Source organism: Eleutherodactylus coqui, chromosome 1 (assembly GCF_035609145.1).
Source record: "Eleutherodactylus coqui strain aEleCoq1 chromosome 1, aEleCoq1.hap1, whole genome shotgun sequence".
Taxonomy (NCBI): domain Eukaryota; kingdom Metazoa; phylum Chordata; class Amphibia; order Anura; family Eleutherodactylidae; genus Eleutherodactylus; species Eleutherodactylus coqui.
In genome coordinates, this window is record NC_089837.1 from 89467217 (window position 1) to 89539305 (window position 72089).

At 48.0% G+C, this 72089-nt stretch overlaps 1 protein-coding gene across 3 annotated transcripts; it reads left to right on the top strand.

Annotated features, from left to right (window-relative positions):
- Positions 1 to 905: 905 nt before the first annotated feature.
- Positions 906 to 42467, top strand: LOC136622252 (alpha-1,4-N-acetylglucosaminyltransferase-like). 3 transcript variants are annotated; one of them, XM_066598084.1, is made up of 4 exons: positions 906 to 964; positions 24162 to 24649; positions 33291 to 33354; positions 41356 to 41417. In XM_066598084.1, exons 2-4 carry the CDS (start codon positions 24176 to 24178, stop codon positions 41391 to 41393), a joined length of 576 nt encoding a protein of 191 aa, XP_066454181.1. In that variant the 5' UTR covers positions 906 to 964; positions 24162 to 24175; the 3' UTR covers positions 41394 to 41417. The 3 variants fall into 3 exon arrangements, with proteins under 3 accessions (XP_066454181.1, XP_066454179.1, XP_066454180.1); XM_066598082.1 differs by lacking the exon at positions 33291 to 33354 and having other exon boundaries at positions 41356 to 42467; XM_066598083.1 differs by lacking the exon at positions 33291 to 33354 and having other exon boundaries at positions 919 to 972; positions 41356 to 42467.
- Positions 42468 to 72089: the final 29622 nt, after the last annotated feature.

Here is a 72089-nt window from a genome sequence, read left to right on the forward strand (position 1 = left end):
CCAGACAAAATGCAACCAGGTGTGAATGCCGAATGTGTGAGCACAGTTTCCTGGTAGAGATGAGCGAACGTACTCATTACGAGTACTTACGCACCCGAGCACCGCCATTTTCGAGTACAGCAGTACTCGCGCGTAAAGATTCGGGGGGCGCCGTGGCAGCACGGGGGGTAGCAGTGGGGAGTGGGGGGGAGAGGGAGAGAGAGAGGGCTCCCCCCCGTTCCCCGCTGCTCCCCCCCGCACCGCCGCGCCTCTCCCCGCCCCCCGGCGCCCCCCGAATCTTTACGCCCGAGTACTGAAGTACTCGAAATTGGCTGTACTCGGGTGCGTAAGTACTCATTACGAGTACGTTCGCTCATCTCTATTTCCTGTCCTTTTCCAGCAGTGGATGTAAATCTGGCTAATTGTTTAGGGAGTGCTGCACTACCAGGTTTACCACATGGGCCAGGCAAGGAATGTGTGTGATATTGCCAAGGCAAAGAGCTGCCAGCAGGTTGGCCCTACTGCCACACACGAACTTGCCTGGCTTCGGATTGTGCAGGGTCATCTATGTGTCAACCCGGGCCTACAGAGGGGTCAACAGCCTTTTTGGCCATGTTGCTGTGCTCTCCTAGACATATAAGTTTTAGGAAAGTATTTTGGTGTGTACCATCTGCTGCACAACTGTATGGAGGCTGAATTTTGTCACATGTGGACATCTGTGCCCAGGAGCAGAATGACCATGTATTGTATGTGCTAATGGCTCCTTTGACTGTACCCTGTGCCGGCCAATGTGATTCATTATAGACAGGGCTAACTGCTTCTATTCACTCCTCATACACAGAACAGCAGAGGGTGTGTCTCCAATGGCACTAAGAGGAGGAGGCAGAGCAAAGGTAATTCTCAGTGAGGCTGAAATTGAGTCATAATACTGATTGCTGTCCTGCTCCATCTATCAGCTCTGCAGGTCCTGTTACCGGCCAAGCAGGTACTCCAGTAATTGTTCCCAGTATTTTGTATAGAGGTGTCTGGTCTCAGCACCGACTCCAGTAGGAGGGAGCATTTAGCATCATAGTGGAGTAGGAGGGTGAGGTCTGTAGAGTGTCTGTAGGGTGAGCACACACTGGGACTGTCTATCTGTCTTCTATCTAGTATCTACTGTATCTTTGTCAGGCTGGGTTCTCTCTTTCACTGGAAACATATATAGCCATAGAGTTTAATGTGTCAAATGGAGACCACTTTGGTCTCTGTTTGACCAGGTTTTCTTTCCTTTCCATCACTTTGCGTGGACAGCATACTTTAGTTGACGGTGCTTTTCTGTCCAGGAATGATCAGAAGTCTGGTCAAACGAAGACCAAAGTGGTCTCCCTTTGACACATTAAAGTCTATGGTCAGTAGATTCAGTGGGATCTGTTGGGAGCCATTCATGTCAGTGATGTGGCAGACACTACTGTGATGTTTGTTGTTCGCCTCTTATGATGGAAACTCTAGGAATAGAAATTTAGGCACAAATGTTAAAGTGTTGACATTGCTGCAGAACTACATATCACCATTTGCCACTTTAAACACACCTACAACATGAAGCCACATTTGGATGTCTTCCAGAAACAAATGTATCCATTTAAGAATATCTGTCCACATTAACAACAAACCATGTATAATATAGGCATGTGTTCTGTGTAGAGATGAGCGAGCACACTCATCCGAGCTTGATGCTCATTCGAGCATTAGGGTACTCGAGTTGCTCGTTACTCAAGACGAACACCACGTGGTACTCAAGTCAATTGCATTTCCTTCCCCGCATGTTTAGCGCCATTTTCTAGCCAATAAACATGCGGGGAAGGCATTACCACTTCCTGCTGTGACGTGCCAGCCCTATCTCACCCCACAGTAGTGAGTGGCTGGGCCAATCAGGTGACCGCTTAGTACTTAAACTGGTCCCGCCCGTGACTCGCCTCAGACGCATGCTGGAAGAGTTTAGAGAAAGTGTTAGAGTAGGATCCAGTCTTCAAGAACCCCAACGGTTCTTCTTAGGGCTACTCAATCTTCATAGTATGCATTACTGTTGTGGCTGGCTGGGAGCAGTAGTGCGCCAATTTTTTTTTTAAGCATCTCGGGCTGTGGAGGCCATCAGCTATAGCGTTCTCAGTCTGCAGCGTATTATGCAGAGTTTAGGGAAAGAGTTGCTTATATAGGGATAGTGTTAGTGTAGGATCCAGTCTTCAAGAACCCAAACGGTCCTGCTTAGGGCTACATTTGACCGTGTGCATTATAGTTATGGCTGGCTGGGAGCAGTAGTGCATCAATTTTTGTATTACCCATCTAGGCCTGTTCCCAGCCTTTCAGTAATAGCATTCTCAGTCTGCAGTGCCATACAACCAGCTCTCACCGTGAAATTGCTCTGTAATATTTCCTAGCCTACTGCAAACAAATTCAGTTATACCGTCCTGTGTCTGCAGTGCATTAGACAGAGGTCTCACCGCTAAATAGTAATGTCATATTTCCTAGTCCACTGCAAAGTATTTCAGCTCTGCCGCTGTGCAGAGCGTCTCACAATACCCTTTCCTTGGTGGGGTTGAGATAGCTGCAGCTACCAGCACTATCCACTGGCTTTAGAGTCTTCTCCCACTCCACACAGCTCTATTATCTACAAGTCTCTGTGAGCGGTAAATTACCCCAAGGTATCAGCGCAAGACAGCGGGTTAATTTTTTCAAGTCACAGCATAGAGCCTCCTCTAGCTACAAGTCTCGTGTGCGGTGAATTAAGCCACAGTTGTCAGTGCTGCACAGTGGGGTAATTTATTTGGGCCCTGCTCTATTCTTAATCCACCATGATGAGGAGTAGGGGTAAGGGTCGAGGACATGGACGCGGACGTCCAAGTGAGGGTGTGGGCACAGGCCGAGTTCCTGGGCATGGTGGAGAGAGGCAACTTTCTGGGGTCCCCAGCTTCATATCACAATTTACGGGTCCGCGTGGTAGACCTTTATTACAAACAGAGCAGTGTGAGAAGGTTCTGTCGTGGATGGCAGAAAATGCGTCCAGCAATGTATCGACCACTCAGTCTTCTACGCAGTCCACTACTCACGGCCTAGGGACTGCAACTCTGAATCCTCTGGCTGCTGCTCCTCCTTCCTCCCAGCCTCCTCACTCCATGAAAATGACATATTCTGAGCAGGCAGACTCCCAGGAACTGTTCTCGGGTCCCTGCCATGAGTAGGAAAAAATGGTTCCTCTCTCACCTGAGGAGTTTGTCGTGACCGATGCCCAACCTTTGGAAAGTTTCCGGAGTCCGGGTGATGAGGCTGGGGACTTCCGGCAACTGTCTCAAGAGCTTTTTGTGGGTGAGGATGATGAGACACAGTTAACTGTCAGTGAGGTAGAAGTAAGGGGCAGTAAGTCCGAGGGAGGAGCGCAAAGAGGATTCGGAGGAAGAGCTGCTGGACGATGAGGTGACTGACCGCACCTGGTTTGCTAAGTCTACTGAGGACAGGGCTGCAGAGGGGGAGGCAAGTGCAGCAGCAGGACAGGTTGGAAGAGGCGGTGGAGTGTCCAGGGGTAGAGGCAGGGCCAGAGCGAAGAATCCCCCAACTGTTTCCCAAAGAACCCCCTCGTGGCAAGCCTCCATGCAGAGGTCTGGGTGTTCAAAGGTCTGGATGTTTTTTAGTGAGAGAGCGGACGACCGACAAACAGTCGTGTGCAACCTGTGTCACACCAAGATCAGCCGGGGAGCCACCACTACCAGCCTCACCACCACCAGCATGCGCAGGCATATGATGGCCAAGCACCCCACAAGGTGGGACGAAGGAAATTCACCGCCTTCGGGTCACACCCCCTCACAGGACACAGGCATGAATACCTCCCGGCCTGCTCCCACACCCTCACCTCCACCGTCCTCCACTCCATCCAGCAATGTCTCTCAGCACAGCGTTCAGCTGTCGCTAACACAAGCGTTGGAGTGCAAGCGCAAATACGCCGCCACCCACCCGCACACACAAGCATAAAATGTGCACATTGCCAAATTAATCAGCCTGGAAATGCTGCCGTACAGGCTTGTGGAAACGGAGGCTTTCAAAAACATGATGGCGGCGGCAGTCCCGCTGTTACCATGCAGGGCGGCGCTGGGTCCCGCGGCCGGCGCGCGCCGCTTCGAGCTCGGCTTCGGCGTCCCGGAGCTGTGCTGTCAGGGATCTCCCGGCGGCGTGGAGCAGCCAGCGTGCAGCAGCGTGGAGCAGCCAGCGTGCTGCGGCGTGGGCGTGTCCGCCCGTAGGGTGCCGCCCGCTCTCATCCACCTCCCTTATGCAACAGTGGGAGAGTCGGCTCCTCCCACTCTCCGCCCCGGGGCGGAGGCTTTTAGTTAAAAGACTGGCAGTGACCTGAACTCACTGCCAGTTATTGGTTCTGCTAGCCTCTAGTCAGGTCTATTCTAGTCTGTCCTAGTTGCTTGTCAGTATCCTTCGTTTGCCTGTGAGCTTCACCTCCAGCCTTGATTCACCTAGTAGTTTTGTTGGTCTGTTACACCTGCCTCTTCTGTCGGCACTCTGTCCCCTGTTAGTAGTTCCATCCAGGTAGTTGCCAGGTCCCTAGCCAGCGCAGGGACTGCCGCCCAGTTGTCCGCCTGGGGTTAGCCAGGGCCGAGGCAAGTAGGCAGGGACAGTGGGGTGCAGGAGATCAGGGCACCCCAACTGGCGCTCGGGGGGCAGAGTGCCGTAACATAATAACTGGCCCTTTAAAACCGTTTTTGTCATGGAGGCGATCAGTTCCCTCGCGAACCAGCTGCAGGCCCTGGTGCCTGTGATCCAGGATTTATCCGCCCGCATGGTGGCCCAGGAGCAGCGGGGGGTGTCGCAGGGGTCGGACGCCTCAACCAGCCCCGAACCCAAGTGCCCTCTTCCCGAGGTGTTTTCTGGGGAGAGGAACAAGTTTTTTTGTTTTCCGACAGGCGTGTCGCCTGTTTTTTCGCATGCGTCCCCGTTCTTCTGGGTCGGAGGCTCAGAGGGTCGGGCTGACAATGTCCCTGCTGCGGGGCTCGGCACAGACATGGGCTTTCTCCATCCTCGAGGGTTCCTCCTGCCTGCAGTCCGTAGACTCCTTTTTTCAGGAACTCGGGGGTATCTTCGACGAACCGGACCGAGCGGGGTTGGCGGTTTCACGGTTGTTGGCGCTGCGGCAGGGGTTGTCGTGTGTGGAGGATTATTGCTCCAACTTCAGACGCTATGCGGGGGATACGACATGGAACGATAGCGCGCTGAAGGACGTTTTTCTGCAGAGCCTCTCGGACGCAGTTAAAGACCTGTTAATTTCCCATCCCGTTCCCGGGTCCTTAAGGGAGGCTATGGAGCTAGCGGTGAGAGCAGATAGGAGGCTCAGGTCTAGGAAGCAGGACAGGCAGACCCGTAGAGTCAGGGAGGTCAGTGGCCCTGGTCCCTCCTCCTCCTTACCAGTCTCTGCGCCCGAGCCGATGGAGGTGGACCCGCTGGACCCCAAAGAGCGACGCCGGATCCGTTTGTTGCATCGTCTCTGCCTCTACTGCGGGAAAGCTGGACATCGGGTGATAACCTGCCCACTGAGGTCTCAACGCCCGCAGCCGGAACCGGCGGAAAACTCCGAGTCCTAGGCGATTGCAGGGAGGATCGCCTAGGACTTCAGGTACTTCCTAAACTTTTGGTACCGTGTCATGTTAGATTCTGGGATTTTTCCCGATCAGGGCGGGCGTTTATTGATTCCGGAGCAGCCGCTAACTTGATAAGTCTGGGTTTTGTCCGTTCTCTGATGGCGGAATTTGTGGCGTTGAAGACGCCAATTCATTTTACCAGCATTGATGCCACCCCTCTCTCTACAGGCTTGGTACGATGGAGGACCCCAAGATTACAGTTCACGGTGGGGGTCCTCCACTCGGAAGAACTGTCTTTCTTGGTTATGGAAAAAATGTCGGTTGATGTGGTGCTTGGTATGCCCTGGTTGGCACTGCACAACCCCCAATTTGATTGGTCCACCCGGGAATTGACTCATTGGGGGTCATCGTGTCACAATCACCTGTCTACCATAGCTGTGTGCTCCGCAGATACGGTGCTCATTCCGGAGTATTTGTCAGACTTTCAGGATGTGTTCTCCAAACGACTGTCTAAGGCTCTGCCCCCTCATAGGGAGTGGGACTGTGGTATCGACCTGATTCCCGACGGTCCCATCCCTAAGGGAGCCATTTTCAATCTGTCCGGTCGTGAGCACGAAGCCCTCAAGTCCTATGTCTCGGAAGCTCTGGCCAACCGACATATCCGGCCGTCCAGGTCCCCTGCCGGGGCAGGTCTCTTCTTTGTAGAGAAGAAGGACGGGACACTAAGGCCTTGTGTGGATTATCGGGCCTTGAATAAAATCACTGTGAAGAACCAGTGCTCCTTGCCCCTAATTCCTGACTTGTTGAATCAGGTGGTAGGGGCTCACTGGTTCTCCAAACTGGACTTAAGGGGGGCTTACAATTTAATTCGCATCAGAGAGGGAGATGAATGGAAGACAGCGTTCAATACCCCGTTAGGACATTTTGAATGACTGGTCATGCCTTTTGGACTCTGTAATGCCCCCGCTGTGTTTCAGGGTTTTATGAACGCAGTCTTCCACGACTTCCTGGGGGTATTTCTGGTCATTTATCTGGACGACATCCTGGTGTACTCGCCTGACTGGGATTCACATGTGCGGCACCTGAGGTTAGTCCTGACCCGTTTGCGCGAGTATCAACTTTTTGTCAAATTAGAGAAATGTACATTTGGCTCTAAACAAGTATCCTTCCTTGGTTATGTAATTTCCCCCACAGAGATTCAGATGGAGTCTGATAAAGTAGCAGCAATCTCCCAATGGGTCAGACCCGACAACCTCAAGGCTCTCCAGCGGTTCTTAGGTTTTGCAAATTTCTACCGCAAATTCATTAGAAATTACTCAGTTATTGCTCAACCTCTGACCGACTTGACTAAGAAGGGGGCTGACTTGGGTAAGTGGTCGCCTGCAGCCCTTGAGGCCTTTAGCCGTCTAAAAAAGGCATTCACGACTGCCCCGGTGCTAATACAGCCGGACGCACTACTACCCTTTTTTATTGAGGTAGACGCGTCGGAAGTGGGGACAGGAGCAGTATTGTCGCAGGAAGTCAGTGGGAGGTCTGGCTATAGCCCATGTGCGTTCTTTTCGCGAAAGTTCAATTCAGCAGAGCGCAACTACGACGTGGGTAACCGTGAATTGTTGGCTATCAAATGGGCTCTGGAAGAGTGGCGACACCATCTTGAGGGTGCTAGACACCCAATTACCGTATATACTGATCACAAGAATCTGGTATATCTCGCCAATGCGAAAAGACTCACTGCTCGTCAAGCCAGGTGGGCGTTGTTCTTCGCCAGGTTTAACGTCGTCGTGACATATATCCCCGGAGAGAAGAACGTGAAGGCGGACGCCCTGTCACGGAGTTTCGGGGTACCAGACAGTGGGACCATGACTCCCGAGAATATCTTAGCCCCCGGCGTGGTGGTGGCAGTGTTAGAGTCTAACTTCGTCCCTCAACTACAGGATGCTCAGCAGGACGCTCCGTCAGGGGTGCCGGAGGGCAGATGGTTTGTGCCAGAGACCCTACGCCCTAGAGTCATGGATGAGTCCCACTCGTCGGCTCTCGCCGGGCATCCAGGGTTCCAGGGGACCCTGGAGCTTTGCTCCCGATACTTCTGGTGGCCAGGCATGTCTCAGGAGATCCGCAACTTTGTGAGGGGTTGCTCGGTCTGTGCTCGCAATAAGAGTCAGCGGCGTCCTCCGGAGGGTCCCCTGAGACCACTACCGGTTCCTTCCAGTCCCTGGTCTCACCTATCAGTAGATTTCATCACTGACCTACCAGAATCCCAGAAGTGCACCACTATCTTAGTGGTGGTCGACCGGTTCTCAAAGATGGCACATTTTGTGGCGTTAAAAAAGCTACCCTCGGCAAAAGAATTTGCCACGATTTTCGTAAAGGAAATAATTCGCCTACATGGGGTTCCCCAAAATATTGTATCTGATCGCGGGGTTCAGTTTGTGTCGCAGTTTTGGCGTGCCTTCTGCAGAAACCTGGGAACGTCGCTTTCCTTCTCGTCAGCGTTCCACCCGCAGACTAATGGTCAGACTGAGCGGAAGAACCAAGACTTAGTGCAATATTTACGGTTGTTTGCCAGCGAAAAGGCTTACCAGTGGGCAGAGTTCCTGCCGTTGGTAGAGTTTGCACTAAACAACCGCCTTTGTTCTTCTACTGGGGTGTCTCCATTTTTTAGTGTATACGGTCAGCATCCTCGCTTCCTTACAGCAATCCCTACTCCGTCGCTCTGTCCGGCAGCGGATGACGCCACAGATACGCTTCGGGGAGTATGGAAAGAGGTGCAGAGAAACTTGGAGGCAGCGGGGGCCCGTATGCAGTTGCGCAGTGGGAAGAGTCTGTCTGTGTCTGAACCTTACAGGGTGGGACAGAAGGTATACCTGTCTTCTAAAAATCTCAAATTGCGGGTCCCGTCCTTGAAGCTGGCGCCACGTTATGTGGGGCCGTTTGCCATCACACGTGTGGTGAACCCACTCGCCTACGAGCTGGGGTTGCCAGCCACATGGAGGGTTCACAGGGTATTCCATAAGTCGCTGCTGAAACCTTTTGTCCCTTCGGTGATACCCACCTCCGGTCCCCCTCCGCCCACCCTGGTCCGGGATGAAGTCGAATACGAGGTCCAGGAGATACTGGACTCTCGTCGGTGTCGAGGAATCCTACAATACTTGGTGGCCTGGAAGGGTTTTCCACCAGAAGATCATTCCTGGGTGGCCGCATGTGATGTTCATGCTCCCGTGTTGGTACGGCGGTTCCACCGTCGTTTTCCAGATAAGCCTGGTCGAGTTTCCGGGGGCCCGGAGGTCCCCCGTCAGAGGGGGGGTAATGTTACCATGCAGGGCGGCGCTGGGTCCCGCGGCCGGCGCGCGCCGCTTCGAGCTCGGCTTCGGCGTCCCGGAGCTGTGCTGTCAGGGATCTCCCGGCGGCGTGGAGCAGCCAGCGTGCAGCAGCGTGGAGCAGCCAGCGTGCTGCGGCGTGGGCGTGTCCGCCCGTAGGGTGCCGCCCGCTCTCATCCACCTCCCTTATGCAACAGTGGGAGAGTCGGCTCCTCCCACTCTCCGCCCCGGGGCGGAGGCTTTTAGTTAAAAGACTGGCAGTGACCTGAACTCACTGCCAGTTATTGGTTCTGCTAGCCTCTAGTCAGGTCTATTCTAGTCTGTCCTAGTTGCTTGTCAGTATCCTTCGTTTGCCTGTGAGCTTCACCTCCAGCCTTGATTCACCTAGTAGTTTTGTTGGTCTGTTACACCTGCCTCTTCTGTCGGCACTCTGTCCCCTGTTAGTAGTTCCATCCAGGTAGTTGCCAGGTCCCTAGCCAGCGCAGGGACTGCCGCCCAGTTGTCCGCCTGGGGTTAGCCAGGGCCGAGGCAAGTAGGCAGGGACAGTGGGGTGCAGGAGATCAGGGCACCCCAACTGGCGCTCGGGGGGCAGAGTGCCGTAACACCCGCACTACTCGGTCCCCAGTCGCCACTATTTTTCTCCGTGTGCCGTCCCAGTCCTACACCAGCACGTCTCCCGCAACATAAATTGTGCCCTCACCACGCGGTTACTGGGAAGGTCCACTTAACCACTGACACGTGGACAAGTACTGGCGGGCAGGTCCACTATATCTCCCTGACGGCACATTGGGTGAACTTGGTGGAGGCTGGGACCGAGTCAGAGCCTGTCACCACTCACGTCCTACCCACACCCAGAATAGCGGGTCCTACCTTGGTGCTGTTATCTGCAGCGTTTTATGCCAGCTCCTCCAAACCCTCCCCCTCCTCCACCACCTCTACCTCTCAATTAAGAAGTGTGAGCATGTCGCCAGCAGTCCGTAGCCCTCGAGCTGTTGCACGGTCTGACAGAGCAGACCGACCTCTGGTTTTCGCCGCTGAGCCTCCAACCAGCATGGTCGTGTGTGACAATGGCCATAACCTTGTGGCGGCTCTGCAGCTCGGCAGCCTCACACACGTGCTATGCCTTGCCCACATCTTTAATCTGGTGGTTCACCGGTTTCTGAAAAACTAACCCCACTTGTCTGACCTGCTCGGCAAGGCGCGCCGCAATTTCCGCAAGTCCACCATGGACGCTGCCACCCTGAGGACCCTGCAACGTCGGTTTCAGCTGCTAGAGCACCGACTGCTGTGCGACGTGCCCACATGCTGTAATTCTTCGCTGCACATGTTGGCCAGGCTGTACGAGCAGCGTAGAGCCATAGTGGAATACCAGCTGCAACATGGGCGGCGGAGTGGTAGTCAGCCTCCGCAATTCTTTACTGAGGAATGGGCATGGATGGCAGATATCTGCCAGGTCCTCGGAAACTTTGAGGAGTCTACCCAGATGGTGAGCGGCGATGCGGCAATCATTAGCGTTACCATCCGGCTGCTTTGCCTGCTGAGAAGTTCACTGCAAAGCATAAAGGCCGTCGCTTTGCGGTTGGAACATGAGATGGGGGATGCCACTATGTCGCTTGATAGCCAGACCACCCTCATGTCTATATCTCAGCGCGTTTTGGAGGAGGAGGGGAAAGAGACAGCTGGGCCCACTGGAGAGGGTACCCATGCTGCTTCCCTCTCATCTGTTCAGCCTGTATGGGCTGTAGAGAAGGAGGATCCTGAAAGTCATCTTCCTAGTGAGGACAGCAATGTGTTGCATACTGGGACCCTGGCAAACATGGCTGACTTCATGTTAGGCAGCCTTTCTCGTGACCCTCGCGTTAGACGCCTTCTGGCCAACACGGATTACTGGGTGTACACCCTTCTCGACCCACGGTAAACGGAGAACCTTTCCACTCTCATTCCCGAAGAGGAAAGGGGTACGAGAGTGATGCAATACCACAGGGCCCTAGTGGAAAAAGTGATGCTAAAGTTCCCATCTGACAGCGCTAGTGGCAGAAGATGCAGTTCAGAGGGCCAAGTAGCAGGGGAGGTGCAGGAGATCAGGCAGCATGTTCAGTGCAGGCAGGGGAACACTCTCCAAGGCCTTTGCCAGCTTTATGGCTCCCCAGCAGGACTGCGTCACCACTCCCCAGTCAAGGCTGAGTCAGAGGGAGCACTGTAAAAAGATGGTGAGGGAGTACGTAGTCGATCGTACCACCATCCTCCGTGATGCCTCTGCTCCATACAACTATTGGGTTTCAATGCTGGACACATGGCCCGAACTTGCGCTGTATGCCCTGGAGGCGCTGGCTTGCCCTACCGCTAACGTCTTTTCAGAGAGGGTGTTTAGTGCAGCTGGGGGAATCATCACGGATAAGCGTACCTGCCTGTCAACTGCCAGTGCCGACATGCTTACAGTCATAAAGATAAACAAAGGCTGGATTTCCCCAGACTTCTCTTCTCCAGTGGCGGAAAGCAGCGGAACCTAATGATTCTTTTCGCTGCAACAGGAGAAAACTGCATCCTCTATCACCAGAAAAAAAAAGGGGGAATTAGCTTTGTCACTCACTCTCGGATATTATTACTTCTTCTCCTCCTCCTCCTCCTAAAACAGCAGGTCATCACGCTGAACTGCCAATTTTTCTGCGACCCAAAAGGCTCTGTTTATAAGTTTTTTACAATTTTTCAAAGTTTCAAAAGTATTGATACTTTAACAGAAACCAATTTTTTCACAGGGCTGCCTCCAGGCTCTGTTACAAACTAAGCAACAGCGAGCTGTATCTTTAAAAAATGTTTTCTTGCTACAGAAATGTTACTGGGGTCCGCCTATACTCTTGCTACAGAAATGTTACTGGGGTCAGCCTATGCAGTTTCTACTGAATGGTTTGAGGGGTCCGCCACTATTCTTGCTACAGAAATGTTAATGGGGTCCGCCTATACTTTTGCTACAGAAATGTTACTAGGATCTGCCTATGCTATGGGTGCACAAAGACTTCCCATAGCGGTGTTTTACCGGTCTGGCACAAATACACTGACTGACTAGGGTAGAAATGTGTGCCGCACTTATAAATTGACATGAGTGTGGTGTGGCTATGAAGCGAGCGTGTGGCATGAGGCGAGCTGAACGCTGCGCAGGGCATATTTTGTGTGCGCTGTGGATGCAGGGTCGTGCAGGGGGTTGGACAGCAATGCCAGCATGTAACACAGGAGAAGATGCAGCGGTGTCACCCTCGGGCAATTATTGTCCTTGGTTGCAGGTAGGGTGGTGCTTAGCTAAGGTGTGCCAGTGCGTGTGCCTTGATAATGAGGGTTTGTCCGAAGTAAATTGTTAGGCGGTGACGCCAGACTTTTCCCCCCATTTTGGCTTAAAAGTGGGACCTGGGAGCCTCAGATGCAGCCATGCATGCTGCCCCTGCCATTCCCTATCCGTTGCTGTGGTGTTTCCATGACTTTCTGATGTTTTCTGGTGTTTGATAAGGCATCAGCTATGCAGAGCATCGGTCCCATACAAAAATGCTCGAGTCGCCCATTGACTTCAATGGGGTTCGTTACTCGAAACGAGCTCTCGAGCATTACGAAAAGTTCGACTCGAGGAACGAGCATCCGAGCATTTTGGTGCTCACTCATCTCTAGTTCTGTGCTCAAATGTAATAGGGCAGCTAGTTGCACTGTGTCAATCTTATGTGTAAAGCCATCACTAACTTACTGACTCGTCGCTAATTCTCTAACTTCCCGATGTCGTACAAACTTGAAATTTGCCACAACCATTCTTTAGGTCCTAAATAGGAAAAGTAAAGGGGGTCACAACTTGATTTTTCAATTCTATGTGCAAAAGTAAGTGACCCCCTATGTTATGTAACTAATAACACACTTCTGTGCCACACAAACGTGAAACTTGGCATGATCTTAGTTTAGGTCCTAAATATGAAAAGCAAATTGGTTGCAACTTTATTTTTGAATTCTAAGCTGAAAAGGTAAGTGACCCCCCTTTGTAATGTAACTGATAACACACATCTTTACCGCACAAAACTTGAAATTTGCACAATTTACGTCCTAAATAGGAAAAGTAAAGGGGTCGCAACTTCATTATTCAATTCTAGGCATGAAAAAAAATTGTAAAAATCCACAATATATCAGAAATAGAGATGAGCGAGCGTAGTCGTCCGAGCTTGATGCTCGTTTGAGTATTAGGGTACTCGAGATGCTCGTTACTCGAGGCGAGCACCACACGATGTTAGAGTAGATTCTATTGCCTTCCCTGAAAGTTTTGCGCCATTTTCTGGCCAATAGAAACACAGGGAAGGCATTGCAACTTCCTCCTGTGATGTTCCAGCCCTATCCCACCCCCCTGCAGTGAGTGGCTGGCGAGATCAAGTGACCCCTGAGTATTTAAAGTGGGGCCGCCCGCAGCTCGCCACAGTCACACACTGGGAGAGATCAACAAGGAAGAAGTGGCAGCATCCGTTGAGGGTTTTAAAGTAAAATCAGCAACTTTATTACTCCATATTCAAAGCGGTACAGGCAACGTTTTGACTACAGTTAGTCTTTGTCAAGCCTGCTAGTAAGCCGACCATCCAGATCTTAAATAGTAATGGCAAAGGAAATGGAGGTGGAGCAAATACCACCAATCGAATACAGGAACACGATAAAAGACCAATTAACATATAATTAAAAGTAAAGTGCACTCGCCTGATGCCTCATCCAACCCACGTGTCCAGTCTAAGAAGGCACTGTAATGAACATATATCAGAACAATAAAAAGCACCATAACGTAAATGTTAAGATCACATGTGCCTGTGTAATGCTGTCAAACACGCCGAAAACACCTAATAGAAAGTCACAAGGGATCCCTAAAGGACGTCATGGCTCACAGCGCAATGATGCGATTTGCGCATTCAGGGCGGCAGATCATGTACAGGGTGCGAAGGAGGAGACAAACACCCCCTAGAGCACGTCATCACGTCAAAGCGCGATGACGTAATCATGCATGCGTCCCACACCAATGTCATGCCCCCAGGCTCCAATCACTACTACTGAATGCCATCCATAAGATGGCCACCGAACAAAATTGAACATACAAAGTTCTCAAATCTGCGCCACACCTAATATGGCCGCTAACCTAGGTATACCCATGAATGCAAATGCCACACATAAGATGACTACCCTGTTAAATAGCACAAGCAAAACCGAAGTCATGCCCCCAGGTTCCAATCAGTACTACTGAATGCCATCCATAAGATGGCCACCGGACAAAATTGAACATACAAAGTTCTCAAGTCGACGCCACACCCAATATGGCCGCCAACCTAGATATACCCATGAATGTAAATGCCACACATCATCCGCACAATGTGCGAAAAATAGAGACATGGACATAGTAGACTTATTCTTCAAAAAAACAAATTATAAAAAAAGGAAAAAAAACCCAAAAACCCACATATATGTAGTGCATAAGATAACCGCTGATATAAGCAGTGTATGCACAATATTCACAAGTGATAAAAAATGAACACAGACAGCAGTAGCGTGAACCAGCACATCTAGTATATGTTGGGACCAAGATTTAAAAAAGAACTGTGTATAGAGCATAATATGTAAAAAAAAATACACGCTGTGTATAAACCAACGTAGAAAAAAAATAAAAAGGAGAACCACAAGATCAATACTACAAGAAAAAAAATTCTCTCATAAAAACAAAAGAATATGAAAAAATACCACAAGCATGACCAATGAAGCAAACATATTTTATTCAATAAAAACACATGTGGGGAAAAAAAAAAACATACAAAAAATATTTTTATGGACGAAAAAGAAAAAATTGCATAATAGCGCAAGAAGCCAAACTGGTGACACTGGGTGGGTGGACGAAGCATGAGGTCAGCACCTAAAACAGAAAACACAACACTTGATTAAAAACAAGGAAAAAAGGGAAATAATGGGCTAAAATACAGAAAGAGAAGAGCAGAGGAGAAACAGAAAAGGCCTAGAGAAATGGTGTATAATTATATTCTTGGTTCAAACCGAATGGATGCATAGTATTTAAGGTGTGTATCCACCGGAGCTCCTTTTTTTTGAGTAGAAGTTTCCTGTCACCTCCTCTAGCGAGTGGCGGAACATCATCAATAATTCGATACCGAAATTGACTGATATTATGCTTCATATCCTCAAAGTGCTTGGGGATAGGCAGTTCAAGGCATTTCGTACGAATCGTACTTTTGTGTCTGATAATGCGAGACCTCGCCTCAAGTGTCGTCTCACCGATATATCCAAGCCCACACGGGCAAGTGATCAAATAGATGACATAATTGGAAGTGCACGTATAGCGTTTATGTATCTTAAAACGCTTCCGCGTGTACGGATGATGAAATTTATCCCCTTTAACTAAATTGCCGCAACAAATGCAATTTAGGCAGGGGACGTTGCCTGGTTTTAGGGACACCAGAAGTCGTTGGGAATGATTCTCATTGGGAACCATAGATTTTACCAATCGATCCTTCAGATTGGGAGGCCTTCTAAAGGCCATCATGGGTCTATTACTGAATTCCGGAACACCCTTAATACCCCTGGCAAGGAGGGGCCAATGTCTATTAATGATCAAAGTGCTTGTGCTATTTAACAGAGTAGCCATCTTATGTGTGGCATTTGCATTCATGGGTATACCTAGGTTAGTGGCCATATTAGGTGTGGCGCAGATTTGAGAACTTTGTATGTTCAATTTTGTCTGGTGGCCATCTTACGGATGGCATTCAGTAGTACTGAGCCTGGGGGCATTACATCGGTGTGGGACGCATGCGTGATTACATCATCGCGCTTTGACGTGATGACGTGTGCTAGGGGGTGTTTGTTGTCTCCTCCTTCGCTCCCTGTACATGATCTGCTGCCCTGAATGCCTGATGTAGTGCGCATGCGCAAATCGCGTCATTGCGCTGTGACGCCATGACTTCCTTTAGGGATCCCTTGTGACTATCTATTAGGTGTTTTCGGCGTGTTTGACAGCGTTACACAGGCACATGTGATCTTAACATTTACCTTAGGCTGCATTTAGACGAACGTATATCGGCTCGGTTTTCACGCCGAGCCGATATACGTTTTCCTCGTGTGCAGGGGGGGGGGAGGATGGAAGAGCCAGGAGCAGGAACTGAGCTCCTGCCCCCTCTCTGCCTCCTCTCCGCCCTCTGCACTATTTGCAATGGGGAGAGGCGGGCTGGGGCGGGGCTAAGTTCTGAGAATTAGCCCCGCCCCCGCCTTTCCCTATTGCAAACAATGCAGAGGGGCAGAGAGGGGGCGGGAGCTCAGTTTCTGCTCCTGGCTCTTCCATCCTCCCCCCCCCTGCACACGAGGACAATGTATATCGGCTCGGCGTGAAAACCGATCCGATATACGTTCGTCTGAATGCAGCCCCATGGTGCTTATTATTGTTCTGATATATGTTCATTACAGTGCCTTCTTAGACTGGACACATGTGGGTTGGATGAGGCATCAAGTGAGTGCACTTTGCTTTTAATTATATGTTAATTGGTCTTTTATCGTGTTCCTGTATTCGATTGGTGGTTGGTGGTATTTGCTCCACCTCCATTTCCTTTGCCATTACTATTTAAGATCTGGATGGTCGGCTTACTAGCAGGCTTGACAAAGACTAACTGTAGTCGAAACGTTGCCTGTACCACTTTGAATATGGAGTAATAAAGTTGCTGATTTTACTTTAAAACTCTCAACAGATGCTACCACTTCTTCCTTGTTGATGTCTGACTTGGGGAATGGAGGTCCATAGTCCCTTCAGTGGCTTGGCATACATTGCTGGATACCTCTGCGCTGTTAGTGTATTGCCTGGTGTGCTGCGGGATTCTCTCTTGGATACCACTGGGAGAGATCAGGGACAGTGCTGGTGCTGCTATAGGGAAAGTGTTAGTGTAGGATCCTGTGTACAAGAACCCCAACGGTCCTTCTTAGGGCCACATCTGACCGTGTGCATTACTGTTGTGGCTGCGGGTAGCAGTTTTGCAATTATTTTTTTTTTGTATATCAGGCGTGCAGCCCCATTACAGCTATAGCGTTCTCAGGCTGCAGTCTGTACTACATAGTACAAGGACAGCGTTGCTGACATAGGGAGAGTGGTAGTGTAGGATCCTGTGTACAAGAACCACAACGGTCCTTCTTAGGGCTACCTGTGATCGTCTGCATTTTACAGGTTGTCTGATGGGAGTTGTAGTCCATCACTATTGCACAACTAGGCCTGTATGCAGCCTTCCGTATAATGTTTTTCTGGCTGCAGTTAGCGTTACATAATCGCTGTCAGCCTCCAACTGTACGCCAATAATTCCAAATTTTTTTACACCGCTCTGTGTCTACCGTCAACTTCACGCACAGCGTTCGGCGACAGCCCCTGATAGAGGGAAAGTCATACACACGCTATAAAGCCGGGATTCTTTTTTTTAAAAAAAAATTTAAATAAAAGCTCCTTCTTACGGCTACCTGTGACCGTGTGCATTTTACAGGTTGTCTGATGGGAGTTGTAGTCCATCACTATTGCACTTAGGCCTGTTTGCGGCCTTCCTGACTATTTTTTTCTGCGTGGAGTTTGCCTTACTATGCTGCTCTCAGCGACAAAGTCTACGCACATAATTCCAAGATTATTTACACCGGGCTGTGTCTGCAATGAATTAGAGATGCACATCATACGGCCACAGCGGCTGATAGAGGGAAAGTGATATACACACTATATAGCCTGTATTCTTTGACCAAAAAAACCCCAAAAAGCTCCTTCTTAGGGCTACCGCTGACCGTTTAAATTTTACTGGGTGTCTGGTGGGAGTTTTAGTCCATCACTATTGCACTTAGGCCTGTTTGTGGCCTTACTGACTATTTTTTCTGCCTGGAGTTTGCCTTACTATACCGCTTTCAGCGACAAAGTCTACACACATAATTCCAAGATTATATACACCGGCCTGTGTCTGCAGTGAATTAGAGACGCACAGCATACAGCCACAGCGACTGATAGAGGGAAAGTGATATACACAGTACATAGCCTGTATTCTTTTTAAAAAAAAAACAACAAAAAGCTCCTTGGTTGGGCTACCTCTGACCGTCTGCATTTTACTGGGTGCCTGGTGGGAGTTTTGGTGCATCAGTATTGCATTGCTGGGCCTGTTTGCGGCCGTCCTTCCATTTTTTTTCTGCCTGGAGTTAGCGTTACGATTCCGCTCTCTGTGTGAAAGTGTACGCATATAATTCCATAATTATTTACAGCGGTCTGTGTCTACTCTATTCGTAATCCACCATGCTGAGGGGTAGGGGGGGGGGGGTCGAGGATGTGGACGTGGGTGAGGATGCAGAGTTCCAAGTGAGGGTGTGGGCACAGGCTGAGTTACTGGTCCAGGTGTATCCGAGCCGGCTGCTGCGGGATTAGTAGAGAATCAAGTTTCTGGGGTCCCCAGCTTCATATCACAATTTATGGGTCCACGTGGTAGACCTTTATTGCAAACAGAGCAGTGTGAGCAGGCCCTGTCGTGGATGGCAGAAAATGCATCCAGCAATGTATCGGGCACCCAGCCTTCCACACAGTCCACTGCTGAAACTCTGAATCCTCTGGCTGCTGCTCCTCCTTCCTCACAGCCTATACTGCTGCTACAAAAATGGTACTGGGGTCTACATATGCTTCTGCTACATAAATGTTACAGGGGTCTGCTGATACTGCTGATACAGAAATGTCACAGGGGTCTGCGTATACTGCTGCTAGAGAAATGTTACTAGGGTCTGCCTATACTTCCACTACAGAAATGGTACTGGGGTCTGCCTATACTGCAGCTACAAAAATGTTACAGGGGTCTGCCTATACTGCTGCTACAGAAATGCTCCTGGCGTCTGTTTATATCTTTGCTACAGGAATGTTACAGCGGTCTGTCTATACTATGCACTAAGTCTTCCCATCGCAGTGTTTTACCTATGTGGCACAAATAATACAGTGACTGACAAGGCCAGAATTGCTGGCCGAGGCCAAGTTGCTTGGCGGGGCGAAATTCTCCCATGGTTGGGCACTCCGATTTCTTCCTGTGTAATACCATCTTTGTGCACTTACAGCATAGGCTAGGCCAAGGAACTCAAAGACTGCCCCTTCCAGTGTTGAGCTATTTATGTTGCGACACATGGATTTCTCGTTGCTATGTAACTCAGGGCACCTTGGGTCACAAAGGTGGAGGCTGGAACAGAGCCTGACCCTGGGCCCGCTAGTGTGCTTCCCACACAGACTATAGCGGGTCCTGGTCATGGTGTCTTGGGCTTGTGATGCCACCTCCTCCTCCTGCTTGGGGTCAGGGGATCAGCACTGGGCATCATGTATTTTCTCCCATGTTACCACAGTTATCTGAGACACTGGTTTGGGCCAAAGAAGAGGAGCGTTACTGCATTGGTGAGACCTTCACAGCTGTACTAGCATCGGAGTCTGCTCTATGCCCATGATTGCTGAGGGTGTGTGCAGAGGCATATGTACTCGGCACAGTGAAAGTCTGGCATGTTTGGGCACTATCATTTCTTCATGTTTATTACTGTCTTTGGGTTCCTTCGGCTCGCCTACGCTGTGGTTGCACAAAGACTTCCCATAGCGGTGATTTACCTGTCCGGCACAAAGTCACTGACTGACTTGGGTAGGGTGCATAGTGCAGATGGCTTTCCCCTTGCAGTGTCGATAGAGCTATCTGACACCTAGACAGAATGAATACTGTGTGGGCACATGGACTTCCCATTGCTATGTCAGTCGCGGCACCTTGGGTCTCACAAGGTATTTGCTGGGACCGAGCCTGGCCAAGGGCCCGCTCACATCCTTTCAACACAGGCTACAGCAGGTCCTGGTCATGGTTTCTTGGCCTTGTAAGGCCACCTCCTCCTCCTGCTTGGGGTCAGGAGATCAGCAATGCGCATCATGAATTTTCTCTCGTGTTACCACACGTATCTGAGAAACTCATTTGGGCCAAAGGAGAGGAGCGTAACTACATTAATGAGATGTTCACTGCTGTACTAGCATCGGAGTCCGCTCTATGCCGGCGATTGCTAAGGGTGTAGGCAGAGGCCCATGGCTCGGCGCACTTTAAGTCTGCAATGTTTGGGTAGTCTGATTCCTTCATATTTAATGCTGTCTTTGGGTTCCTTCGACACACCTATGCTGTGGGTGCACACAGACTTCCCATAGCGGTGATTTCCCTGTCCTGCGCAAAGTGACTGACTGACTTGGGTAGGGTGCATAGTACAGATGCCTTTCCCCTTGCGGTGTCGCTAGAGCTATCCAACACCTAGACAGAATGAATACTGTGTGGGTACATGAACTGCCCATTGCTATGTCAGTCACAGCACCTTGGGTCTCACAAGGTATTTGCTGGGACCGAGCCTGGCCAAGGGCCCGCTCACATCCCTTCAACACAGGCTACAGAAGGTCCTGGTCATGGTTTCTTGGCCTTGTAAGGCCACCTCCTCCTCCTGCTTGGGGTCAGGTGATCAGCAATGCACATCATGTATTTTCTCTCGTGTTACCACAGTTATCTGAAAAAAATTGTTTGGGCCAAGGAGAGGAGAGTAACTGCATTAATGTTACAGGGGTCTGTCTATACTTCAGCTGCAGAAATGTTACAGGGGTCTGCCTATACTTCAGCTGCAGAAATGTTACTGGGGCTGCCTATACTGTTGCTATACAAATGTTACAGGGGTCTGCCTATACTGCTGCTACACAAATGTTACTGGGGTCTGTCTATACTGTTACTGCAGAAATGTTACTGGGTTCTGTCTATACTGTTACTACTGAAATGTTACTGGGGTCTCCCTAGACTTCTGCAGCATAACTGTTACTGGGGTCAGCTTATACCTTTGCTACAGGAATATTACAGGGATCTGTGCATACTATGGGTGCACTAAGTTTTCCCATCGCGGTGTTCTACCTATCTGGCCCCAAAAAAAGCACTGACTGACTACGGCATGGAGTGTGGGCCGAAGCCAACCTGTATTTTCTCTCACGTTACCACAGCTATCCGGGGCACTGCAATGGGATTTCTTTATGTACCTTCTCTGGGTTCCTGGGACCCACCCATGCTGTGGGTGCACACAGACTTCCCATAGAGGTGTTTTACCTGTCTGTCCTCAAAAGACTCACAGACTCGGGTAGGGTGCAGAGTACAGATGGTTTACCCCTTGCGTTGTCGATGAGGTATCCGACACCCAAACAGAATAGGTAGTGTGTGGACACATAGATTCCCCATTGCTATGTCACTTGCAGCACCTTGGGCCACACAAGGTGTTTGCTGAGACCGAGCCTGGCCAAGGGCCCGCTCACATCCTTTCAGCACAGGCTACAGCGGGTCCTGGTCATGGTTTCTTGGCCTTGTGAGGCCACACTTCTCCTCCTGCTTGGGGTCAGGGGTTCAGCATTGCGTATCATGTATTTTCTCTCATGTTACCACAGTTATCTGAGAAACTCGTTTGGGCCACAGGAGAGGAGCATAACTGCATTAATGAGACCTTCACAGGTGTACTAGCATCGAAGTCTGCTTCCTGCCTATGATTGCTGAAGCTGTTGGCCGAGGCCTATGTCCTGGGGGAACTGCAATGGCGCCAGGTTGGGCCTGTGGAACTTTTTTCTGGCTAATGCAGTCTTTGGAGCGGTGAAAGAAAACATAACGGATTTACTGAGACCTTCACAGGTGTACTAGCATCGAAGTCCGCTTCCTGCCTACAATTGCTGAAGCTGTGGCCCGATGCCTATGTCGTCGGCGCAGTGTAAGTCTGCCATGCTTGGTCACTCTGATTTCTTTATTGTTCATGTCTTGGGTTGCGTTGGACCCACCTATGCTGTTGGTGCACACAGACTTTCCATCGCAGTGTTTGACCTGTCTGGCACAAAGACACTGACTGACTTGGGTAGGGGAGAGCGTGCAGATGGCTTTCCCCTTGCGGTGTTGATTGAGCTATCTGACACCTAGACAGAATGAATACTGTGTGGGCACATGGATTCCCCATAGCTGTAACTCATGCCCACGTTTGCTGCTCCTGACGGAGGTTGGCACTTTATTGGAATGAAGATCGAACGTCAATTTATCATCGATTCTCAACTGCATTGTGGGCTATCGCCCCGCCCCTTTTAAAGAGGATCGCTACCTGGCCCTGCCAACCCTCTGCAGTGTGTGCCTCCGGTTCCTCCTCATCGCAGACGCACTTTAAATAGACATGAGGGTGGTGTGGCTATGAAGTGAGTGTGTGGCATGAGGGCAGCTGAAGGCTGCGCAGGGACACTTTTGTGTGCGCTGCGAACGCAGGATCGTGCGGGGGGGGGGGGGGGCTGGGCAGCATGTAACCCAGGAGAAGAGGCAGCAGTGTGTCCCGCAGGCAGTGCTTGTGCTTGGTTGGTGGTAGTGTGGTGCTTAGCTAAGGTGTGCCTTGCTAATGAGGTTTTGTCCAAAGTAAAAATTGTTGGGGGGGGGGGGGCTTACTCTTGCCGCTATTGTGGCTTAACAGTGGGACCTGGGAGCCTGAGATGCAGCCCAGCATGTTGCCCCTCGCCTGCCCTATCCGTTTCTGTGTCGTTTCCATCACTTTCTTGGGTTTTCCATATTTTCACAAGTGAAAACCTTAGCGGAGCATGGGTCATATACAAAAATGCTCGAGTCGCCCATTGACTTCAATGGGGTTCGTTACTCGAAACGAACTCTCGAGCATCGCGGAAAGTTCGACTCCAGCAACGAGCACCCGAGCATTTTGGTGCTCGCTCATCTCTAATCAGAAACCATTAAGCTTAGGGAAATTATTTGTATACTGATGAGAATCTACTTCACCTCAATGTGTATGTACTGAGGAGAATCAACCTCACCTTTATGTGTATATACTCAAGAGAATCTACTTCACCTCCATGTATATATACTCAAGAGAATCTAAATGACCTCTATGTGTATTTACTAAGGAGAATCTAACTGACCTATGTGTGCATATACTGAAAAGCTATAAAGTACATAAGGAAGCAGCCATTGACTGCAGGGATGCAGCTTGCCTTTAAGGCTAAGAAGGGACTGCAACCGCCAGTCTGGGGGTAAATTTAAATAAAAGGGGGTGTTACCTGTAAGGGTAAAAAGTGAGGAGAGTGGAATGGGTGGCACTATGTGCAGAGAGACATCGGTACATGCAGTCTGAGGAGAAACTAATGCTCCGCTATGTATATACATATTTTATTCTTTGGTTCCTCTGAAGTAACCAGCACTTCATAACATTTTCAATGTGAACAGGTAAAACACTTGTACCAAATTAACTCGGGCGAAGCTGGCTATATCAACTAGTTGTATCATATCTATAGGAACATGTACAAGATGAGCACATTGTAACATATCTATAGGAACATGTATCATGAGAGCGCAATGTACCATATCTATAGGAACATGTACAAGGTGAGCACATTGTAACATATCTATAGGAACATGAATCATGAGAGCGCAATGTACCATATCTATGGGAACATGTACAAGGTGAGCACATTGTACCATATCTATAGGAACATGTACAAGGAGAACACAGATTGTACCATATCTATAGGAACATGTACAAGGAGAGCACAGATTGTGCCATATCTATAGGAACATATACAAGGAGGACACTTTGTAACATATCTATAGGAACATGTACAAGGAGTAGACATTGAACTACTGTATAAGGAAAGGTATTTACAACATGATAAATCACTGAGATATCATACAGTAAATGTACATCTGTCCCAAACCATAATGGATGGTTCTTAGCCATTAAGTGTGACAAAGTCATTTTAACACTTCATCCGCTCCTCATATTTTCCTGGTGGCAACATTTGGTAGTATGTTTTTGTCTAAACCCCATAGGTACCAACTTTTATTGAGATCTACCTCATATTTTTCTCTTTCTGTTATTTATTTATTTTTTTTAATACCTTCCTGCCTACCTGTTCCCACACTGTCACTCCTTAAAGTTTGCATGCATAGAAAGTTGGAATAAAATAACATCTGGATTGATGGGAACCAGCCCTATGAGAACCATCGCTTAGTTTATGGTTCTCATAGGTGGTGACCGTCTCCCTACCAGAATACAAGCTCCGAGCACATGGCTCTGCTGTGTGTATGAGGCCTTAGACAGTCTATTTTGTAATAAATACATTAAATTCTGCACAGACTGGAAGTTCAGGGCCGTTTTTACATGGTTTTAATCCTATTTATGCTAATGTATTCACTTTTTTCTTTCACAGCTTAGTCGTTGGACATGGCAGTTTTGTTGAAACGACTAAAGAGTTTCTCGTTTCTGCTGTTACTGGCATTGATAGGCACCTTTATCAGAACTATTTTAAACCAAAACCGCACTAACATAGTGGGCTTCTTCATGTGTAAAGGTAATTTGTCAGCCACAGCAAAAAGTACTAACCAAATATTCAGATCCTCCAATATAATCCCAAGAGATGTTCTTCGGCAAGGAAACAGTATAATATTTGTGGAGACCACAGAGAGAATGGACGAACCCTCGTTGGTGTTGTGCTCAATCGAATCAGCAGCTCGAATGTATCCGGACAGACCAGTGGTCTTCTTCATGAAAGGACTACATGACATAATCACTGAGGATGATGAGAAGAAAGCCCGCGAACGTTTCCCATCCCTGTCATCCTACCAGAATATCTACTTATTTCCTCTGCGATTGGAGAAAATATTTGCAGGCACACCATTTCTGCCCTGGTATGAGAAGGTACGGTAGACACATGTAGATTACTACATTACTACACATGTAGACTATTTAATACATTATGTGCTAGTAGACAACCTGTCCCGGGATGGCAACTGCTATATATATATATAATAGCAGTGCAGCGGGAAACACACCAGGCCACGACCAATTGCTGAACGTCTTGTCTTTTATTTACGCTGGCAGAACAAAACACAAAGTACTGGAAGTTTCCAAACAACAAAGGATGTAAGGAAAGTCCTTTTGAATAAGCAGTCCAGCAATAGTAACACAAAAGTCTTTGTAAATTTGCAAAGTAAAGCAAACCTTCCCTTCAGCGTGCTGCAGTGTCTCCAGCTCAGCACTCTCTGTTCACACAGAACACCTCTCTCCAACCTGTCAGCTGCACCCATTTTATAATCAGCATTTGTCCTGTTCATCTGGAACTCCGTAGTGGAGTGAGGAACGGAACAGATCTTCATCACAGATGCTAATAACCTCTGTGATATATATCGTCCATCCCTCACTTTACCTCTCACCCTGCTACTATATATATATATATATATATATATATATATATATATATATATATATATATATATATATATATATATCAGTGGATATAAAAGTCTACAAACCCTTTCAAAATATCACATTTTTGCCATGGTAAAAACTCTGACAAAGATGAGCATTTCAGATTTTTCTTCCACCTTAAATGTGGCCCATTGTATATGCAATTCCATTCGAGTAAAAACACACGTGAACACAGCTGCGTGCTTGTTGTCAATGGAGCCGCGGCTGCGGCCGGCGGCTCAATTGAAAACAATGCTCTGCCAGCACCCCTGCATTCTTTTTCAGGTAAGGGGTTTACATATAAGCCCTTTCCTGAAAAAGAAACATTTTAGTGCAAAACAAAAAAAATGTAAAAATTTCAATGCAATTAAACTAGTGGGGATGAAAGAAACATCTGCCGCATGCGGCAGATGTGTTCTTCATCCCCACGGGGGACACAGCAGTGGCGGACAGGTAAGTTTTTTTTTTTTTAACACTAAAATTTTTCTTTTTCAGGGAAGAGCTTATATGTAAAGCTCTTCCCTGAAAAACAATTCAGGTGTGCCAGCAGACCATTGTCTTCAATGGAGCCGCCAGCAGCAGCGGCTCCATTGAATAGAATGCCTGCATTTTTTTTTTTACACTAAAATTTTTCTTTTTCAGGAAAGAGCTTATATGTAAAGCCCTTCCCTGAAAAAGAATGCAGGGAGCCATCAGACCATGGTTTTCAATGGAGCCGCTGGCAGCTGTCGCAGCTCCATTGAAAACAATGCGTGCATTCCCTATGGTGCACGCATGTCCTATCTTTGCAGGCACGCACCTGTAAAACACGGACATGTGCACACACTATAGGGAATGCATTGTTGCAAATAGAAACGTGTTTTTGTGCATCGTATGTACGCACAAAAACACGCTTATGTGAACGCACCCTTAAGTGTACAAAAATAGCAAAACATAAAAAAATTGTATAAACTTGGTATCGCCGGAATCGTGCTGACTCAGAGAATAATGTTATTATTATTTATTCTGCACGCTGAACGCCATAAAAATGAAATCCAAAAAACAAATGGCAGAATTTATTTTATTTTCCCCAATCTCCCTAGAAATTTTTTTTACAAAAGTTATGCAATACATTATATATACCTGAAAATGATGCCATCAAAAAGTACAAGTTGTCCCGTAAAAAACAATCCCTCATATGGCCGTGTCAATGGAAAAATGAAAAAGTTATGGCTCTTGGAACACGACTGGAAAATTAGTTGAAATTAAATGATTGGCCCATTTAAAAAACCTGCCCTGGTGGGCACGACAGGGTGGTAAGAAAACCCGCCACTCAAGGGGTTAATTGGATTGACTTGTAATATAGAGACATATCTGGTAAATTGATCTAAAAGGCAGTGAGCTATCCAGGGTCTTTTGTGTTTCCAAATAAATCTAAAGATTGATTTGATGCAATTGAAAAAGGAATTTGGGAGATGTATCGGGAGCATTTGTAGCTTGTACAAAATTTTTGGGACGATATATGTTATATGTAGAAATAATTTTTGGCGCCTGAACTAGGAGAGCACTGGTAGGTCATATGTTTGTAGAAGCAAAGTTATTTCTTTTAGGAGAGGAACAAAATTTTTGTCATATAGGTTATCTAGATTTTTTGTGATCTGTATCGCCAAGTATTCAATGTGGATATTGAGAGGGACATTGAGAGGTCGTCTGTAGCTTTTTTGCAGTATCTGGAGGGAGGGTTATGTTGAGCACAGTTGAATTAGAGACATTTACTTTAAAGTTTGAGAGACAACCATAAAGTTGTAGGATGCTATTGAGTTTCAGGAGGCTTTGTTCCGGGTTGGTTAAGACAAAAAGGATATTGTCTGCTAAAGCTATTGTTTTAAGCGAGTAATGATTTAACTTACGACCCTGGATGTCCTTGTCCTGCCACATTAGTTGTAGGATAATTTCCAATGAGAGGATGAAGAGGGTAGGGGATAATGGGCATCCTTGGTGTGTGCCATTAGTAGTGGGAAAGGGAGGTGAAATTGTGTTATTGACTTTAATTTTGGCATGAGGGTTAGAGTACAATGAAAAAAATAGCTTGAGTCAAAGTCGTAGGGAAGTTGAATTTGTTTAGGACTGCACACATAAAAGTCCAATCCACTCTATCAAACACCTTTTCTGCGTCGATTTCTAGTGGGATTAAGAAGATCTTTTTGTTTTGAGTGTATCTCATTACACGTAGAAGGCGTTCTGAGTTATCTTTTCCCTCTCTACCAGTAACAAATCCAGATTGCTTTTCATTAATCAGACTTGGGATGGCTTTATTGATCCATCAGGAAAGGAGTTTTGCCCATAACTTTATATGTAGATTTAAGAGGGAGTTCGGTTTGTAACTACCGCAGAAGAGGGAATCTTTCCCTTCTTTAAGCATAAGTGTAATAAAGGCTTCATGTGTTTGTTTGGGCCGCTGTGCGCCTTCCAGCAAGGCATTGAAATGTGATAATTAGAGATGAGCGAACGTACTCGTCCAAACTTGATGCTCGCTTGAGTATTAGGGTACTCGAGAGGCTCGTTACTCGAGACGAGCACCACGCGGTACTCAAGACAATTCCATTTCCTTCCCTGCATGTTTTGCGCCATTTTCTTGCCAATAGACATGCAGGGAAAGCATTACAACTTCCTCCTGTGACGTTCCAGCCCTATCCCACCCCCCTGCAGTGAGTGGCTGGCAAGATCAAGTGACCACCGAGTATTTAAAGTGGTCCCACTCGCGGCTCGCCTCAGATACACGCTGGCAGAGATTAGGGAGAGTGCTGCTGCTGCTATAGGGAGAGTGTTAGTGTCTTCAAGAACCCCAACGGTCCTTCTTAGGGCCACATCTGACCGTGTGCATTACTGTTGTGGCTGCTGGGAGCAGTTTTGCACAATTTTTTTGTTTTCATCTTGGGCTATGCAGACTATTGCGCTGTCAGTCTGCAGCCAATTATACAGAGTATAGGGGCAGTACTGGTCAGGCAGGGATAGTGGTAGTGTAGAATCCCGTCAACAAGTACCCCAACGGTCCTTCTTAGGGCTACCTCTGACCGTGTGCATTACTGTTGTGGCAGCTGGGAACAGTTTAGCACTTTTTGTACTGGTCAGGCAGGGACAGTGGTAGTGTAGAATCCTGTCAACAAGTACCCCAAAAAAGCTCCTTCTTAGGGCTACCTGTGAGCGTGTGCATTACTGTTGTAGTGGCTCACTATTAGCCAGCTAGGCCTTTCTGCAGCCCAGCGTATAATTTTTTCGGCCTACAGTGTGCGTTACATAACCACTGTGACCCTCCAAGTGCAGGCCAATAATTGCCTAATTTTTAACACCGCTCTCTGCGTCCCGTCAACTTCACGCACAGCGTACGCCCACAGCCGCTGACAGAGGGAAAGACATATACACGCTATCTAGGCTGCTGTTTTTTAAAAAAAAAAACTGAAAAAGCACTCCTCCTTAGGGCTACCTGTGAGCGTGTGCATTACTGTTGTAGTGGCTCACTATTAGCCAGCTAGGCCTTTCTGCAGCCTAGTGTATAATTTTTTCGGCCCACATTGTGCGTTACATAACCGCTGTCATCCTCCAAGTGCAGGCCAATAATTGCCTAATTTTTTACACTGCTCTGTGCGTCCCGTCAACTTCACGCACAGCGTACGCCCACAGCCGCTGATAGAGGGAAAGACATATACACGCTATCTAGGCGGCTGTTTTTTGTTTTTTTTTTAAACTGAAAAAACACTCCTCCTTAGGGCTACCTGTGAGCGTGTGCATTACTGTTGTAGTGGCTCACTATTAGCCAGCTAGGCCTTTTTGCAGCCTAGTGTATAATTTTTTGCGGACTGCAGTGTGCGTAACATAACCGCTGTCAGCCTCCAACTGCACGCCACTAATTGCATAATTATTCAGACCGCTCTGTGTCTGCTCTATTGTTAATACACCATGCTGAGGGGTAGGGGTAGGCCTAGAGGACGTGGACGGGGGGCGAGGACGCGGAGGTCCAAGTGAGGGTGTGGGCACAGCCCGAGTTCCTGGTCCAGGTGAATCGCAGCGGACTGATGAGGGATTAGGAGAGAGTCAAGTTTCTGGGGCCCCCAGCTTCATATCACAATTTATGGGTCCACGTGGTAGACCTTTATTGTAAACAGAGCAGTGTGAGCAGGACCTGTCGTGGATGGCAGAAAATGCATCAAGCAATCTATCGACCACCCAGTCTTCTACGCTGTCCACTGCTGCAACTCTGAATCCTCTGGCTGCTGCTCCTCCTTCCTCCCAGCCTCCTCACTCCATGAAAATGACACATTCTGATGAGCAGACAGACTCCCAGGAACTGTTTTTGGGCCCCTGCTTGATTGGGGAAAAATGGTTCCTCTCCCACCTGAGGAGTTTGCCTATACTGCTGCTACTGAAATGTTACAGGGGTCTGCATATACTGCTGCTACACAAATGTTACTAGGGGGTCAGCGTATACTTCTGCTACTAAAATGTTACTGGGGTCTGCCTATATTTCTGACACGTAAATGTTACAGGGGTCTGCCTATACTTCTGCTAATGAAACGTTACTGGGGTCTGTCTATACTGTTGCTACAGAAATATTACAGGGGTCTGTGTATACTAAGTCTTCCCATTGCGGTGTTCTACCTATCTGGCCCCCCCCCAAAAAAAACCAGACTGACTAGGGCATGGCGTGTGGGCTGCAGCCAACATGTATTCCCTCTCACGTAACCTCAGCTATCCGGGGCACTGCAATGGGATTTCTTTCTGTACCGTCTGTGTGTACCTGCTAGCCACCCATGCTGCATGTGCATACAGACTTGCCATAGCGGAGTTGTACCTGTCTGTCCCCAAAACACTGACAGATTTGGGTAGGGTGTAGAGTGCAGATGGTTTACCCCTTGCGTTGTCGATGAGGTATCCGACACCCAAACAGAATGAGTAGTGTGTGGACACATGGAGTCCCCATTGCTATGTCACTCGCAGCACCTTGGGCCACTCAGGGTGTTTGCTGGGACAGAGGCTGACCCAGGGCCCGCTCACATACTTCCCACACCAAGTATTGCTGCATTGTGGAGATGTGTAGAAGTGCTTGGCTGGCAGCAGACTCCCCTTTATGCCCACGTTTGCAGCTCCTGACGGAGGTGGCAAAGGATTGGAATGAAGATGGAACGTTAATCTATTATCAATTCTCAACAGCATTGTGGGCTATCACCCACACTTTCAAAGAGGGTCGATGCCTGGCCCTGCCAACCCTCTGCAGTGTGTGCCTTTGATTCCTCCTCATGGCAGACGCACTTATAAATTTACATGAGGGTAGTGTGGCTATGAGGCCAGCGTGTGGCATGAAGGCAGCTGAAGGCTGCGCAGGGGCACTTTTGTGTGCGCTGCGGACGCAGGGTCGTGCGGGGGGGTGGGGGGGTTGGGCAGCAGGTAACCCAGGAGAAGGGGCAGTGGTGTGTCCCGCAGGCAGTGATTGTGCTTGGTTGGAGGTAGTGTGGTGCTTAGCTAAGGTGTGCCTTGCTAATAAGGGTTAGTCCAAAGTAAAAATTGTTGGGGGGGGGGGCACTCTTGCCGCAATTGTGGCTTAATAGTGGGACCTGGGAACCTGAGATGCAGCCCTGCATGTTGCCCCTCGCCTGCCCTATCCGTTTCTGTGTCGTTTCCATCACTTTCGTAGGTTTTGCAGATTAGCACAAATGAAAACCTTAGCGAGCATCGGTGATATACAAAAATGCTCGAGTCGCCCATTGACTTCAATGGGGTTCGTTACTCAAAATGAACCCTCGAGCATTGCGGAAAGCTCGACTCGAGCAATGAGCACCCGAGTATTTTGGTGCTCGCTCATCTCTAGTGGTAATATTATTTCCTAAAATTTTTAATAGTATTCTAATGGAAAACCGTCTGGGCCTGGACTTTTATGCAATGGGAAGCTGTTTAGGACTAAGGTCAATTCTTCTAGGGAAACTAGTGAGGTCAGGCCAGACACTTCATTTGGATTCAGAGAAGGGAGGGCAAGCAATCTCCAGCTCCAATTTCTGTGTGGTAAGGTGTTCAAATTGAGTGTGACCATGACGGGTGCATGATCTGAAACTGTTATGCAATGGCCATAGAACGTACCCTATTCAGGGTGGCAGGAAGGCGTATGCTTGTCATGGTGACGCCAGCACTCCAACTGGACTCCAACAGATGAGACGATGATGAAATAATTGAGTCGAGTCCAGCAATATTTTTAGAAATCTGGGAGTTCGCAGATTTACTGATTTTATGTTTTGAAAGAATAACAGAATTTAGAAATTTCCACAAAGTTCTTAGCAGTGGTACACTGGTATATAGCACTACGCAGACAATAGGGACACAATGGGAATCACAGCAGTACTTGTCTTGATTAGGACCTGATTTCAATGCTCTCACTTTACTTTACTCTGGACTGAACTTGACAGACAATTTTCCCCTAGATAGTCTATCTGAAGAGCTAATTTGAGTTTAGTGAAGTGTAGCTGAATTAGAGTAGCAAGTGACTGAGTGACTAATCCTGGCTTTGAATTCACCGGATTGCTAAAACTCACTGTTTGAAGAAGGGCGACCTCGGAAAGGCTCTGACTCCCTCTGCAGCATGATGATAAGGGAACGGGCTTTCACCACGCTCAACCTTTCTGACTTGTCTCTGCACGTGTACCTCCTCCCTTCTGGCACAGCTGGCTGCAGCCTCTACTCTCTGACATCTCGCTGAGTCTGCCTAACTGCTCACTGACTCCTCCTTTTATCTCCCTGTTCCATCTTCAGCACTTTCTGGACTCCTCCCACTCTTGCGGAGGGACTAGTGTGTTTGTTTCTCTTGGAACTCTGCACCAGTGAAATTAAACCTGACTTTCAGCCAATAGAGCTGTAGCTGACATCAGGCTAAGAAGAGGTGGGGAGAAACAGGATCTCTCCTACAGATGGCACCTTCTATGCCCATGGACGGCATATAGACAGGTGAAACAGGACAAGTGTGTATGTCAATGTTCTGTAGGAGCTGCTGGGCCACTACAGTTATACTCCCTATGTTGGAGCTCCTGATTTGGGGGATCAAGAAGGAGGAGATGTGAATATAGTCTATTCTTTGGTGTGTGACATGTACAGGTAAATAGAAGGAATAGTCTCTTGTTGATGGGTTGAGAGTTCTCCATGTATCTATGACCTGCAGATCGTAGAGCATTTTTTGTAGTTTTTTCCATGCCAGTAAGGAGATCTGGGACCTCCCTGAAGAGTAATCTAAGATGGGGTTTAAAATGAAGTTAAGGTCAGAGAAGATTTTTATTCTGCCTTCCGCCAAGAGTGAGAGTTTATTTAGAGCATCTGAAAGAATGCAGATATTTGTTCGGTGTATATAAGTTTACCAATGTAAAGATTTCTGAGTGGATGTTGCCTTTAAGAAAGAGCATTCCTCCTTCTGTATCGGATAGTTTGCTATCTGGAACAAATGGGACTGATGGGTGTAACACAATAGCTACTGCTTTGGCTGCACAGGTTGGGTGGTTGTTAAAGTAGCATTTATCAAAGGGCCTTTTAGGGAACTTTGGTACTGCATCTCTTGTAGAGACACAATTGATATTTTCAGCTTCCTTAAGAGCCATATAACTCTGCTCCTCTTTGGTGGAGAATTTACGCCTTTGGTGTTTAATGATGTGAGGGTAAATGTGTATGTCATTTGAGTCCTTGTTAAAAAAGAAATGTATCAGTAGAGATTGTCAGGTGTCCATAAGTGGAACCTGGTGAGGTATTCCTTCTTAGGTAAGGATTAACCCCTTCCCACTCCAGGACATACATTTACATCCTGCAGTGTCGGGTATGTATGAAGAGACACCCACAATAGCTGCAATAGGGGCTATTAACCCTTTAAATGCTGCTGTAAATTCTGACAGCAGCATTTGAGTCCCGTGAGCGATCGTCTTTGTATGTAATAGGGCCTTTAGGGGGCTAAAAGATTTTTCCCTAATCTGAATTTCAGCTTTGGAGTGTCTGCGTGAAGCCAGCTTCTAATTGAATGATTTTCTTAAGACTTCATTAACAAGTACATGGTCACATAATGTAGTTTACTATGCTAATTTTACACCAACAGATAAAGGTGGGAGAAGAAAGAAAGGGTGTTATTTACTCACATCATAGCTCTTGTCCAGGAAAAGGTGAGGCAATGGCCTTCTAAATGTGAATATAAACAAGCAGGCGTGAGGAACTACACACAAAATGGATGACACTATAGTTAGGCCTGATATAAAATGGAATCTGAGATAGGCCTAAGGCCTGACACACACAAAATGTCTGACAGCCTACCAGTCTCTATATCACAGTCAGGCCCGAGAGGAAGACTGCGGGGCCGTCCTTGTAGGGGCATTTACCCCGCTTGTAGGCAGGGGTGCCCCATCTCCCTGACTAGCAAAGGACAAGATTTCCCATTTGACATTTCTCATAGGTTGGTCTGTTACACACTGCTTTGTACCAGTACGTCTAACCACCAGGGGTCAGCTGCCATCCATTCCAGGTCTAGCCCAAGCCAAATCAATGTCCCTAATATTCAGACACTGATAACAGAACACGTCTACTTCACAGTTATTGTAAAATTGTTTAGCAGATATATACTGGAAATATTTACAATAAAGTAGATAAAGCCAGTTCAATGTGCAAAAAAATCTAAATAGTTTGTCTCGAGTTTTAATGTGAAAACTTCAAATAAAGGAATAAGATTTTTTTGCCCGTTGAACTGGCTATATCTACTTTATTGAATTTAATATTTTCAGCTGTACAAACTTACAGCAAGCCGGACACAAGCAATAATTTCAAATCAACAGTAGAAACAGGAAACCTGCAAGAAGACTGCTGAGCTATTTTTTTCCTCTATAAGGGTGCCTACTAGAGATGAGCGAACGTGTTCTTCCGAGCTTGATATTCGTGCGAATATTAGGGTGTTCGGGATGTTCGTTATTCGTAACGAACACCATGCGGTGTTCTGGTTACTTTCACTTCCTTCCCTGAGACGTTAGCGCGCTTTTCTGGCCAATTGAAAGACAGGGAAGGCATTACAACTTCCCCCTGTGACATTCAAGCCCTATACCACCCCCCTGCTGTGAGTGGCTGGGAAGATCAGGTGTCACCCGAACATAAAAGTCGGCCCCTCCCGCGGTTCGCCTCAGATGCCGTGTGAGTTAGATGAGGGACAGTGCTGTTTGTACCGGAGCTGCTGTAGGGAAAGAATTGGTAGTTAGTGTAGGCTTCAAGACCCCCCCAAAGGTCCTTATTAGGGCCACTGATAGCTGTGTGTTGGCTGCTGTTAGCAGTGGCAATTTTTTTTTTCTCAAAATCGGCTCTGCAGAGCGTTGCACCTGGCATTAGGGACAGAAGTGCTGCATAGGCAGGGAGAGTGTTAGGAGTGAGTGTAGCCTTCAAGAACCTCAACGGTCCTTTCTAGGGCCATATTTAACCGTGTGCAGTACTGTCCAGGCTGCTGTTAGCTGTGCTGCATTTTTTTTTTGCTTCTCAAAATCGCCTCTGCAGAGCATTGCACCCTCCATTGATACTGCAGGGAAAGAATTGTATAGGCAGGGCCACAACACAGTTATTATTCATTGAATATACGCAGTGCTGCCTTTTGCTTGTAAAACAAGTGAAAATAATTCTATTTGTCCTGCCTCTGTCCGTCCTAAGGGCGGTGGACACGTGTCGGCTGCGTGTGCAACCTGTAAAAATCAGACGCACCCAGCTACGTTTTACTCCTGGCTTCGCCATTTGCTTTCCTTAATTGGGAAAAAAAATACCTGCTCTGCCACAGTTAATAACTCTGCTACCCTCACGTTCTGTGACACATTAGCAGGAAAACAGCACAGTTATTAAACTTAGATTATACATTCACTAGAGGCAGTGGGGCCTTTCGTTTTCAAAAAAGGGAAAAAATTATATTTGGCCTGCAGTCTTGCGCCAATTTATTAGCTGCCTATGAAATCAAATCACTGGTAATACAGCATGCTGAGGGGTAGGGGTAGGCCTAGAGGACGTGGACGCGGCCGAGGACGCGGAGGGCCAAGTCAGGGTGTGGGCACAGGCCGAGCTCCTGATCCAGGTGTGTCGCAGCCGACTGCTGCGCGATTAGGAGAGAGGCACGTTTCTGGTGTCCCCACATTCATCGCCCAATTAATGGGTCCACGCGGGAGACGGTTATTAGAAAATGAGCAGTGTGAGCAGGTCCTGTCCTGGATGGCAGAAAGTGCTTCGAGCAACCTATCGTCTACCCGCAGTTCTGCGCCGTCCACTGCTGCAAATCCGAATCCTCTGTCTGCTGCTCCTCCTTCCTCCCAGCCTCCTCACTCCACTACAATGACACCTGCTCAGGAGCGGGAACACTCCCAGGAACTGTTCTCGGGCCCCTGCTTAGATTGGGCAGCAGCGGTTCCTCTCCCACCAGAGGAGTTTATCGTCACTGATGCCCAACCATTCGAAAGTTCCCGGGGTCCGGGGGAAGAGGCTGGGGACTTCCGCCAACTGTCTCAACAACTTTCTGTGGGTGAGGAGGACGATGACGATCAGACACAGTTGTCTTGCAGTGAGGTAGTAGTAAGGGCAGTAAGTCCGAGGGAGCAGCGCACAGAGGATTCGGAGGAAGAGCAGCAGGACGATGAGGTGACTGACCCCACCTGGTGTGCAACGCTTACTCAGGAGGACAGGTCTTCAGAGGGGGAGTCAAGGGCATCAGCAGGGCAGGTTGCAAGAGGCAGTGCGGTGGCCAGGGGTAGAGGCAGGGCCAGACCGAATAATCCACCAAGTGTTTCCCAAAGCGCCCCCTCGCGCCATGCCACCCTGCAGAGGCCGAGGTGCTCTAAGGTCTGGCAGTTTTTCACAGAGACGCCTGACGACCGACGAACAGTGGTGTGCAACCTTTGTCGCGCAAAGCTCAGCCGGGGAGCCAACACCAACAGCCTCACCACCACCACCATGCGCAGACATATGATGGCCAAGCACCCCGCAAGGTGGGACGAAGGCCGTTCAGCGCCTCCGGTTTGCACCCCTGCCTCTCCCCCTGTGCCCCAACCTGCCACTGAGATGCAACCCCCCTCTCAGGACACAGGCACTAACGTCTCCTGGCCTGCACCCACACCCTCACCTCCGCTGTCCTCGGCCCCATCCAGCAGTGTAGTTCAGCGCACCGTCCAGCCGTCGCTTGCGCAACTGTTGGAGCGCAAGCGCAAGTACGCCGCCACGCACCCGCACGCTCAAACGTTAACCGTCCGCATAGCAAAATTCATCAGCCTTGAGATGCTGCCGTATAGGGTTGTGGAAACGGAGTCCTTCAAAAGTATCATGGAGGCGGCGGCCCCGCGCTACTCAGTTCCCAGTCGCCACTACTTTTCCCGATGTGCCGTCCCAGCCCTGCACGACCACGTCTCCCGCAACATTGTACGCGCCCTCACCAACGCGGTTACTGCCACGGTCCACTTAACTACGGACACGTGGACAAGCACAGGCGGGCAGGGCCACTACATCTCCCTGACGGCACATTGGGTGAATTTAGTGGAGGCTGGGACAGAGTCAGAGCCTGGGACCACTCATGTCCTACCCACCCCCAGAATTGCGGGCCCCAGCTCGGTGGTGGTATCTGCGGAGGTGTATGCTTCCTCCACTAAAGCACCCTCCTCCTCCTCCTCCTCCTCTGTCTCGCAATCAAGATGTGTTAGCAGCAGCATGTCGCCAGCAGTCGGTGTCGCGCGGTGTGGCAGCACAGCGGTGGGCAAGCGTCAGCAGGCCGAGCTGAAACTACTCAGCTTAGGCGATAAGAGGCACACGGCCCACGAACTGCTGCAGGGTCTGACACAGCAGACCGACCGCTGGCTTGCGCCGCTGAGCCTCCAACCGGGCATGGTCGTGTGTGACAACGGCCGTAACCTGGTGGCGGCTCTGCAGCTCGGCAGCCTCACGCACGTGCCATGCCTGGCCCACGTCTTTAATTTGGTGGTTCAGCGCTTTCTGAAAAGCTACCCACGCTTGTCAGACCTGCTCGTAAAGGCGCGCCGGCTCTGCGCACATTTTCGCAAGTCCCACACGGACGCTGCCACCCTGCGCACCCTGCAACATCACTTTAAGCTGCCAGTGCACCGACTGCTGTGCGACGTGCCCACACGGTGGAACTCTACGCTCCACATGTTGGCCAGGCTCTATGAACAACGTAGAGCTATAGTCGAATACCAACTCCAACATGGGCGGCGCAGTGGGAGTCAGCCTCCTCAATTCCTTTCAGAAGAGTGGGCCTGGTTGGCAGACATCTGCCATGTCCTTGGTAATTTTGAGGAGTCTACCCAGGTGGTGAGCGGCGATGCTACAATCATTAGCGTCACCATTCCTCTGCTATGCATCTTGAGAAATTCCCTGCAAACCATAAAGGCAGCTGCTTTGCGCTCGGAAACGGGGGCGGGGGGAAGACAGTATGCCGCTAGATAGTCAGGGCACCCTCCTGTCTATTTCTCAGCGCGTACAGGAGGAGGAGGAGGAGCATGAGGAGGATGAGGAGGAGGGGGAAGAGACAGCTTGGGCCGCTGCTGACGGTACATCGGCTGATTGCCTGTCATCCTTTCAGCGTGTATGGCCTGAGGAGGAGGAGGAGGAGGATCCTGAAAGTGATCTTCCTAGTGAAGACAGCCATGTGTTGTGTACAGGTACCCTGGCACACATGGCTGACTTCATGTTAGGATGCCTTTCTCGTGACCCTCGCGTTGCACGCATTCTGGCCACGACGGATTACTGGGTGTACACACTGCTCGATCCACGGTATAAGGATAACCTGCCCACTCTGATTCCCGAAGAGGAAAGGGGTTCGAGAGTGTTGCTATACCACAGGACCCTTGCGGACAAGCTGATGATAAAATTCCCAGCCGACAGCGCTAGTGGCAGAAGGCGCAGTACCGAGGGCAAGGTAGCAGGGGATGTGCGTAGATCGAGCAGCATGTACATCCCAGGCAGTGCAACAGTCTTTAAGGGCCTGGCCAGCTTTATGGCTCCCCACCAAGACTGTGTCACCGCTCCCCAGTCACGGCTGAGTCGGCGGGAGCACTGTAAAAGGATGGTGAGGGAGTACGTAGCGGATCGCACGACCATCCTTGGTGACGCCTCTGCCCCCTACAACTACTGGGTGTCGAAGCTGGACACGTGGCCTGAACTAGCGCTGTATGCCCTGGAGGTGCTTGCTTGTCCTGCGGCTAGCGTCTTGTCGGAGAGGGTGTTTAGTGCGGCTGGGGGAATCATCACAGATAAGCGTAGCCGCTTGTCAACCGACAGTGCCGACAGGCTAACACTCATCAAGATGAACAAAGGCTGGATTTCGCCAGACTTCTGTTCTCCACCAGCGGACAGCAGCAATACGTAAGCAATACGTAGGCTGCACCCGCGGATGGAAGCTACGTTCTCTCTCACCATCCAAAACGGGGACATTTCTGCTTCATTAATCTGTGTCTAATATTCCTCCTCCTCCTCCTCCTGCTCCTCCTCCTGAAACCTCACGTAATCACGCTGAACGGGCAATTTTTCTTAGGGCCACAAGGCTCACTCAAATAATTTTTCTGAACAATTTTTATAAGTTTCAAAGCGCTTAAAAGCGTTGGAACTTTAACTTGAACCAATTTTTCGTTACACTGGGCTGCCTTCAGGCCTAGTTACCACTTAAGCCACATTAACCAAAGCGATTAATGGGTTTCACCTGCCCTCTTGGCTGGCCATGGCCAATTTTTGGGATGTACATTAGTACTGTTGATACAGCAATTTTTGTGGGCCCTCGCCTACAGTGTAATCAAATTAATTTTTAGCCCACCTGCATTACAGCTGACGTTACCTCAGCTGTGTTGGGCAATGCAATGGGATATTTTTATGTACCGCCGGTGGGTTCCAGGGAGCCACCCATGCTGTAGGTGCACACGGAGTGTAACCTACATGTGTCCACTTGTAAAGAACCCCGGTCAGACTGGGGCATGCAGTGTGGGCCGAAGCCCACCTGTATTACGCACGACATTACTACCTCAGCTGTGTTGGGCAATGCAATGGGATATTTCTATGTACCGCCGGTGGCTTCCTGGCACCCACCCATGCTGTGGGTCGACAGGGACTTCACAATAGGGAGTTGTACCTGCCTGTGTCTATGAATTAAAAAGCCCGGTCTAACTGGGGCATGCAGACACCTTGACAGAATGAATAGTGTGTGGCACATAGGTTCCCCATTGCTATGCCTACGTGTGCAGCTCCTGATGGCGGTGGCACAGGATTCTATTTCTCATTGCTTCTGTACAGCATTGTGGGCTATCGCCCCGCCCCTTTTAAAGAGGGCCGCTGCCTAGCCATGCCAACCCTCTGCAGTGTGTGCCTGCGGTTCCTCCTCATGGCAGACACACTTCTAAATAGACATGAGTGTGGCGTGGCATGAGGGCAGCTGAAGGCTGCGCAGGGACACTTTGGTGTGCGCTGTGGGGGGGAGGGGGGGGCGGTTGGTCAGCATGTAACCCAGGAGAAGTGGCAGTGGAGTGTCATGCAGGCAGTGATTGTGCTTTGTTGGAGGTAGTGTGGTGCTTAGCAAAGGTATGCCATGCTAATGAGGGCTTTTCAGAAGTAAAAGTTGTTGGGAGGGGGGGGGGCCCACTCTTGCCGGTATTGTGGCTTAATAGTGGGACCTGTGAACTTGAGATGCAGCCCAACATGTAGCCCCTCGCCTGCCCTATCCGTTTCTGTGTCATTCCCATCACTTTCTTGAATTGCCCAGATTTTCACACATGAAAACCTTAGCGAGCATCGGCGAAATACAAAAATGCTCTGGTCGCCCATTGACTTCAATGGGGTTCGTTGTTCGAAACGAACCCTCGAACATCGCGGGAAGTTCGTTCCGAATAACGAACACCCGAACATTTTGGTGTTCGCTCATCTCTAGTGCCCACCCACTATTGTTCTTTTTTCACTGCGAAATTTGCAGCATTCTCTTTCCCTGGTGTCTATGGGACTTGTTAATGTTAAAATCACAATGCCGAAAATCGCAAATTCGCAAGAGCGTGACATGATTGCTCTGTGAAAGGAGCCCTATCACGTGCTTTCGCTCGCGTATCTGTGCATTCTACTGTACTTTTCTACACTACCGAGCCTGTTTACAACAAGGACACACCCGGGCCGTGATTGAACAGATTGGAAAGTCTAATTATTTCCCGGTATTATCAATCAACACCGTGAAATCACTCTGTTCAGTACATGATTTCGTACGGATGGGGTGCACATTTGTGCACCTCCATAGACTCCTATGGTGTCTTGGGTGCGCAAATGCACACAAACATAGCATGTCATAAATATTTTTGAGCACGCAAAACTATAGCACAAAAACGCTGAATGTGAGGGAGCCCATTGAAATGGGTACTGCTCTTTGCGATTCGTGCAAGTGATTTTGAAGGAGCCCTTAAGAACACCTTTCAACTTCTTCACACGATCGATTTTCGTGCTCATTTTTGCGCAAGCAAAATCGCTTGTGCAAACCGCTGACGATAATTCATGCTTTCAATGGGTTCTCTTAGATGCAACATTTTTTTGTGCGCTTTTCCTTCAGGGAAAAATACAAGAAGCACTGTATTCTTGTGTGCACCCAAAGCACCATAAGAGTCCATAGAGGTGCGCAAATGTGCGCACTGTCCGAATGCCATCGCATACGTATCTGCGCGATTGCGAGGTGTTATTTGATGACACTGGGGACTATTTAGGCTGCTCAGTCGGTTCAAAAATGGCACGGGACACATGTGAACGGGTCCAAAAGTGTAAATAAAGTACAGTTAAATGCAAGGGCCGCAAAACCACGTGACAGTGCTCCATTCACAGCGTAATCACGTCATGCTCTCCCGAGTGAATATACGCGTATGCTTGTGTGCAGAAAGCCTTTACATTGAAAAGCCCTCTTATTCTTTAGAAACCAATTGAAGAAAAAAAAACAGACTAGGATGGTGGGGGCTTCAAATGTGAGACCCCCTATATGCCTATGTGATGTCCATATGCCCAATAGGACATGAGGACATTGGTGGTCTATATGGGACAACCCCTTTAGTTGAAGTCATTAAATGCACTTACAGTATGTCAATGTTGCTTGACACTATTTACCCAGAATGTTTTCCTCTTATTTTAATAAATCCTAGATAAACCCCGGAAGAGAAATTTACTGGACTCACGTTAAATCAAACGCCTGCAGACTTGCCCTGATCTGGAAGTACGGAGGCATTTATATGGATACTGACGTGATTTCATTTCGACCCATTCCTGAAGACAACTTTCTAGCTGCTGAAAATACCAAAAGTACTAGCAATAGTGTTTTTGGTCTCTCTGCATACCATAAGTTATCATGGGAGTTTATGGAAAACTTTGTACAAAACTATAAAGGAACAGTATGGGGACACCAAGGACCAGGCGTTTTCACACGTGTCGTAAAGAAGTATTGTGGTCTTCCCCAGTTTAAAAGTGTTGGTGACCTCAAGTGTGCAAATGTCTCCTACCTTCATCCTGAACGATTCTATCCCATTGGGTATTCATCTTGGAAAATCTACTTTAAGGTTTGGAAAACGTTGCCAATGTTTAAAAACTCATATGCTGTTCATCTTTGGAACTACATGAATAAAGAGAGGAAATCCATGGTGGTTGGAAGTAACACACTGGTGGAGCATCTCTATAAGCAATACTGTCCCTCCACCTATGGAGCAATTTTAAAAAATGTAACTAGTCACCAGTAGATTAATTTTTGTTATACCAAATGACCTTATAATGTAATTGTGTGTTAGTTTTGTTACAAAGCACAGTGCATTTTGTTATGCTACTGAGGAGGCAAAAAAGTGCCCTAAAGAAATATAATGGATGATGGAAGTTTAGGAAAACTAGCACAAATGGAAAACTCTGTAAAAGTATAAAGATGACCTCTATTACTGTTATTATTCGGGGGTAAAAAAAACAGTCTAGTCTGAAATTTGCGTGTCCTTGTAGTGGGGCCTTGAGGGTTTCCTGGAGACCATATTGAGTCATTGTATCCACATTCCATCCTCTTATAAACAGTAGCTAATGTATACACATGTCACATTATGTATTCATTTGTCAGTACTAAATTTTGTAATGATTTGTTACTTTTCCACTGAATTAAGGTTTAACTTATGGTGTTGCCTCCTGTGATTGGACCACTACATACTTCTTTGTCTTACCTTGCACTATTAATAAAGTTTACCATGTGCTCGTTCCTCATGAAAAGGACAGTGGTGACTCCGCATACAGTCTCTTGGTCTTTTTCGGATGATAATAATTTGGACATATGAGAGATCTCCGATCTCAGTAGCCTTATTGCCGATTCTAAATGTCAAGCAGCACTCCAACAACTCATAGATGGTAATAACTCACATTCCAGCTTTCATTACACCCAGTCTACACTATGCATTATTAAGCTGGTGTGACATACTGGAAGCTTGTGCTTTTGCTGCAAAAGAAAAAAAAAATCACATCCAGATGTTAGCTGTATTTCAGTATGGAGTTATGAAACAAACTACATACACTGGGGGCTGTAAAGTGTTTTTTTTTTGCTCCAAGTATGGGATTTTTCAGGTGGTTTCGTGTAGGCTGCTCTATAGAAAAATATCTACTTTTTCACACAACTGTGTTTATGCAGGTATTTGCACACACATAATCTGCACATCCATGTGGAAACAAGTAGAACCTGCTATATTTTCCTGCGTTTTGCGCAGCGAAGTCCCATAGAAATCTATTGGGGAGGGTGTAAAAATGCTCAAGGTGAAGAGCATGACGCTGAACACCCTGAAATCTGGACCTCATTAGGCTTAAATAGCTATTAACCCTTTCCAATCCAATTTGTATCCTGATTTTCCTAAGGCGCTTACTCTTTTTCTGCCGTTATACAACGGTGCTATATGCTAGCTAAAGCCCGTACTGCATGAGGTGACACATTGGATAGGCTCCGACAGCAGAGAGGCTGGCAATATACAGTAAGAGAACCCTAACGGATGTCTTCCAACATAGGAGCTGTACAGCCTTAAATCATAAATGTCTTTAGAGGTCAGACAGTGGATTGGAAAGGGTTAAATCCATGGAAAGGGTGTGTCACATAAGGGTGTGATCTGGCCTTGTGTGCGCAGAAATTGCAGTACTATGCACAGATATGCATGCAAAGGCACCTCTTCAAACCTTCTTCATGCACAAATATGCTGTGGCAAGCATTATATTTGCGAAGGCTAGCATGAAGCTGCCCTTAAGGCCCTTTTATTTATTGTTTTTTTATAAACATTGTTTTTTATTGAATTCTTTTTGGAATTACTAAAGAGTAGAGACGAGCGAGCGTACTCGTCCGAGCTTGATACTCGTTCGAGTATTAGGGTACTCGAGATGCTCGTTACTCGAGACGAGCACCACGCGATGTTCGAGTCACTTTTATTTTCTTCCCAGAAAATTTTGCGCCGTTTTCTGGCCAATAGTAACACAGGGAAGGCATTACAACTTCCTCCTGTGAAGTTCCAGCCCTATCCCACACCCCTGCAGTGAGTGGCTGGGGAGATCAGATGACACCCGAGTATCTAAACTGGGGCCGCCCGTGGCTCGCCACAGATGCACGCTGAGAGACAATAGGGAAAGTGCCATCTTGCTGTAGCTGCTATAGGGAGAGTGTTAGGCTGTTATATTCGTCTTCAAGAAAACCCCAACGGTCCTTCTTAGGGCCACATCTGACCGTGTGCAGTACTGTTGAGGCTGGTTTTAGCAGTGTTGCACTTTTTTTTTTTTTGTATATCGGGCGTGCAGACCATAGCGTCCTCAGTCTGCAGTCATTTTACTGAGTATAGGGGCAGTACTGGTGAGGCAGGGAAAGAGGTATACTGGCTATATAGGCAGTGGGATTTTTCAAAAAAATTGGAAAAACAAATCTTTGGGCTGCCTGTGACCGTGTTCAGTTTACTGCGTGTCTGCTGGGGGTAGTAGTCGCTCACTTATTACCCAGCCAAGCGTTACAGCAGGCTTGCGCATAATTGTTTACTGGCCCTGCTGTGTCCGTTACATGATCGCCGTCATCCCGCCAGAGGGAAACAGTATACATGTATACGCTGCATACGGTGTCTGTCTGGTTTTTCACCTCACCATTTTAAACAATTGAAGCAAAATACTTAAGGCCTACCACTGGCCTTTGGCCACTTGACTGGTTCTGCCCTGTGAATTCCAGTAGCTCAGTCATACGCACCTAGGTCTCACTACAGGCTGGCGCATAATTGTTTCCTGGCTCTGCTGTGTCCGTTACATGATCGCCGTCATCCCACCAGAGGGAAACAGTATACATATATACGCTGCATACGGTGTCTGTCTGGTTTTTCACCTCACCATTTTAAACAATTGAAGCAAAATACTTAAGGCCTACCACTGGCCTTTGGCCACTTGACTGGTTCTGCGCTGTGAATTCCAGTAGCTCAGTCATATGCACCTAGGTCTCACTACAGGCTTGCGCATAATTGTTTCCTGGCTCTGCTGTGTCCGTTACATGATCGCCGTCATCCCACCAGAGGGAAACAGTATACATATATACGCTGCATACGGTGTCTGTCTGGTTTTTCACCTCACCATTTTAAACAATTGAAGCAAAATACTTAAGGCCTACCACTGGCCTTTGGCCACTTGACTGGTTCTGCGCTGTGAATTCCAGTAACTCAGTCATACGCACCTAGGTCTCACTACAGGCTTGCGCATAATTGTTTCCTGGCTCTGCTGTGCGCTCCGTAAGCGAAGTCAGCCTCCAACCACAGGCCAATAAGCGGCACATTTAATTACAGCGTTCTGTTTCTGCTCTACTCGTAATACACCATGGCCTAGAGGACGTGCTCCCCCTATACTGCTGCTAGTGATATGTTACTGGGGCCTGTCTAGACTGTAACTACTACTGAAATGAAACTAATACTGTGCTCCCCCTATACTGCTGCTAGTGATATGTTACTGGGGCCTGTCTTGACTGCTACTATTACTGAAATAGAACTAATACTGTGCTCCCCCTATACTGCTGCTAGTGATATGTTACTGGGCCCTGTCTTGACTGCTACTACTACTGAAATGGAACTAATACTGTGCTCCCCCTATACTGCTGCTAGTGATATGTTACTGGGGCCTGTCCCTAATGCTACCGCTGAAATGCTACTAATTCTGGGCTCTGCCTATACCGCTGCTAATGCTATGTCCCTGGGGTGTGGAAACAGAGGCTTCCCAAAGACATGATGGCGGCGAGGCCATTTCCCACCAACGCGGTTACTGTTAAGGTGCATATAACCACGGACACGTGGAGAGGACACGTAGTGCCTCAAAAACATCCCCCTCCTCCTCCAACAATGAAAACATTCTTGGCAAATACCTTTGCATTGGTCCGTCTGGTGGCAGTCCAATAATTTCACCTTTAACGACACAACAAGAGAGCCCCCCCACCATCCCCCCACCACGGCCCACTTAATCCTGGCCACATTCCGAAAACCAACTAAATAAAACCGCGCTACTAGGTCCGCAGTCGCAACCACATTCCCACCAACGCGGTTACTGGTAAGGTACATATTACCAGTCTGACTGCGGCATGCACTGTGGGCCGAAGCCCACCTGTATTGTATCTGACGTTAGCTCTGCTGAGCAGGGCACTGCAATTGGATACATTTATGTTCCGCCGGTGGGTTCCAGGGAGCCACCCATGCTGTGGGTCCCCAGGGACTTCACATTACGGATTTGTACCTGCCAGTGTCTATGTGTTAAAAACCCCGGTCAGACTGGGGCATGCAGTGTGGGCTGAAGCCCACCTGTATTTAATCTGACGTTAGCTCTACTATCCGGGGCACTGCTTTGGGACAAACTACAGGAGCAATACAGCGCTAATGAGACATGCACAGCTACGCTAGCATTGGAGTCTGCTGTAGGCACGCGATTGCTGAGGGTTTGTGCAGAGGCCAATGTCCTGGGTGCAGTGAAAGTCCGTTTCCAGCCTAGGATTGCTGAATCTGTGGGCCGAGGCCTATGCCGTGTTTGGCCGCTCAGATCAATTTTTGGTTCATGTCTTGGGTTTCCTAGGACCCACCTATGCTGTTGGTGCAAACTTAGTTCCCATTGCGGTGTTTGACCTGTCTGGCACAAAGGCACTGACTGACTTGGGTAGGGGGCAGAGCGCAGACGGCTTTCCCCTTGCAGTGTGGATTGAGCTATGCGACACCTTGACAGAATGAATACTGTGTGGCACATGGATTCCCCATTGCTATGCCCACGTTTGCAGCTCCTGATGGAGGTGGCACAGGATTGGAGTTCTCATTGCTTCTGTACAGCATTGGGGGCTATCGCCCCGCCCCTTTTAAAGAGGGTCGCTGCCTGGCCCTGTCAACCCTCTGCAGTGTGTGCCTCCGGTTCCTCCTCATGGCAGACGCACTTATAAATAGACAAGAGGGTGGTGTGGCTATGAGGCCAGCGTGTGGCATGAGGGCAGCTGAAGGCTGCGCAGGGACACTTTGGTAACTGTTTTTGCAGTTACCATCCGGTATTCAAAAGCACTGCCAGTCTTTAACTTTGGTGGCAATGTCCACAGCCACAATGTCAGTAGTACTGGTTAGCCACTGGGCACAGTCCTTTCAGCATGGCTCCACTGAACATACTGTCTCTTTATACTCTGTCTGCCTCTGGACTGAATTACACACCGGTAGCTGCACAGGAAAGTCCTCTAAGATCTCCACACACTCTCAATGCAGCACAGACACTTGGTACTCTCTCCTGCAAAGATGGCTGCTGCTCCCCCTGTGTCGTCACATCCTGCTTCCTTCTCATACTGTGTCTGCAGACAGGCAGGCTGACCTCATAGGGGTGTGTCCCTCCAGCGTAACATTCCTATTGCAGTGGCTGCTGTCTTAAAGGACCAGAATCACAGAAACACATATACATTCAACTTTAACACAGTTTAAACAAAAGAAACTTGGCACATCATTGGGCTGTATATTACATATCCCCCCCCCCCCCACACTTTAAGATTGGCAGTCCCTGCCAATGACTGAATATCCAGAGGGTTGTACTTTTATGCGCAGAGTGGTAGTGTACCGTTGTATGGTAGGCCAAACAAACTCATTCTGCAAATACCAAACAGGGGGGGGGGGGGGGGTGCCAGCATCTGTCCTAGTGGTCCATCTGAGGACCTGTGGATTACTCTGGGGCACATCAGCCATGGGCTGAGAAGTACTAGCAGACTCAGCACCAGTGGGGGCACAGGCTGGAGGCTCAGTTGTCACTGGTGGAACATCCTCAGGAGCAAGGATCGGCCAGCAATCATCCTCATCGTCATAGGCCCATTCCACACCACCAGTCTCTGACTGTGGGAGCTCGTTGACGTTGGCAGTTCTGGTACAATTTATTTCTTCAGAATGACATAGGCGCAACATATTTCTGTGAAGTACTTGAACACAATCAGCTCCTTCCTTCTGGATTTGGTACACTGGCCCATTGGCATACTTGCGGCCAACAACACGATATGGCACAGCCTCCCATCTGCTTTCCAGTTTCCCTTGGGGCTTCTTGACACGCACCAGAACCAGGTCGCCGGGCTGCAATGGTGCTTCTTGCCCTGGGGTCTTATCAGAATGAGAATGTTCTCGTAGACGCTGCCGCACCCATCGATGGATCGTTTCAAGTCTCTGCCGATGTGCTCGTACCCAGGAGTTTGGATCCCTTGGAGGGAACCCATCCACATCAGTCAGCTGTAATTCTCCCATACTTCGCCCAGACCACCCAAAGAGGAGAGTATAAGGGGAGTACCCCGTTGTAGAATGGACCTGATTATTATAGGCCCACACCATCTCAGACAAGAACTGAGGCCATTGTAACTTTTTGTATTCCTCCAGAGTCCGCATCATCTGTAGCAGAGTTCTGTTGAATCTTTCCCAGGCCCCGTTCCCATGAGGATGGTATGGAGTCATGTGCGACTTCTTTATCCCATAGATACGTTAAACTTCCTTCATTACATGGCCCTTAAAGCAGGCTCCCTTGTCAGAGTGGATGCGTTGAGGACACCCATACACTCGAATGAAATGTTGACACAGAGCCCCAGCTGCTGACTCAGCTGTCTGGCCCTTGGTGGCGGTTACCACTGCAAATTTGGTGAAGTGGTCCACCATTACGAGGCAATACTGATGCCCGCTGTTGGATGGGGCCACCATTAGATAGTCTATCATGACGATTTGCAAAGGTTCCTGGGTCACTATGGTTTGCGGGGGAGCTCTCTGTTCTATTGTCTTATGGATCTCACAAGTTCGACAGCTGCGGCATACTTCTTCAACCATTTGACGGAGACCATGGCAGTAAATCAGACGCTGTAACCAACTAAAGGTCTTCTCGTGACCAAAGTGACCATTCTTGTTATGAGCCTCCATCGCCAATGAGCAAGCCAATTCACTAGGCACCACAATTTGGTATCGAATGTCGATTTCAGAAGGTAGATAAACCTTTCGGCATAGAACTCCATTTTTCATCTCCAACTTCTCCCACTGACTCAGAACCGATAATATCTCCCATGTCAGTCATTCTCTTTCCTCTCTACAGGGCTTCTTGCCTTCCTCAACAAACTTGATCATCCGTGCCAGCCCCTCATGGGCCTGCGGCATTTGTGCCCATTCCTGTCTTGAGGGACCAAAAAAGGAGCCACTTCAATCCCTTCCATTTCACACTGATTAGCGGTGGCCAAGGCCTGTGAAAATCTGCTGAAGTCAGGCACCTCCACATGCTCTAACTTGTGATCCACATTTCCTGTGGGGGTCTGGGTAGTTACCCTAGAAAGTCCGTCAGCATTCTGGTTCTCTGTCTTGGACCGATACTTAATGTGATAATTGAACTTAGACATTCGGGCTATCCACCTCTGCTCTAAAGCCTCAAGCTTGGCATTTTTTAGGTGAGCTAATGGGTTGTTGTCAGTCAGTACTAAAACTTCAGCCCCAGTCAAATATTCAGAGAATTTCTCAGTCATGGCCCATACTAGTGCCAACAGCTCCAACTTAAATGAACTATAATTCTCGGGATTTCTTTCAGAATCCCGCAAAGACCGGCTGGCATATGCTATAACCCGCTTCTGGCCATCCTGAACCTGGGAAAGCACTGCTCCGAGACCATACAGGCTTGCATCCATATATAGTTGGAACGGTAAGTGGTAATCAGCGTACACCAAGATTGGGGCCGTTGTCAGAGCATCCTTCAATTCCCGGAAGGCTTGTTCCGGTTCAGTTCCCCATTTCACAGGCCGGTTCTTCGGACCACTGGATGTGCCCCATAGGAGAGCATTTAGTGGTGCTGCTACCCTGGCAAAATCCTTAATAAACCGTCGATAGTAATCGGCTACTCCAAGAAACGCCCTCACTTCTCGCAGGGTAGTTGGTGTCGGCCAATCTTGAATAGCCGCTATCTTGTCCCTCGACGGTCTCACCCCTTCTCCTGATACGCGATGACCCAAGTAATCAATTTCAGATTGGAACAAACAACATTTGCTGGGTTTTAATTTGAGCCCGTGTTCCCGCAATCGTCGAAATACTTGACCCAGTTGATAGAGATGGTCTTCAAAGGTTGCAGAATTCACTGTAATGTCATCCAAGTAGATGAGAGTGAACTCAAAGTTGAAGTCACCGAGACATTTCTCCATCAATCTCTGAAATGTTTCGGGTGCATTTGTCAGGCCGAAGGGCATCCTGTTAAATTCATATAGTCCCATGGGCAAGATGAAAGCTGTCTTCTCCTTGTCTTTCTCAGCCATCGGCACCTGCCAATACCCACTAGCCAGATCTAGTGAGGAGAAGTACCGAGGTCTCCCTAGCGCTGAGAGGGACTCCTCAATCCGGGGTAAGGGGTAGGAATCTCTCACGGTGCAGGCATTTAACTTCCGATAGTCTACACAAAACCGAAGAGACCCATCTTTTTTTTTTACTAACACCACTGGAGCTGCCCAGGGACTTTGGCTTTCTCGGATGATCCCACCTTGCAGCATCTTAGTCAACAGTTCTTTCACTTCCTGATACAACCGTGGAGGAATTTGTCGGTAGCGCTCTCTAATTGGAGGGGTGTCTCCTGTGGGAATCTCATGGCAGACCCCAGTTGTACATCCACAATCTTCAGTGTAACGCGTGAAAGTGGCTCTGTTTTCCCATAACAGCTCATCTATCTTCTGGACCTGTTTTGTACAACACGAATAAGTCTCAATCTTCATCTGTTCTCGAATTGCACGGCCATTCCATTCAGAGGAGGGACCCTCATCTTCTCCCATAGACATGGTTATGGTCCACTCATCCCTTTCAGCTGGCTTCAGATGCATCGGAGTTACTTTCTTTACTTCTTCCGGAGTTACATAGATGTTAGCCAGCAGCCTTCCTGGTGTCAGATCTACACTCTGGTCCTGGGTGTTTACACATCGGAGTGGTACTCTCCCATTGCGAACTATTGCCCAGGAACAGGCTACTAGTGGATCAACACCTCCTTCGGTTGCCGGCAGTGGTTCTACCAAGACAGCTATGCCTTCTCATTTCCGACAGGTGCCTACAGGCATGGACACTACCATCTCCCGACGGGGTGGCAGTGTAACCTTTGTATGCATAGGGACAGAAATTCATGCCAGAGGACGCTGTGCATCCGAGCTTTCCTGTAAGCCACATATCCGGATCAGCCGCTGGAACTCTGCTTGAGTAGGCCGATGAGTGGTGGTTTGTTTCCAATAACCATGACCTTTCTTTTCAAGGAGGATCTGATCCAATTTTTTTAGCACATTCATCTCCAAAATGACAGGGGCCTTTACTTCATGTGGCTCCTGTACCATCACAATGCCTTTCTTACCTAGATCTTGACCACATAACCGGACATTCATCCAGGTCACTCCCACTACGTGGACTGGCAACTGGTTGGCTGCGACCACTCGTACGAATGTATGGGGATCATATTTCACATGTTGTCGGAAGTACCGTACATGACAATCTCTACTCAGAGTCGTTACTTATGAACCCGTGTCAATCATCCCGATAATCAGAACACCTTCTAATTCCATTTGAATGACAGGACTTGCAGCAATTAGGTCATCATCAGGGCATTTTCCCCACATAATCTCCTTCTCAGTCTCCCCTACTCCGTGCCCTACAGCAGCAGGGGACCTTAGTTTAATGGCAGTCTCTCATAAGCTTGTCGCTGCTCTGGACATCTGGCAGCAACGTGGCCCATCCGTCCACACTCCCAGCAGCGTATTTCCGGACATCTGGACATCGATTTGGGGCCCTTCGGTAAGCCCCTTCGGTTTCTCCTGAGCGCTGTGCTAAATTATTGGGACCCCTTCGGTAGGTCCTGTTCTCATCCATCCAGCGGGGTTGTGGGTGGTTCTGACCTTCTTGGTGTGGACGGCCCACTCCTTCATCTCTAGTTCTCTGGAAGTCTGCAATTCTCATAGAGTTTTCATCACAACAGGTTTGCATGCATTCCATTTGCTCTTACAATTTCTGCATTACTGTTAGAATTTCTTTAGCTGGCCCCCTGCGACAAAGTGACTCCAACTGTGGTCTGGGGCTTTGGGACAATACTATTGGCACATGAGATAGCCTCTACCTGCACGTCATGAAATTTAGCATTAGTCTCTGGTCGTATAAAGTCCTGCATAGCAACAGTCAAACTGCCGTTGCGGATCCCCAGAACAAACTGGTCACGGAGAGTTCAATCAGGGTTACAGAAGGCCGGTGAGCCTCTTTCCTTTCCTTGAATATCTCGGATCAGTTCTTGTAGGGCATTCGCATATTGGGGGAAACTTTCATTCTCCTGTTGCACTCTCTGGAAGAATGGAGCCTGCAGGGATCCCAGCAATGCTGTTTCTCCATAGATGGTTTCTAGAATCTGTACCACTTGCTCAAATGTCTGCCTTTGATCGAATGGCCTTAATTTCACTGTGGTCTTAGCATCACCTTGTAACGTCAATATTGCTAGCTCTACTAGTACTTCTGGTGCGGTCTGGTACATTCGCTGTACCATTCTTATCTGTTCCACCCACATACTCACAGACATATTAATGCCATCAAATTTAACTAACTGACTCATTATAGCCCCTGCTGGCATTCCTCCTCTGGCACCACCCCCCCTAACTGGTGCGTTGCCGTCCATTCTGGAAATCGGATCCTGCCAACTACGCCAATTTGTGAACCAAGAGCAAGCCAGGGTTTTGCAGTTACCGTCCGGTACTCAACAGCACTGCCAGTCTTTAACTTTGGTGGCAATGTCCACAGCCACAATGTCAGTAGTACTGGTTAGCCACTGGGCACAGTCCTTTCAGCATGGCTCCACTGAACATACTGTCTCTTTATACTCTGTCTGCCTCTGGACTGAATTACACACAGGTTAGCTGCACAGGAAAGTCCTCTAAGATCTCCACACACTCTCAATGCAGCACAGACAATTGGTACTCTCCCCTGCAAAGATGGCTGCTGCTCCCCCTGTGTCGTCACATCCTGCTTCCTTCTTATACTGTGTCTGCAGACAGGCAGGCTGACCTCATAGGGGTGTGTCCCTCCAGCATAACATTCCCAATACAGTGGCTGCTGTCTTAAAGGACCAGAATCACAGAAACACATATACATTCAACTTTAACACAGTTTAAACAAATGAAACTTGGCACATCATTGGGCTATATATTACACTTCATCAAATACAGTGACACCAAAGATACTATTACACCTTCTGAGAGAATCAGCACCGGATGTCCATCTGGAACAGCTGGAGTAAAACTCCTGGACAAAACATCAGCCCAGACATTTTCACTACCAGGACGGTATGTGACCACAAAATTGAAATGTGAAAAGAACAAGAACCAGCATGTCTGTCTCTGATTAAGCCTTTTTGCTGAGTCAAAGTAAATCAAGTTTTCATAGTCAGTGAAAACCATCACTTTATGTTGTGCCCCTTCAAGGAGATGACGCCCCTCCTCAAAGGCCAACTTGATGGCCAACAGTTCTCTGTCACCCATGTTGTAATTTTTTTCAGCCACAGTGAACTTTCATGTGAAAAATGCACAGGGACGAAAGTTCTACAGTGTGTCCGTGTCCAGAGAACAGCCCCCACGCCAATCTCTGAAGCATCCACTTCTACCAAAAAAGTACAGGAAACATCCAGTTGCACCAAAACTGGAGCAGTCACAAAACTTCTTTTCAATGACTGAAAATACTGTAATGCCTTGGGAGACCATTTTGACAGGAAGCAATCCTTTCTAATCATGTTCGTTACGAGTTTAACCACTCCTGAGAAACCTTGAATGAACTTGCAATAATAATTGTCAAATCCCAGAAATCTCTGAAGTGCGTTAAACATTTTATGGTCTCATCCAGTCTTGAACTACCTGAACCCTCTCTGGATCCATCCTGAATCCCTTTGGGGTAACAATATGACCCAGAAAGGAAACTTCTTGAACAGCAAAGACACATTTTTTCCTTTTTGCAAATAATTTATTCTTGCGTAGTGCACAGAGAACAAGACCTACATGAGATTGATAGTCTGGAGAAATAATTAGAATATCATCTAAATATACGAGTCTGAAGTGACCGAATAAACTAATGCAGAACTTTATCTATCAATGCTTGAAACACCGCAGGCACATTGGTTAGACCAAAAGGCATAACCAAGCTTTCAAAGTGTTCCAGCGGGGTATTAAAACAGTCTTCCGTTCATCTCGACCCAAATCAAATTATAAGCACCTCGTAAATCCAATTTAGTAAACCAGCGAGCCCCAGATAGCTGACTAAAAATATCTGGGATAGGCGGCAATGGATACGGGTCTCGCTTCGTGATTTTGTTCAATTACCTGAAGTCTAAACATGGTCGCAACCCCCCATCCTTTTTCTTCACAAAGAAAAATCCAGCGGCTTATGAAGAATGAGAAAGGATGAATATGACCCTTTTTTTAGGCTGTTCTGAATATACTCCCTAAGGGTCTGTCTTTCAGGAACCATTATGTTGTATAAGCGGCTTTTGGGTAGCCTACAGCCTGGGACAACTTCAATGGAACAATATCCTTTATGATATTGTTATGGTAACCTTTCTGCTCCCTCTAGAAAAAACGTCTGCAAATTCTTGTATGAAATCAGGAAATTCACCCACCTGAGCAGAGAATACGTCTGCAGGTATAGAAGCTCGAGTACAGGAAGGGTTCCATTTATATCACTCTTTTTCCACCACCAGGTTGTGCAATCCCAGCACCATTTGTGACAGAAGGGACTCCATGACATACAAAGGGAGAGTCTTGGTGTGAAACAGACCAATTTTTAGATGGAACTGCAGAACCACATATTCTAAAAGTTTCTGAAATAAGGGGGTTGCGTCATTAGTGGACACTGGAATAGTCCAGAGTTTTTACCTCTAAACCCATGTGTTTGATCACTTCACGATGGATTAAATTGATAGCAGCTCCACAATCCATGAGCGCCATCACAAAAAAATTCCCAACAGAAGAAGAGATCTCGGCTGGGAGATCCAACCAGGAGGAAGGCATCCATGCAATTTGTGGACCCAGGGGAAACTTCCCTTCAACCTCCTGAGCACCCAGTATTTTCAACCTAACTGCATGAGTTTCTCCGCATCCACCGAATCCATAGAGAACTCAGGTGTAGGTTCCCTGTATCGTTCTTACACACCTCCCAATGCGGATAGCCAATGCCATGGCGTCATCCAAACCGCAAGGCACCAGATATGATATCATCAAATCTTTAATTTGACTGTTAAGGCCAAAACAAAACTGGTTACGTAAAGCTGAATCCATTAAGTCTCGGTCGCCAAGCGCCGAAACTCTGCACAAAACATCTCAATGGAGGATCCGCCCTGACGCACATCCCTGATCTTCCCTTCTGCCAATGATACCCTGTCCTGTTCATCATATATAAGTCCGGGAGCGGAGAAAAAAAATATCCACTAATGACAAAGCCTCGAACGTGGGGGATAAAGAAAAAGGCCAAGCCTGTGGGTCTCCCTGTAATCTAGAAATCACAATTTCCATTCTCTGACTCTCATTGTCTGATGAAATCAGGCACAATCTAAAATAGATGATCCACCCTGATAAGGACACATCCACTCACATGCCTGGGCCACTTGCTAACCATAGCAAGTGACAAAGAAAAACCAACATAAGAATAAACAAAACCCTCCAAGACTAAAACTTAGTACAGAATCTCTGAACTTAATGGAGAGGACCGCTAAGAGAACCAGAGAAGCCAGACGCAGAGACGTCCTCTTGCCACAACAGAAGGAGACTGGACTGAAATTGAGCAGCACTGAGCTCAGGCAAGGAGGGAACTAAAAACCTTCCCTGATCGCCCCCAGGTGTACACCAACAGCTGACACACCCATCAGAGTCAAAGGAGATAAATGCACAGTGAGGTTTCAAATTGACACAGCATCATGTCTCCAAGCTCAGAAACTAACTCACAAACCCAGATAGAACCTGAAGCAATGCTGAATAGAGCACCACCACACCTGGCACTTATTTATAGCAGCTTGCCATGGACAGGGAAAGGATTCAAAGTGCAGCGTATATTTTTAACGAGTGCTGCAGCGATGGTGTGAGTGGCTTTAAATATGTCAATTACAATCTTGAGTCAACCGTGATAAAATTTAATTAATGCGTAAATATGTTCCATGCGGGCGAACGTATTTGCGCATACATTTGTGTGAAGGAGCCTTAAAGATACTTTAACATGGGGGTCTTCATAGAAGCTTCATACTGACCCTTTTACGCCTCCAAATTAGCTCATTAAAAATGTTCTCTATTATTTTAGATATTTAGCTTAGGGCACACAGGAGTGTTGGCCAATATATACAGTAATTGCAGGAAACTGGTGTAAAGGCAATGCTGGCCTTAAAGATGGACTACAAAGACTCCATGTTGTCTTTTTACATTTGTTTGTCTGCTATAATACACATAAATTAAATAATTATATACAGTATATATATATATATATATATATATATATATATATTTGTATGGTTTTCAACTTTCACCTGGAAATACGTTAGATTTCAGTTTGAATAATCCACCTGGAAATATAAATTGGAATATCACAAGGTTTCTGTCATGTTCTTATTTTTAGATAATTCTTGCCGAAACTTACTAATGAACTTATAGGAATGTATCTCCAGATAAACACCTGCACAGAGGAGGACATATTGATAAGAAGCTGATGTGTTTTAAATCACTATATCTGCTTATTATTTTAATTGTATTTAGCATAAAGCCACTCGCTTTGTAAAATCTTACAAAGATTGAGTATATGAGAGAATAAACCAGAATGCTACACAGAAACCATCATCTCTGTGTGTCCCTGCGTTCTCATGACCGGTCATATCACTTTAATTTGGAGCCTGACAGCATGCCAAGATTTATTTGAAATTTCCCTAACAAACTGATGCGTAACGTGGGGATCGAGATGACTGAAGGATGATCATTGTACCCCGATTCTCGGATCATGGAGGAAAGCAACCTGGAACCACAGACTGAAAAACAGCGCTGTATGGTAAGACATTATCTTGCCAATCTGATCTGTGTTTCCTGGTTGAACTTGCTCCAGATCTGTGTTACCATGCAGGGCAGCGCAGGGTCCCGCGGTCAGCGCGCGCCACCCCGGCGTTGTCTCCGGCGTCCTGGAGCCCTGACGTCGGGGCTCTCCAGGCGACGTGAACGGCTGGTGTGCAGCGGCGTGGGCGTGTCCGCCCGTAGGGCGCCGCCCGCACTCCTCCACCTCTCTTGTGCAGTAGTGGGGGAGCTGGCTCCTCCCACTCTCCGGCCCAGGGCGGAGTCTTTCGTTTATAAGGCTGGCAGTGACCTGAGCTCACTGCCAATTATTGGTTCTGTTAGCCACTAGTCAGTTCTGCCTGTGTCAGTCAGTCAGTACTAGTTGCTAGTCAGTCTCTTTCTAGTGTGCCTTTTACTCAGTCTGTTCTGGTTCTGTCTGCTACTAGTTAGTCTGTCTGCAGCTACTCTCAGCTAGCCCTAGTTTGCCAGTCAGTTTCCTTCAGCCTGCCTGTAGCTTTGTCTGTTCTGTTGGTCTTTTCCATCTGCCTCTCTGTCAGCACTCTGTCCCCCCATCAGTTAGTTTCTTCTTGTCAGTCGCCAGGTCCCTAGCCAGCGCAGGGACCGCCGTCCAGTTGTCCGCCTGGGGTTAGCCAGGGACGAGGCAAGTAGGCAGGGACAGTGGGGTGCGGGAAGTTCAGGGCACCCCACCTGGCGCTCGGGTGGTCAGAGTGCCGTAACAATCTAAGGGTAGGTGCGCATGCCTCCTTGTAATACCTCGAGTCTATAAGAACCTACCGGTGGAGTATGCTGTCTGGGTGGTAACATGTTTGCATGATAGTGGGTTCTTGTTTCTGGTTTTGTTTTGTCCTATGGTTAGCATGTAAAATATGGGAAAAGTCCCATTTAACCCATTAACCGACCTCTGAATGACACGGTGTAAAACCGAGGAAGCCATAATAAAAGGGGGAAAACTATATCCCTGGTAAGCTTCTTATAGGTATAAGAGAAGTAGTAGAGGCGGAGAGAAGAAGGTGGAGGCTGGAAGAGTAGGGGAAGCAAAAATTAAAATGAACCACATTATGCTTCTGTTTTATCTTTATTGTATGTTTGTTTGCATATGAGTGAGTGGCTGAGATGAGCGGAACTGATCTGTGAACCCTGACCTCTAGGATGCAAATATAAATCTTTGTGTCCCACGTTAACAGAACTATCAGATCAGCAAAGCTGTAAGGAGGTTCCTGCCACCAGGGCAATGAGTCTGGACATAGCCCCCAGCATTTTCAACAGCCAGGGGATTGTTTTATGTGTATGAATGTATAAAAACAATAAGCCTCTTGGTGTACATAAGCCCCCAGCCACCGATATTGCTGGTAAAAGAGGATAAGGTATGGAAGACTGCAAGGATGCAATAGGTAAAAGATGTACTACATTGTTAGAGCAGACGGGGTATAGCATTAGACCCCCAGCATTGGAACAGGTTTGCAGAAAGCGTCTAAAGGGGCAGTAGTAAGCCCTGGAACCCCCTTACTGACCTCTATACAGGTACAACCTTTGGATTGCGAGGAGCCTAGGTAGAACAGGACTAACTTTAAATAGTAACTCCTGGGGAAATCTTCTTTTGTAAAAGAGGAAAAATAGAGTCAGGGAAGGGATAAGAGGGCACTAAGAACAGACAATATGGGAAACGTTCAGGGCAAGGAGTATGCCCATGTGAAAAACAGCTAAAGAAATAGTAAAAGACAGAGAAGTTAGTCGTGCAGAGAGAATGTAGTAAGTTGTTGTGAAAATCAGGTGTTCAGAATTTTGGGAGAATGGAGTCTTGGACCAGCAACTTTGGGAAAGATTCAGAGATAGTCATGAAGGTGGGATAAAAGTATGTTGGACAGATTGATTAAGGCAAGTGTAGATTATCAGAGAAAGGGAATTGTTTTATAGTCTGTGTTCTCCTCTGACATTAAGCAGGTTCATGCAGAATCTGTATACAATTATGTGACAAATAACCACTATTGTATGTCTTGATGTTATGTAATCTAATCCTTATTGTATGTTTTAGTCTCCTTCGAACAAGTGTAAGAAAGTTATACCCCACTCACATTTGTGGAGGCTTTTAAGAATACAAGGGTTAAAAAAAATGCAGAAAAAGTTGCGCTGTTAGAAGATCCTAGCATGTTTTCTTTTCCATGTGTTTAACTATTCCCTGCCGTTGAACTAAAGCAACTTTGTTCAGTTTGTGTTTCATAGTCTGTGCAGAGAAATATACCTCTTGTAATTACTAATGATTATTGTTATTTAAAGTCTGACTGCTTTCTAATATCTTAGCTGGTATGCTGTTTCACAGAGGTGGGGGGCTGTCATTCTCTGAGCGATTCAGGGTCATAGAAAGAGAAGGAAGCCAAGTGTTAATGAAATAAGAAACTTGTAATGAATTACGTGAATTATACTGTCTTAAAAATAGAAAACATATAGAAATCTTATATATATATATTTGCTGTTCTTTGTGTAAATGTCAGTTCTGTGATTGGTTGGACTTTACTTGTTTATGATGAGGATGTGCAGATTGTAAAGTTTAAATGAAAACATGAAGAAACACACAAACGGCCACAATTGAAGGGGTGGAGCTAGATGATGTAAAAGTACGTAATGAGTCATCCCTCTCTTGTCCACAAAGGAGGGGGTGAGAATCTTGGGAAAAGTTTTTTTTTTCTCAAATTTGAAGAGACATTGCAGGCAGGACCAGATTAATAATGAATTTGCTTAAAGGATATCACATTTCCAATGTGGATAGATGTTTGTAGATTATTCTGCCTTGATGTAACTCATATCTCTTTTATTGGCACTGACATCTTACAAGCCTTATGTACATCCATCAAATTCGCACCGGATGGATCGGTACGGGTTGAGACCTTAGGTGCCAGTTCAGAAAAGTTTTTGTAAACTAACTGCTTTCTTGGTGAATCTGGCTCATGTGTTTTGTCCTGACAGCTGCTGCAAAAACTCAGCTTTCCGCAGGTCCTGACAAATAGTAGTCCACCTCCAAGACAGACATAGGGAAATTGGATGTACCCCCTATGATGGTAAATCTGAAGTGGGAGACTTGGTTCCGATGGGGGCTTTGCACGAGATACGTTCTCCAGCAAACATCCCTCTTTTTTCAGTCAAGAAAAGACACTGAAGGGTCAGCCAAACACCTACCACATGTAGGTGTTGTGTGTTGATTATTTGGAAGCCTGCCAACAGGCCACAATTTCACTGTTAATTTTTCTTGCTGAAAATGGCTATAAAGCCTCCAAAGACAAACTCCAATTCTGCAAAGCAAAGGTTGATCTCCTGGGTCATTGCTTAGCCCAAGGAACTAGACATCTGACAGAGGGATGAAAGGCTGCTGTCCAGGCCATACCTGTAGCTACAACCATTGCCAAACTCCGCAGCTTTCTGGGCCTTGCTTCATACTGCCGCCCAAGGATCCACTCTGTTTCCTCTCTCATGCAACACCTCTATGACTGTCTTTCAATCATTCCTTTCTCTCTCACCCCTGAAGCTCCATTCTCAGCTCTCCACCCTTTTAGACTTTACTCTTTTCTGTACTGAACTTTCTGTGATGACAGTATTGACACAAAAGGACAACCACGGCCACTTGGATACTACTCCATGAGGCTGGATCCAGTGGCTCAAGGACCTCCCTCATGTGTTTGTGCGGTGGCAGCGGTACAGGTAATGGTTGAGAAATCTTCTGAGTTGGTATTGGACTACCCCCTAGTGGTCCTCACCCCTCATGACATTCAGAGCATACTCACGCAAGTGCAGCTTAAGCACTTATCTCTGGCCTGTCAGATCCAGCTATAATGTGCTCTTTTCATGCCCCCTCCCCCCTAATATTTCTTTTCAATGTTGTACTACCTGGCTACTATTCTCCCAATCAAGTATCCTGGTTCAAATGGGGGAGGGGGAGGCATAGGCGATCTAGGTATTACAGATCAGCTATTTTTTTTAAAAAGTTTGCAACAAGATTCTGATCTATTTGAAATAGAATATCAGCACGATTGTCTAGCATTGATGCAACAAGAAAATTCAGATTTTAAAAAACAGTTACTGGGACCCCTGTTGATAATGCATATTTTGAGCTTTTTGCAGATGGTACCAGGGTGAGGATGGATGACTCCATACCGAATTTGCAGTGGTCACACAACAAGATGTCCTAAAACAGAAGCTCTGTCTCTGCATGTCACAGCACAAGAAGCGGAAATGAAGGCCCTCACTGAGGTGTGTAGAGTGGCAGAAGGTAAGACGGTACACATTTACACTGATTCCCGGTATGTATTTGGCATAGCTCATGATTACGGCCCAATATGGAAGGCTAGACAGTTTCTTACCTCAGCAGGACAGCCAATTAAGAATGGTGCAGTGGTGCAGAGTCACATGGAGGCCCTACTTCTACCTGACAAAGTGGAGAGCTCACACCGATTCCTACACTGGAGAAGCAAGAGGCAACACCCTCACAGAAAGTACAGCAAAGGCAGCGGCCCTTAAGCCATGGAAGAAAGAAGAAAAGAAGATGCTGACAGCATAAGTCAGAGACAAACTTTGGACAGTGACTAAATTTTGGACATTGACAAAAATTTGGACATTGATATGCTAAAGACTTTACAGTTACAAGCCAGCAAGGAAGAAAAGGACAAATGGACTAAAAATGGAAACAGCAGGACAGGACGGCGTATTGTGAATAGTCAACAGAACCACTGTCCCTGTACCCCAAGATGGCCCAGCTGATCCATGGAAAGACACACTTATCAAAAGCAGCAATGATGTTGATGCCTAGATGAGGATCGGTGACTCCTGGGTTCTCTGTAGCTGCTGCATCATTTGTCCAGTCTTGCATTATCTGTGCCATAAGCAACTCAGGACAGAAGGTAAGGTAGCCACAATAACACTTGCCTAGGCCTTTCTATCTCTACCCATTTCAGGGATTGCACATTGACTACATTCAGCTCCCACTTGTTGGGAAGTATGAATATGTGCTTGTTGTTGCTGATGTATTTTCAGGTTGGAGGCCTACCCTGTTACCAAGGTAAATGAGCAGGTAACCACAAATAAGCTCATGAATGAGGTAATCTGCAGATACGGGGTACCAAAAGTGAGTGAGTACACACTTCACAGGTGAAATAATGCAAGATATTATGTCTGCTCTGGGTATATCCCAGGCCTTTCACACACCCTACCATCCACAAAGTAGTGGGAAAGTAGAAATAATTAACGGTTCCCTGAAATTAAAAATACAAAAAGGCAATGGAGGAACACTCTTTGTAAAACCAATTTTATCTGCCTTCACCATTATTTGAATTTTATCTTTTATTTGTTAATTAAGAAACATAGGCCCAAGATGAACCCCTTAATGACGGCCCCATCGGGAAACTACGTCCTCAGTAAGTGGGCTTTAATCCTAGAGTACGTAGTTTTATGCATCCTCTTAGGATTAATGCCCACTTGCCTGAGAACGTGACAGCTCCATGCTGTCGGTGCCCGCAGGTAGGCGACAGCATGGAGCTGTCATCCTGGGCTGCGGGCAGTCCCTCCCGGCATTGCGATTAGCGCTATCCAATGGATAGCGCCGATCACAATACAGTAAATAAAAGTGCGTAAAAATGTAGTAATTCAGCTGCCCTGATGGATAGGATCCATCAGGGCAGCTGAAAATACTCACTCGGCTTGTCCACAGTGCCCCCCGAAGATCGGGTCCTCCCGGACCCGCCACTGGCCTTCTGCGCGCCAGACGATGAGGTCAGGCGCATGCGCAGAAGCCCGGGAGCCCCGGCAAATTTAAAATCTCCTGGCTTCCGGCTCCTGAAGGTAGCCGGGAACCAGGAGGTGTTACCGGGGACCGCTGTGGGCGGTCCCCGGGCCCTCGATCGCCGCTATCCATTGGATAGCGGCGATCGCGAAAAAGTTAAAAAAGTTTTAAAAAAGTAAAGTTTCACCTTGAAAATACTCACCTCTGTCCTCCCCGATGTCCCGGGACCCGAAGTCTCCGTCGGGCGCGTACACCGAGGGGCTCGAGCCCCGGGAAATTCAAAATCCCTCTGCTCCTGGCTGCCATGTGTAGCCAGGAGCAGAGGGATGTCACTGGGGACATGATCACTGTTATCCAATGGATAACAGTGATCAAGTAAAGTAAAAAAAAAAAGGTTAAAAAAGTTAGAAAAAGTTAAAAAAGCTTGTGTTTCATCTCCCCCCACGGATCATATCCATGAGGGAGGATGAAATGACGTACCTAAGGCCCGTGGATTTATCCGCGGACCTTACCCCAGCTTCTGCGCACGCACCCGTCGCCAAAATGGCAGGCGCATACGCAAAACTGTGGTAATTTAAATTCTCCCTGCTCCTGGCTACAAGACTTAGCCGAGAGCCTGGAGATTTCACGGGGGGCCGTGGTGAGCGGTTCCTGATCACATGTTCGCCGTTATCCAATGGATAATGGCGATCACGTAAAAGTAAAAAAAAGGTGAAGTTTCATCTCCCCTCACCGATGCAATCGGTGAGATGAAACTTTTTACCAGAGGCCTACGTATTTGCACCCCGACGCGATCTTCCTCCGTGAACTTTCCCGGATTCTGCACATGCGACCGCCGGCAAAACACTGGACACATGCGCAGAAGTCGGTGAGCCCAGGAAATTTTAAATCTCCTTACTCCCAGCGACCAACTGTCGCCGAGAGCCTGGAGCAGTGACGGGTGGCCTTGTTGAGCGGTCCCCGGTCACATGATAAAAAGGTAGCGATCTACCTTTGGCTGGTCTCACATGACCGGATAGGAATTATGGATTACGCATGCGTCTGATCCGCGGTAATACGCAGATCAATCACATTGGATTACACAATTCCGCTCACATTAGTGGGTTGGAATTGTGTAATCCACTCGCAGAAGAGAGAACGCAGCAGGTTCTATTTTACCGCAGATATCCGCAACATAGAGCCCATTGTGCTGCATTTTCGTGGATATACCCACAGCCCATACGCGACTACATTGTGTACGGGCTGCGGGTACCCACATCATCGCTAAGCGACGGTGCGGGAAATACAAACAAAAAAAAAAAAGTACTGCGCGTGACCGCCTGTGTGAGTAGGCAGTTATACGCAGTACATTACGTGGCCGTACACAGGGTAACAGCCGGGCTCACAAATGGGATCCGCTGCGCGCCTCCGCAAGCGGATTCCACCTACGGCTGCATGAGCCCGGCGTTATTCAGACCGCTACCTGTAATATGTATTTTACAAGAAGCCCCAGGAACGCTTGCCTCCCTGCAGTTCCAAGAGCAGCTTGTTCAGCGTCTTCTGTGTGAGACCGCCGCACCTCATCAAGCTTACGGAGACTCACAGAGCGCTACTTTTTACACCCCATACCCACTACTGAGGTCACAAAATACCCCCAAAAAGCATGAGAGGAGGGGGGATACCCAGTTTTATTGCCACATGTACCCATCCCAACCAGCCTCCGTAATTACCCCTGTCTTTGGAAATACTACACAGTTCACATTATTACTTTTATCTAAGATTTGGGGAACGCCAAAAAGGGCACAGAGGGGGGGGGGGATATTTTTAGGGAGTCAATTTTTATTCCGTACAAGTGGGCAATGGGTACTGTAATTTATTCAGTTGTGCCCTGCAATCCAATGGGTGTTCCCTCCATTACAGGCCTTGCCATGTTTCCTGTAAGTAGATTAGGACCACAATGGGTATGTTTTTGGACACGGGACAAACAGGGGGATCCATTTTGGGGTGAATGTCTTCATTCCTATGTACACAGTACAAAAAAAAACAGTTTTTATATTGACAAAATTGCCAAAAAAATGAAAATCGTAATTTTTTCCTTCTACTTTGCTTAGATTTTTTCAAATACTGTGTGGTCAAAATATGCAATACACCCCTAGATGAATTCGTTAGGGGGTCTAGTTTTTAAAATTGGGTCATTTGTGGGGGTTCTTTATCATTTTGGATGCTCAATGGCTCTACAAGTGGGCAATGGGACCTGGAATTTATTCAGTTGTACCCTGAAATCCAACGGGTGGTCCTTCCATTATAGGCCTAGCCATGTGTCCTTTAAGTAGATTAGGGCCACAAGGGGTATGGTTCTGAACACGGGACAAACAGGGGTATCCATTTTGGGGTGAAAGTCTTCATTCCTATGTGTGCTGTACAAAAAAAACAGTTTTTAAATTGGTACAACTGCCAAAAAATGAAAATTGTAATTTTTTTTTCTACTGCTTTGCTTAGATTTAATCAAAAATTGTAGTGTAAAAATACACAGTACACCCCTAGATAAATTCGTTAGGGGGTCTAGTTTTCAAAATTGGATCATTTGTGGGGGTTCTTTGTCGCTTTGGCCGCTCAAGGGCTGTACAAGTGGGCAATGGGGCCTAAATCACCTTCCTGCTAAATTTCTGTTCTGAAAGCCACCGACTACTCCTTTCATTTTGGGCCCCGTTGTGCATCCAGACAAAAAATTAGGGCCACAATAGGTATGTCTCTGAACACGGGAGAAACAGGGGTATCTATTTTGGGGTGCAAGTCTTCATTCATGTGTGTGCTGTACAAAAAAAGCAGTTTTTAAAATGACAGAATTGCCAAAAAAACGAAAATCACATTTTTTTTCATTTTGCTTTGCTTGAATTCATTCAAAAACTGTGGAGTCAAAATGGGCAGTACACCCCTAGATAAAGTCGTTAAGGGGTATAGTTTTCAAAATGGGGTCACTTGTGGGGGTTCTCTTTGGTTTTGGCCGCTCAAGAGCTCTACAAATGTGCTATGGGGCCTAAAACGCCTTCAAGGAAAATTTATGTTCTGAAAACCACCGACTACTCCTTTCGTTTTGGGCCCCATTGTGCATCCAGACACAAGATTAGGGCCACAATGGGTATGTCTCTGAACACAGGAGAAATAGGGGTATCTATTTTGGGGTGCAAGGCTTCATTCATGTGTGTGCTGTACAAAAAAAGCTGTTTTTAAAATGACAGAATTGAGAAAAAAACTAAAATCACAATTTTTTCCTTTTGCTTTGCTTGAATTCATTCAAAAACTGTGGGGTCAAAATGGGTAGTACACCCCTAGATAAATTCGTTAAGGGGTCTAGTTTTCAAAATTGGGTCATTTGTGGGGGTTCTCTATGGTTTTGGCCGCTCAAGAGCTCTACAAAAGTGCTATGGGGCCTAAAACGCCTTCAAGCAAAATTTATGTTCTGAAAGACACCGACTGCTCCTTTCATTTTGGGTCTCGTTGTGCATTTAGACATAAGATTAGGGCCACAATGGGCATGTTTCTGAACACGGGAGAAACGGGGGTATCCATTTTGGTGTGTAAATCCTCATTTTCATGGGCACTATAGGAAAAAAATATGTCTTTAAAATGACATATTTGCAAAAATATGAAATTTTATTTTTTCTCCTCCAAATTTAATTAATTCCTGAAAAAACTGGTGAGGTCAAAATACTCATGATACCCCTCAGTGAATACATTAAGGGGTGTAGTTTTTAAAATGGGGTCATTTGTGGGGGTATCTATTATTCTGACACTCATGAGCCTTTGCCAACTTGGCTTGGTGCAGGAAAACAAAGTGCTCCTCAAAATGCTGAAAAGTAATGTTAAATTTGTACGTCCTCTAAATGGTTAAAAAAAACACAAAAGTTTTTCAAGTGTGCATTCATAATAAAGTAAACAGATGGAAATATATATCTTATCAAAAATTTGTACAGTATATTTGGACATATTTGAGATATTACGGTTGAAAATGTGAAAAAATGACAATTTTTTCAAAAGTTTACCAATATTGGTACTTTTAATAAATATACACAAATTATATCGGTCTATTTTTACAAACTAAATGAAGTACAACATGTGGTGAAAAAACAGTGTCAGAATCACTTGGATATGTAAAGCCTTTACGGAGTTATGCTATGTTGAACGACGCATGTCAGATTTCCAAAATTTGGCTCCGTCACTAAGGCGCAAACAGGCTTCGTCACTAAGGGGTAGAGATGAGCGAACACCAAAATGTTCGGGTGTTCGTTATTCGAAACGAACTTCCCGCGATGTTCGAGGGTTCGTTTCGAATAACGAACCCCATTGAAGTCAATGGGCAACCAGAGCATTTTTGTATTTCGCCGATGCTCGCTAAGGTTTTCATGTGTGAAAATCTGGGCAATTCAAGAAAGTGATGGGAATGACACAGAAACGGATAGGGCAGGCGAGGGGCTACATGTTGGGCTGCATCTCAAGTTCACAGATCCCACTATTAAGCCACAATACCGGCAAGAGTGCCCCCCCCCCTCCCAACAACTTTTACTTCTGAAAAGCCCTCATTAGCATGGCATACCTTTGCTAAGCACCACACTAGCTACAACAAAGCACAATCACTGCCTGGATGACACTCCGCTGCCACTTCTCCTGGGTTACATGCTGACCAACCGCCCCCCCCCTCCCCCCACAGCGCACACCAAAGTGTCCCTGCGCAGCCTTCAGCTGCCCTCATGCCACACCACCCTCATGTCTATTTAGAAGTGCGTCTGCCATGAGGAGGAACCGCAGGCACACACTGCAGAGGGTTGGCACGGTTAGGCAGCGACCCTCTTTAAAAGGGGCCGGGCGATACCCCACAATGCTGTACTGAAGCAATGAGAAATAGAATCCTGTGCCACCGCCATCAGGAGCTGCACACGTGGGCATAGCAATGGGGAACCTATGTGCCACACACTATTCATTCTGTCAAGGTGTCTGCATGCCCCAGTCAGACTGGTAATATGTACCTTAACAGTAACCGCGTTGGTGGTAATGTGGTGGTGACTGCGGACCTAGTAGCACGGTTGTATTTTGTTGGTTTACGGAATGCGGCCAGGATTAAGTGGGCCGTGGCGGGGGGATGGTGTGGGGGCTCTCTTGTTGTGTCGGTAAAGGTGAAATTCTTGGACTGCCACCAGACGAACCAATGCAAAGGCATTTGCCAAGAATGTTTTCCCTGTTGGAGGAGGAGGGGGATGTTTTTGAGGCACTACGTGTCCTCTCCACGTGTCCGTGGTTATATGCACCTTAACAGTAACCGCGTTGGTGGTAATGTGGTGGTGACTGCGGACCTAGTAGCACGGTTGTATTTTGTTGGTTTTCGGAATGCGGCCAGGATTAAGTGGGCCGTGGCGGGGGGGTGGTGTGGGGGCTCTCTTGTTGTGTCGGTAAAGGTGAAATTCTTGGACTGCCACCAGACGAACCAATGCAAAGGCATTTGCCAAGAATGTTTTCCCTGTTGGAGGAGGAGGGGGATGTTTTTGAGGCACTACGTGTCCTCTCCACGTGTCCGTGGTTATATGCACCTTAACAGTAACCGCGTTGGTGGGAAATGGCCTCGCCGCCATCATGTCTTTGGGAAGCCTCTGTTTCCACACCCCAGAGACATACCATTAGCAGCGGTATAGGCAGAGACCAGAATTCGTAACATTTCAGCCGTAGCATTAGGACAGGCCCCACTAACATATCAGTAGCAGCATTATAGGAGGAGCGCAGTCTTCGTTCCATGTCAGCAATAGTAGCACTCAAGACAGGCCCCAGTAACAATTCCGAAGCAGCAGTATAGCGGGAGCGCAGTCTTCGTTCCATGTCAGCAATAGTAGCACTCAAGACAGGCCCCAGTAACAATTCCGAAGCAGCAGTATAGCGGGAGCGCAGTCTTCGTTCCATGTCAGCAATAGTAGCACTCAAGACAGGCCCCAGTAACAATTCTGAAGCAGCAGTATAGTGGGAGCGCAGTCTTAGTTCCATTTCAGTAGCCTTAGTATAGCCAAGGCCCAAGTTACATTTATGTAGCTAAAGTGTAGGCCAACCCCACACACCTTTCTGTACCATGAGTGCAGGCGAAGAACATACAAATTGCTATGATTACACTGTAGGTGAGGGCCCCAAAAAATTGGTGTACCAACAGTACTAATGTACCTCAGTAAAAATTGGCCATGCCCAACCAAGATGGCAGGTGCATCGCTTTGGTTAATGTGGCTTAAGTGGTAACTAGGCCTGGAGGCAGCCCAGTGTAACGAAAAATTGGTTCAAGTTAAAGTTCCAACGCTTTTAAGCGCATTGAAACTTATAAAAATTGTTCAGAAAAATTATTTGAGTGAGCCTTGTGGCCCTAAGAAAAATTGCCCGTTCAGCGTGATTACGTGAGGTTTCAGGAGGAGGAGCAGGAGGAGGAGGAGGAAAATTAGACACAGATTGATGAAGCAGAAATGTCCCCGTTTTGGATGGTGAGAGAGAAGGTAGCTTCCATCCGCGGGTGCAGCCTACGTATTGCTTACGTATCGCTGCTGTCCGCTGGTGGAGAACAGAAGTCTGGGGAAATCCAGCCTTTGTTCATCTTGATGAGTGTTAGCCTGTCGGCACTGTCGGTTGACAAGCGGCTACGCTTATCTGTGATGATTCCCCCAGCCGCACTAAACACCCTCTCCGACAAGATGCTAGCCGCAGGACAAGCAAGCACCTCCAGGGCATACAGCGCTAGTTCAGGCCACGTGTCCAGCTTCGACACCCAGTAGTTGTAGGGGGCAGAGGCGTCACCGAGGATGGCCGTGCGATCGGCTACGTACTCCCTCACCATCCTTTTACAGTGCTCCCGCCGACTCAGCCTTGACTGGGGAGCGGTGACACAGTCTTGCTGGGGAGCCATAAAGCTGGCCAGGCCCTTAAAGACTGTTGCACTGCCTGGGATGTACATGCTGCTCGATCTCCGCACCTCCCCTGCTACCTTGCCCTCGGTACTGCGCCTTCTGCCACTAGCGTTGTCGGCTGGGAATTTTACCATCAGCTTGTCCGCAAGGGTCCTGTGGTATAGCAACACTCTCGAACCCCTTTCCTCTTCGGGAATGAGAGTGGGCAGGTTCTCCTTATAGCGTGGGTCGAGCAGTGTGTACACCCAGTAATCCGTCGTGGCCAGAATGCGTGCAACGCGAGGGTCACGAGAAAGGCATCCTAACATGAAGTCAGCCATGTGTGCCAGGGTACCAGTACGCAACACATTGCTGTCTTCACTAGGAAGATCACTTTCAGGATCCTCCTCCTCCTCCTCCTCCTCCTCCTCCTCCTCAGGCCATACACGCTGAAAGGATGACAGGCAATCAGCCGGTGTACCGTCAGCAGCGGGCCAAGCTGTCTCTTCCCCCTCCTCCTCATCCTCCTCATCCTCCTCCTCCTCCTCCTGTACGCGCTGAGAAATAGACAGGAGGGTGCCCTGACTATCCAGCGGCATACTGTCTTCCACCGCCCCCGTTTCCGAGCGCAAAGCAGCTGCCTTTATGGTTTGCAGGGAATTTCTCAAGATGCATAGCAGAGGAATGGTGACGCTAATGATTGTAGCATCGCCGCTCACCACCTGGGTAGACTCCTCAAAATTACCAAGGACATGGCAGATGTCTGCCAACCAGGCCCACTCTTCTGAAAGGAATTGAGGAGGCTGACTCCCACTGCGCCGCCCATGTTGGAGTTGGTATTCGACTATAGCTCTACGCTGTTCATAGAGCCTGGCCAACATGTGGAGCGTAGAGTTCCACCGTGTGGGCACGTCGCACAGCAGTCGGTGCACTGGCAGCTTAAAGTGATGTTGCAGGGTGCGCAGGGTGGCAGCGTCCGTGTGGGACTTGCGGAAATGTGCGCAGAGCCGGCGCGCCTTTACGAGCAGGTCTGACAAGCGTGGGTAGCTTTTCAGAAAGCGCTGAACCACCAAATTAAAGACGTGGGCCAGGCATGGCACGTGCGTGAGGCTGCCGAGCTGCAGAGCCGCCACCAGGTTACGGCCGTTGTCACACACGACCATGCCCGGTTGGAGGCTCAGCGGCGCAAGCCAGCGGTCGGTCTGCTGTGTCAGACCCTGCAGCAGTTCGTGGGCCGTGTGCCTCTTATCGCCTAAGCTGAGTAGTTTCAGCACGGCCTGCTGACGCTTGTCCACCGCTGTGCTGCCACACCGCGCGACACCGACTGCTGGCGACATGCTGCTGCTAACACATCTTGATTGCGAGACAGAGGAGGAGGAGGAGGGTGCTTTAGTGGAGGAAGCATACACCTCCGCAGATACCACCACCGAGCTGGGGCCCGCAATTCTGGGGGTGGGTAGGACGTGAGCGGTCCCAGGCTCTGACTCTGTCCCAGCCTCCACTAAATTCACCCAATGTGCCGTCAGGGAGATGTAGTGGCCCTGCCCGCCTGTGCTTGTCCACGTGTCCGTTGTTAAGTGGACCGTGGCAGTAACCGCGTTGGTGAGGGCGCGTACCATGTTGCGGGAGACGTGGTCGTGCAGGGCTGGGACGGCACATCGGGAAAAGTAGTGGCGACAGGGAACTGAGTAGCGCGGGGCCGCCGCCTCCATGATACTTTTGAAGGACTCAGTTTCCACAACCCTATACGGCAGCATCTCAAGGCTGATGAATTTTGCTATGCGGACGGTTAACGTTTGAGCGTGCGGGTGCGTGGCGGCCTACTTGCGCTTGCGCTCCAACAGTTGCGCAAGCGACGGCTGGACGGTGCGCTGAACTACACTGCTGGATGGGGCCGAGGACAGCGGAGATGAGGGTGTGGGTGCAGGCTATGAGGCGGTAGTGCCCGTGTCCTGAGAGGGGGGTTGGATCTCAGTGGCAGGTTGGGGCACAGGGTGAGGCAGGGGTGCAAACCGGAGGCGCTGAACGGCCTTCGTCCCACCTTGTGGGGTGCTTGGCCATCATATGTCTGCGCATGGTGGTGGTGGTGAGGCTGTTGGTGTTGGCTCCCCGGCTGAGCTTTGCGCGACAAAGGTTGCACACCACTGTTCGTCGGTCGTCAGGCGTCTCTGTGAAAAACTGCCAGACCTTAGAGCACCTCGGCCTCTGCAGGGTGGCATGGCGCGAGGGGGCGCTTTGGGAAACAGTTGGTGGATTATTCGGTCTGGCCCTGCCTCTACCCCTGGCCACCGCACTGCCTCTTGCAACCTGCCCTGCTGATGCCCTTGACTCCCCCTCTGAAGACCTGTCCTCCTGAGTAAGCGTTGCACACCAGGTGGGGTCAGTCACCTCATCGTCCTGCTGCTCTTCCTCCGAATCCTCTGTGCGCTGCTCCCTTGGACTTACTGCCCTTACTACTACCTCACTGCAAGACAACTGTGTCTGATCGTCATCGTCCTCCTCACCCACAGAAAGTTGTTGAGACAGTTGGCGGAAGTCCCCAGCCTCTTCCCCCGGACCCCGGGAACTTTCGAATGGTTGGGCATCAGTGACGATAAACTCCTCTGGTGGGAGAGGAACCGCTGCTGCCCAATCTAAGCAGGGGCCCGAGAACAGTTCCTGGGAGTGTTCCCG

Excerpts from the sequence above, each read along its gene's own strand:
- LOC136622252 (XM_066598082.1), top strand. The coding sequence starts at position 24,176 with ATGGCAGTTTTGTTGAAACGACTAAAGAGTTTCTCGTTTCTGCTGTTA. Across the intron at positions 24,650-41,355 it reads TTCTGCCCTGGTATGAGAAG|ATAAACCCCGGAAGAGAAAT; the intron begins GTACGGTAGACA and ends AATAAATCCTAG.